A 72,089-nucleotide genomic window follows, 5' to 3' on the forward strand; every position below is an offset into this window, starting at 1 on the left:
AACTACCTTTCAAATTCTTTAAAAAAATTTATTATACTTAATGATCTAGATTATGTGAACTGAATTTTTGAAGGCTCTCCACTGACTATGGTGGGACTTCAACATTTGACTAAATCTGCAAAATATTTTTATGTAAAACAATTCTTTCCGATAATCTACAGATTAGCCTGCATTACTTCTAAATTTCTGTTTTTATTTTCCTCAGCTTTTGTCAAGCATATCATGTCTGGATGATGCTAGAATCTTGAAAGTAAGTACTTTTTCAACATTTCCTGTTTAAATTGTTATAGAGTATGATTAGGAAAAGATGTATGTTTTCTGGCATATATTAACACTTTTCTTAGTCCTGAAAGTAGGTGTGTAAGGTGATGCTAATGCTAAATATTTTAACATTAGCAAGTCTCAAAATAGCAATGTGAAGGGGAAAAATGAAATTAGAAAATAGAGGGTAATGTCATGGAAGTTTCAGGATGTTGCAAAACTGATGGTGACCTAATAAAATTAATTAAAACTAGGACGAGAACTAGAGAATAAAAAAGCAACAGAGCTATAAACAGACTCAGGGATTATAAGGATTCCTTAATTGACATATTTTGCTTTGCTTTCTTTTGCATTTTCATAAACATTTGTACAATCAAATGATTGTGCAGTATTGGTAATGGGGCAACATGGCGTGCGCACACACACACACACACACACACACACACACATCAACCAATAATTACAGTATTACAAAAGACACAAGTGTGATACTCTCATGTTTGGGCAATTCCTCACTGAGAAAAACTAACTGGAAGGACACTAATTGATTACACTAATTGAGCTTCTAATTCAGACATGTCAAACACAAGTCCCGGGGGCCGGATCCGGCCCACAAAGTGGTTTCATGTGGCCCCCGAAGCCATCCTGGAAACAGTGAGGGAACGGCCCCCACTGCCTTGGCCCTGGCCCAGAGACCCTCCTTCTGCCAGAGACCCTCAGATCTGTCCCACTCCTGCCCAGGCCCCCATAGGCACCCTGGATGCGAACGATGTAGAGCTGGCCACGCCCACCGAGTAGGCCATATGCACTCTAGCCACACCCACCCAGTAGGCCATGCCCACCCTGGCCACACCCACCCGGCCCCTTGAGGGCAACCGCAATGCTGATGCGGCCCTCAATGAAATTGAGTTTGACACCCCTGTTCTAATTGATCTAATAACTATTTGTGAAATTCAAAACTACACTCCTTTTGTGTCTTTTTGAAGCAGAAAACTGGCCTCTTCCACAAGACTGTGTTCAACAAAGTTCTGTGTAGTTGCAGCCATAAATAACGGCATTTGCTGTATTTTATTATTATTGGAAACAATCTTGGTTCCATTGAATGAAAATGTATAGCTAACTATATCATGATTAGTTTACACAGTTAACATTTTTTTAAAAAAATTACTAAGAGGTCATTCAATTATCTTGTTCTTTCTTTCCAGATTCTTCAGATGAATAAAAAACTGATTCGGCAGAAATTTCCTCATACTATTTCCCCCTTAAAACTCTGTAGGAGATGAATCTACCACAAACCACATTAAAGGGGCTGCCCATTATAATAACAAAACCACTGCATTAAACACCTCTGCATCAATTTCAAATTTTACTTTTTTTAATAGTTTCTTCTTTTTGTTGCATCTGGTACATTCAAATTAAAATATGAATATCTGTGCAGGATGCACAAATTATTATTTGGTTAAAAAAAGGCCAGAAGGGGAAAATAGCGTGCATATGTAATGGCCATAAGTAATGGTTATTTGACATGGGATAGTGGGAATTATAATTAATCAGATATGGAACACATCAGATTGGAAAATGTTGCTACGTGAAAAAATAAAGATTTGTTTGTTTCTATCTTTCAACCAACTGCAGAATGTCCCATTTTTGGTAATGGATAGTAAACTGAGATACACTTTAAACGAGGAACATACAGTTGCTGAGCTCTCTTTAGGATGGAACTACACAATATCTATAGAAGGCAGACTGAATTAAATGCTCAAAAAATAAGCAATATTAAAACACAAAATAAAAGAAATCTAGCTTTTCATAATTAATGATCAATATATGAACAACTTAATAAGTTTGCCAAGGTAACAAACATTATCATCAAATATTTTCCTCCTGATATGTGAAGCACTCTCCCCAAATTGATGCTATATAGACTTGTAGGATTTTAGTACTGACACTTGACCATTCCATCTTGATTCAATGGTGACAGTTCTTGTAATCCAAGATATCGGGAAGGCACGAGCCTAAGGAAAATATTAGAAGGCAGCAACTATTTTTTTGGCTTTTGTAGAAAGGGCAATTTATAATCAATATATACATTTTTGCCCCATATCATGATAGGTATGTATAGTTATTAAACACCTGCCACATGTTTGGAAAAAAACCTTCAAGGTAATTTATAATTAGAGTAATGGAGACATAAAGTAAAAATAATCACAGAATACGTAAATATAAAACAAAGATACAAATATATTTATGGCAATTATTTATATCCTGTTTAGAATAACAATCCCCCTAAAGCAGCTTCTATTTAAAACAATTATTACAATATTTTAAAACAAATATCTAGAATCTTTCCCATATGGCAAGAAATGGTTTTTGTCAGGGGAATTCAGCAAAAGTCCAGCTAGAATAGGCTTTGGTGATCATCTTTGACTGTCACATATATACAGGCTTCCAGATGCAATTTAAAGTGCTGGTTTTCATCTATAAAACCTTTCACGGTAAACCTTTCATGGCATGACTGCAAGTCTCCAACTTTCTCTCTTCATCCCACAAAATCTGGCCCAATGAGCATGCTTCAGGTTCCTTCTATCAAAGTATTCTTCACAAGGCATAATTAGTATTAAGAAATTATCAGAAAATGTAGCAATGGCCACTAATTTGGACAAGCGGGCAAGGGGAAGGGTGAATACATTTATGGAAGATAGTCTACCAAGGAGCAGGACAGCACACTTCCAAATACCAACTGCAGCAAAATAACTGACAAGAATAAAATGCTCCGCTTTCTTCTTCAAACATTCCTGAGGCATCTGTCAGCTACTATGAGAAAAAAAGTGCTAAACTAAGAGACCTTGATAGCAGGCCAAGCTTATCATATTAGATCATTGCTCCATGGATACAAGACAACTTAAGAATGAATTCACAGCATTCCATTATCAGTAGCAACATTCCAGGGTTGTATTTGGGTAACACTGGAAGATACGTAATTTTCCTTACAAGAGTGGGGGATGTTTACCTACCACCTTTCAGTGGTAGGTAAACATAACTGTAAAAAGCAGAAGACAGCATGGTTGTTTGGAGTGGGGGAAGATCTCCAATCTATTCCTAAGCAAAAATAAGATGCATGCAAACTTTGACATGCTCTTCACCACTACAGGATTGATGTATCACAACTTGCATAATAAAACAGACCTTAAATTCGATACAATTTAAGGTGCATTTCATTAAAAGTAGATTACTTGCACACTTATTCTACATGTATTTAATACTTTTCCTGTTTTGAAATATGAAAATTATAATTCAACAGCAGTTCTGAATAAATCGTATGACAGGGATCACAGGTTGTGCTTTCTTGTTCTCTTAAAACCATTTTTTTTAAAAAAGAAGAGAACACCTGGCTTAAGATTTTCCTCACTGTTTTGTGACATTTGTTTGATCAAAGACTACTGAGTGAAGTTTGATTCCTCATGACTACATGAATATATTCAACTTGCGCTCTTTGCATGTATTGTTTTGACCTCCCCATCTTTTCTATAGCCTTAGATTCCCAGTTGTCTTCTATCTAAATATTATCCAAGTTTGATCCTGCTTAAATCATATTTTCTAATGGTATGTTTTAGACCAATGGATAATAATTCTACACATGGAGGACTTGAGGTACAAAATTAATTTGCTACAAATTGTAATTATATATTTATTTTAAATAAAAGTTAAAATCACTAGTAATTTCTGTTGGCAGACAAGTTTTTATAGAATTGACATATACTATGATAATATTTCTTCAAATTGAAACTATACTTCCTGAATATCAATAGTTAGACATTCTCCACGATAAAGGCACTGTTAATTTGGATGACCCTGTACTTTGCTGATATAAGTTTGGCCCATTTCAATTCTTTATACTTTCCTCAAATCTTATCATGAGTTGCTATTCAGACAGGCCCTTCTAAAGAAAAGGAGGCCATATAACACACAGTATGTTTTATTACAGATTTTTGTTGGCATCAGCTGTCTCCCTCTCCTTCAAAATTTCCTGTCACAACTGGAGAAGGAGGACAATATAAATAGAAACCTAACAGGAGTGAATTCTCCCAGGACAATGGCCAACACTCAGCTGTTTCCTTTTAAAGTTTGGAAGCATTTTCTTCTTTAGCTCCTAGGATAGCAGAAGATTTAAAAGGCAGGGGTGCTTGAAAAGAAACAAAAATAGCAATCTATTCAAGGAGAGCCTTTGCTGACATTTGTTGAGTTTAAGAAAACAATTCATACCAAAGATAGTTTTGATAATGGTAGCATGAATTTAGTCAATGAAGGGGTAGAAAAAGGTGACCAAAGAAAGCTAAGAGAATAGTGCATAAAATTACCAGTGATCAAGCTTGAACCTGTAAAATCAGGTTTACCTCATCTCAGAATGAGTATTGTTGGTCAATGATTAAATGAAAAGAAAATTCATTTATATAACCCAAGAATAAGATATAATTTTGCCCTCTAATCAAGCCCCATTTAGGATTATCCATAGGCTACAATTGAACTTATGTCCTTATGAGGGACAATGAAACAAATCAAAGATCAGGCATCATATACCAAGTCCAGTACAACAACTGTGAAAATAACTATGTGGGCCAAACTGGAAAAAAGCTATCTACCAGACTGCACGAGCACTCCCTGGCTATTAAAAGACATGATCCACTATGCCTTATTTATTTATTTATTTATTTATTTATTTATTTATTTATTTATTTATTTATTTAATTACATTTATATACCGCCCTTTCCCGAAGGACTCAGGGCGGTTTACAGGGTGATTAAAAACAAAAATACAAAAGTTAAAAACAGATTTAAAAAATTATATTCGTCCCTGCATAAGTAAAACCCCAGTTAAAATTGAAATTAAAACCAAAATTAAAATTCTCAGCCTGGGCCAGAGAGCTCGAAGAGCCAGGTCTTCAGGTCCCGGCGGAATGAACGGAGGTCGGGGGCAGTCCTAAGCTCCACTGGCAGCTGGTTCCAAAGGGCAGGCACACCCACTGAGAAGGCCCTATCCCTGGGTGTCGTCCGCCGGCAATCTCTTACAGGTGGCACCCTGAGAAGACCCTCCCTGTGGGAGCACACTGGACGAAGGGAGCTTGATGCCGGCAGCAGGTGTTCCCTCAGATATCCCGGACCCAAGCCATTTAGGGCTTTATAGGTCATCACCAGCACCTTGAATCTCCGTCCACAAGGACTCAGAAGGACACAAGTTCAATCTACCCAGGACCACAATTATAACTCAAAGTCAAGGAGAGAAAGAGAATTCCACAAGGCCTAGTTCTCCACCAACCAGTGAACAGACACATTAACATCGACCCCTCCTGCCAACCACTGAGACCAAGAAAGCTGCTTCAACTGAAATACTGGAAGCAACATTCCAAACAAACTGAACACAATTCAAACCGCACTGAAGATGCCCTCCCAGAGAGGAAACATTTGCAACCTAATTACCAAGCCTGGAGATCAAATCAAAGGCCCAGCTACCAACCAGAGCTACTAGTATTCAAATACATCTCAAAATCATATATTTAAAACTATATATGTGTATGTGTGTTTGTGTGTGAGAATAATAGTAATAGTAATAGTAATAATAATAATAATATAAAGTTGGAAGGGACCTTGGAGGTCATCTAGTCCAACCCCCTGCTCAGGCAGGAAACCCTATGCCATTTCAGACAAATGGCTGTCCAGTCTCTTCTTAAAAACTTCCAGTGTTGGAGCATTTACAGCTTCTGGAGGCAGATTGTTCCACTGATTAATTGTTCTAACTCAGGGGTTTCCAACTGGGAGTGCTTGCACCCTCTGGGGTGCAAGACGATATTCCAGGGGGTGCCAAAACTTGGGTTTTCAAAATTATACTGTATATGCATAATTTGTTGCCGTTATTTTGAAATTTGTAAGGGGTGCAAGAATATATCAGAAGCATTCTAGGGGTGCGGGGTATAGAAAAGGTTAGGTGCTGCTGTTCTAACTGTATATATGTGTATATATGGTTTTATTTTGATGTTATAAGTGATGTGGGCAGCAAACAAATTTAACAAATAAAATGTCCATGTTAAATGACAATAAGACAAGCGAGCAAATACTGAAGTTTCAATGTTATAGGGAATCAGCATATTGTTGTCTGTCTAGCAATTAAAGCTAGGCTTTTTACATTGTTTTTCATCTGACACTCACTAAGTAATAATCTAGACTAAAGGATTTTGAATACAGTACTAATTTTATCTATATTAATTGATCTACTTTTCTTGGCAAAATTCCATCTAAATTACATGCTTATTTAATAGCTCAGAGTTGGATTGGCTTTTAAACCTTTCCTTTTGACATGTTATCTTGCTATAAATCTTGGAATTTGAGATGGCTGCAGAGAGATATTTGTTGTCCCCAAGTATGTGAAGGATTTCACCCAGAAGATTGGGCAAACATTTTCAGAATTGTTGTAGATGATAGCACTGTAATTTAAGAAAATAAATTTTGATTAAAATCAGAAAAAATCCCATTAGTAAAAGTTCTTTAACAGTGGAATAGACCACTAAGGGAGTTAAAATCCTTTTTTAAACAAAAATCCTCCAGAGAGCCACTGCTAGGCTGTACTGACAATAACAGAATATTCCAATTCTCTCACTATTTGCTTATTTATTTATATCCTGTCTTTATTTTTACAAATAATTCAAGTTGGAAAATATATCCTGAACACCTTCCTCCTACTCTTTTCCTTTCAACAACTTGTGAGGGGATTAGGCTGAGAGTAAGTGACTAGTTCAAAGTTACCCAGCCAGCCTTCATGGCTGAAGCAAAACTTATCTAAAATTCAATTGCTTAGCTTTTTTCAGTAAGTCAATTATTACCTTCTCACCAGGTTTAAGACTGGCTCTCTCAGAAGAGGGTTAGGGTTAGAAACTTGATTAGAAATTAGGATATTCTGTAACATTTGCAGATACACAGCTTAACATTAGAGGTAACACTTCCTTTGCCATCCCATACCCAAAGAAGTAATCCCCAATGATAGACAGTGTGATTTAACAGTCTAGGATGCCACGTTATATTTTGTATAGTACATAGTGATCTCATTTTGAATTATTGCTTATCAATAATTATGGAATTTATTTTCAGTTAAACATTTTACCACAGGGCTACAATTCCAGCTTTTCTGATGGAAGTAGATTAAACCTTGTTTCACCAAAACTTTTTTTTTAAACTCTACAATAATATGCTTTGACTTAGTCTTGAGTCATGGTGACTACGACAAACCCCCTAAAGTGTTCTTAGCAATACTTTCAAAAATGTAGTACCTAGTACCTGCTGGCTGGACACCATAAAGGATGATCACCAGGAAGACTATGGCGAATCTGAAGGAGGTGGTGCAAGGGGCATAGAGCATGCTGATCCATAAAATGGCCAAGGTCAAACATAACTGAATGGTTGACAATGACGACAGCGGGATGTACTTGCCTAATCAGACTGGTGTACAATTTGGAGGTCCTCTTGAACTCACAGTTCCTGCCTTTGTGAACCAATTGTGAACCAAATGTGCACATTCCTCATGGTGATTTATGTCTTACTTCCTGCTTGGATTACAGTAGGGTATGCTCTGAAATCCTATTTTGTTGTATCCTGGATATATGCTTTCTCTATGGCTGCCCTGTGGAATAGCATTCCCCCTCACCCCACCCCAATAATTGGATGGGCCTGCCCATTAACCATTCAAAGGCTCTGAAGTCCTATTTTTTTTTCTCTCAACCTTGACAATTTTGAAATGTAGAATTCCCAGTGGCTGAGAATTTCTGGAAATTGACGTCCATACATCTTCAAGTTACCAAGGTTGAGAAACAATGCTCCAGGCTTTTCGGTCAGGCTGTTAGGTGAGCTCCTTAGTGTTAGTGATGTGATTTTTTTTTGTTGGTTAGTCGTGTATTTTGGGAGTTATTGTTTAATCAGGTGGTTTTGAGCTTAAACTGCTGTGATAGTTTTAATCTTATGAAATGGGTGCCTCTATAAACCCTTAAAATAAACAAATATATTGAATCTTGATCACACCTCTCTCTCACCTCTCTTTTACCTTAGTAAAATTGGCCCAGTTTAATCTGAGTCTCCCCATTTAGTTCTGGATGCCATAGTTTCGGTCTTCTTGCATTCACTCAAGTTTAATGATTAAAAAATAGGCTATCCTTTAACAGGGTATTTTTTTATCCGATACTTTCCTCTCAAGATAGTTCCTGAGCTTGTACAGAATACTTTTCTATACCCCCACCCCACCGGCATATAAATATTTATGGAGTATCATAAACTAAACATTTTCAATAAGTGTATACAAATACAGCATTTCTCTCAATCGGGACTCAAAAAGTTCTCAAACACCCGCCTCTCCCTTCGGCAGCTTGGGTGTTTCCGGCTATCGTTCCTCTATTTCCGAAATAAGAGAGAAACCTCCTCGGTCAATTTTTGATATTCCAATCTTCTTCAACATGTTATCATTTTCATGAGTTATGTACAGTACATACAGTAGACATAAGATGGTGACGTAATTTACTTTTGATCAATATGGTTTTCCGGATCACTTCGGCTCTTTCCGTCACGATAAAGCCGAGACCGGACGATGCTTTGGTGACTTCAATTAAGAGAGCACAGTCCAAGACCGACTCGCTTTCGCTTTCTTTCGGCACTTTCCGTCAAGAACGAAGAAGCCTGGCCTTCGAGTTCGTTCACGTCCTTTCCGTCTCCGCTCGGGAAGGAGCAGCGGAAGAGGTCTTGCCTTCGGATCTTTTCGTCACTTTCCGTCGACTGCTCGGCAACACTCGGCTCATGACGGGCTGGGGCCTTCCTTTCCCTTTCCTTACCTCCTTCACGGCCCAGTTAACGGTCGCTGCCAGTTTAAATGAGACGTGATCCGGGTCGTTGTCGCGCCACACCCTGAGGCGGTGTCTGAGTCTGTCAGGAGGAGGGGGGAGAGAGAAAAGAGAGAAGGGGGCTCCCTTCCCCCCCAACCCCAATTTCATCCGGGTCCTGTCCCTGAGTGGGGAGTCGGGGCAGGATGACGGTGCTGCAGGAACCCGTCCAGGTACGGACACCGGTGGCGAAGGGCCTGTACTGGGGAGGGGAGAAACGAAAGCAGGAGACAGAGGAAAGGAGCCTCAGGAGAAAGAAGGGTTCCTGCTCTTCTTTTTTTATTGATAAGATACGGCTCCTTTACAAACTCCCTTTGCTCCTTTCAGGGAATGGGGGATGGAGGATGGCGGTGCAAGAGAATCTTCTGTAATCTCACTTTCTTAGTTTACAGCAGTGCTTTTTTGCCTTTGTGAATGTCGCGTTCGCACTTCGACTGTCCCTGCACCGGTAAATCAGTCCAGTTCTCTCTGGAAGGAACGATGTTTTTAAAAATTGCCTTTTGCATTTCGTGTTTTTAATTCTCCCTCCCACCTTTCCTGGACTAACTTAAACACATTCTCTCAACTCTCAAAGACCTCTTGGGTCCCCAAGGATCACACTTTGTTTTTTTGTCCTTTTAGACACCTGTAGTGTAAGCGTCTTCCCCACATGAACCCTCTCTCATTAATCCCTGTCCCATCTCTCCCATTGAAGGCTTTCCTTTTATTACTCCCTTAAACACACACACATACCAAACACCAAATAGTCACTTAAATTAATATCTGGCTTTTACAGCATAATGATCTTCTAATGGTTTCAATCCAGTCCATGATACTAAATAAATCTATGCCTGTTTAGTAGCATTGGATATTCTTTAATTATCATAATTCCTGTCAGCTTCTCCTTTTGCACGAAGGATTTACATTCGCATTGCTTGTTTATATATAATCTGATTATGCTATCTGATTATTCTCTAATTGGCAAAAAGGCCCTCTACCACTACAGTCCTTCTCATTCTCCAATATATTTGTAGCTCCAGCTGAGGAGGCCCCATATTTTCAGTTTCTGCCTTGCTGCACAAAGACTGGCTAGGGCTGGATTACTATTCAGATCTAGAAACTTGTATTACTTCTTCAAATGCCAACCCTGTATTGAACTGAAGAGTTTTGCAAAATTTACAAGTGTCTTAAAATGTTTTAAGGGCCTAGCAGATCAGACAATTGCACTATGCCAGCTTTTGTTTATGTTGCTTTCTATTTCTTTAGTATAACAATGCAGTTTTCTGTGTTCTTCACACTGATGGGATGGGCTTGGGTTTTATTAATCTGTTTTAACCTACTTTTTAATGTGTTTTAATTTATTCATGGGCATTTTGTTTAATCGTTTTTAATTTTTGTATCTTGTTTTTTAATATGTATTGCCCTGTTCACCACCCTGAATCCTTCGGGAGAAAGGCGGTATACAAATAAAATTAATAATAATAATAATTTCATTTCAAACCATATTTTTATTTTCAGCTTCCTAAATTTTCTCATCTTGTGTATTTTACAATATCATGGACTTGTGCTCTACAAATTACAATTTATTTTCCCATTGTACTTACTGATTGTTCATCCATTTTCATTGTAAGTTCATTGGCATCTTTTTCTGAGAGCAAGCTTCAAGTTTCTTAAAAATTTCAAACAAAAAGAAAATCTTTATTGTGTAAAGCCAGGGCCAGAAGTCAAATCATAACATTCTGTTGAGGGCTTCTCTTCCCTCCCCCCCCCCTGAGAATTGTAGGCACCATCTAAAAGCTTTAATATTCAATCATTGGTGCCCACCTCATCTTTAGTCCTGGTTGACAGCTGGAGTAAATAATGACTTAAGCAATGAACACAATCATTTCCAGGTGTCCATTTTCAGATCACAGAATCAGATAACTCTCCGATCTCAATGAAATTAGGGGCAATGAAACAAAGGAGAAGACAACTATAATGACAATGGAGAAAAACCTGAGGTGCATCTGCCTGAACCTAAACAACCTGTGCTAGAAATTCTATTCTATGATACAAATAATGGTGAAAAAATTTACTTTTCCATTAGTGGTTCCAGTATGTGACTATATTAATATATTGCAGCAAAAACAGCTAAGAGATTATGGCATCTTTAAAACTAACCAATTTATTTTTGCATGGCAGATACATTGAGGTTTTTTTTAATGCTATGTTTTTTCACCATTGTTAAATTTTCACTGATTTTTCTTCTAACTTTGAGACTCTTAAACTAGGATTAACTTTATAATTTCTGCTAACTAATTTATAAGACATTTATAGATAGACTGCTTGCATTAATACTGATTTGGAATCCATCTTAGAAGAACCAATTAATGTACTTTTGGCAATTGTTCCATTTTATGGATTGTTTTCAATGCTGAATGAAAGTGTGAACATCATTCTTGGAAGTATCAGGTTGGACAATTGTGAATTGTCCTTCATGATTAATTAAAATAACCATTGAAAATTGCCCAGTTGATGGAGGTGATTATTGCTTATAATATTTACTTAGAAAATAGTAGTGGCTGTCTGCTGCAGGAACTAGATGTTATCACATTAGACAATAACAGGGCAGTTGGCTCATATTTTGCCCTTGAAAAAGATGATTGCAATGAATCAGTTCCTAGACTGATACTTCTAATTAATATTAGCTAATATCCAATACAAGTTTTGGGGAATTTTCTCTAGAAAATCTTATTTCCAAATTTTCTACTACGGTAGGAAAAACAACAAATAGAAGATGTTTTTTCAAAATATTTCCAGTCTCCATGTCTTCCTTATTGGAATTTTATAACAACTTGTATTATAAAATGACTGAATTTATTTAGCGTATGGCATATCATACATGGACTAGCAATATATATGAACATTTCATCTATCAATGACTGTATTATTTGACTGTATTATAAATTACTGGTTAAGGGGCCTAGGTATCATGGTTATTGAAAAAGTAGAACAAAGTTGAATATCTTTTTTCTATCTGCCCAGTTGAATATCTTTTTTCTATCTGCCCAAAGACCAGGAATATTCAATAAGACAAATTTGTCGGCCAAAAAATAAAACAGTCCTCAATTTACAACCATCTGATTAAATTTGATTAATGACTGTTCAAAATTACAATGGCACTGAAAGAAGTGACATGACCAGTTCTCATACTTATGACCATTGCATCATCTCTATAGTCAAATGATCATATTTAGGATGCTTAGCAACTGGCATGTATTTACAATGGCTGCAGTGTCCTGGAGTCTTGGGACAGCTATTTGCAGTTTCTGACAAAATCAATTGGGGAAACCAGATACACTTAACAACTGCATGAGTCACTTAAAAACTAGTGCTTCTCTTAACAACCATGGGAGAAAAGTTGTAAAATGGGATAAGATTTACTTAATAACTGCCTTGCTTAGCAATGGATATTTTGGTTGCTGTTTTACAATTATAAGTATTTTTCTTAGTGTGATTTCAGGTGCACTATACTTAATGTAAGGGACGCGGTGGCTCAGTGGGTTAGGATGCTGAGCTTGTTGATCAGAAGGTCGGCAGTTTGGTGGGTTGAATCCCGAGTGCTGCGTAACAGAGTAAGCACCTGTTACTTGTCCCAGCTTCTGCCAACCTAGCAGTTCGAAAGCACGTAATAATGCAAGTAGAAAAATAGGGACCACTACAGTGGGAAGGTAACAGCGTTCCGTGCACCTTTGGCGTCTAGTCATGCCGGCCACATGACCACGGAGACGTCCTCGGACAAACACTGGCTCTTCGGCTTTGAAACAGAGATGAGCACCGGCCCCTAGAGTTGGAAACGACTAGCACGCATGTGCGCGGGAACCTTTACCTTTACCTTTTTATACTTAATGTATGGTTTTCTTTAATATTGTTCTTGTTGGTATAATTTATTTATTTGTTTTTATTCTACCTTTATTATTTTTATAAATAACTCAAGGTAGCAATTATATCCAATATAACTTCCTCCTCCTATTTTCCCCATAATAACCCTGTGTGATAGGTTAGGCTGAGCTGAGAGGGAGGTTGGCTCCCTCTCATGAAATGAGGGCAGGTCACATCCTAACACTATATTTCCCTTAGATATTTAGAAGAGTTGGTAGTATGTATATTTCTGCATCAAACTTATGTGATTTTTCCAGTAGTCGTGAATTTAAATTATATTTGCAGACATAGTACAAAAAGATTTGATGGACTTTCTGCAATAGAGTAGGACTAAATTTTCTTCTCTATCAATAAATCAGATGTCCTCTATTAGTTTTAGGATCTTTCATCTGTTTTTTTAAAACATCCAAGTTCTAACCACATCCAACCTTGTTTAGTATTGAGCCCAAGGAAGGGGGGGGGCAAGTGCTATACCTAATATTGCTCAGCACACAAGCCAAAATGGCTGGAATCATTAGAAACAATTACAAACTGATTTTTTGTTATTGAGTTCAATTCCAGTCACAGTAAATGAACTATTGTTATTTTATTTATCTGGTTACTCTAACAGGAGGAATGAAATGGAAATAAAGAAGTTTTAGGGCTCCATTTTAAAGTGGGTAATATTATTAAAATATTGCAATATTACTATGAATGAATATAGTATTATACAGCTTTTCCCAAACAAATCTTAATTAAAAATTTTCTATGTTTTGACTGAATGTCCACGGATATTATAGACATATAGTCATCAATCGCTGAATTATCAGTTCTTGTGCAATATTTATTTGTTTAATTTTTTCTAACCCATTTGCTTCCAGCCAAGTCAGCCCAAATATGGGTATTTTCAGGAGCAACAAGGGATGGCAAATGATGACAGGTGCATGATTATATCATTGCACAAATATGTCTTAGTTATTTTGTCAGCTGTTGTAATGCAAGTGCATAATTATGATATTTGCATAATGGCACTATGCAAGTGTCATTTTGGCACCATAATATAACCCTTAAAACTTTGGTTACAAAAAAGACATTGAAATGCCAACCTTTTTTTTAAAGCTAGTGTAACTGGATTATTGATTGATGTATGGGTTTGAGAGTTGGACACTAAGAATGCCTGATCAGAGAAGAATTATTGCCTTTGAACTGTGGTGCTGGCATAAATTATTGCATATACCACGGTCAGCTAGAACAATCAACAGAGAGATGTTGAATTATATAAAACCAGAAACATCACTAGAAGCCAAAATCACAAAACTACATCTGATTTACTTTGGCCATGTCCTACATGCAAATTTATTGGAGAAGTCAGTGATACTAGGAATGGTTAATGGGTCAAGAAGAAGGGGCAAGCAAAGAACTTGCTGGCTTGATACCATCAAAGCTGATATAAAGATGAACATCCAGTAGCTGACAGAAGCTGTGCTTGACAGAGTAGCATAGAGACCATTTGCCTACCAGTATAGTCAGTAAGAGTCAAGACATGATTTGAATGGTGAAAACTACTAAACTATTGTATTAATATTGCTAACTTTTAGTTATATTTTATAAATTTCAGTGTAGTTATTAAAATGGATGCAATATTTTCTGACTGTTGGTTTATAATTAGTATTGAATATTTGGAAATCAAATTCTGTTTTTAGGGAAGATGCAAACTATTAATAAAGCTTTTTTCTACTTTTATATTAACAGACATTTATCCTAACTTTATTAGATACATGTAAAAAGTTTTCCATAATCACACATGTTCTTTTCACTGACTGTTTAATTCAATTTATAGCCTGTGCTTCTATCTATATTATACTCAGTTAATATAAATGTAAATTAAAATATAAATAATTGAAATTAAAGCACAATAATAAAATCTTTATAGATAGACTTCAAAAGCCCAGTTGAAGAAGAAAGAATCCTTTTCTGAAAGTGGAAAAACATACCTTCTTAAGAGTACATTCCAATGCAGGAAAGCACCCCGACTTGCACAAAAAATAGGCTTCAGAAAGTACAGGCATATTAAGATTTATCTATTTGTTGCCAAAAAAGTGGGACAATATAACATAACAGCTTTTGTTCAAGTTTCCTGTATATGGCCAGATATGTAAGGCTGCAATCAAAACATGTCCATGGTTTTAGCTATGCTTAGTCTTATCCATATAGCAACAACAGTATGTTTCATATTAAGTTTATTGGCTGAAATGTTTTTTTGTATTTCAAAAAAGAGTTTAATTTTACTTTCTCTTTCCAATTTGCTTGTCAATCCAGATCAGTCCTCAAGGTGGCTTAAAGTAACAAAACCAGAATAGGTTAATTAGTTAATTATTAATTACTATGCATTTCAAAACATTATTACAGTTTTAAAAACAAAACATAATTTCAGGTAAATATGTTGACATGTAAATATATTTGGAAATACATTTATTCATCTTTTGCTTGCATCTGGTTAACAATAAATATTTTTTCTTCTTTTCTCTCCCCTTTCTCACAGGCTGCTATATGGCAAGCACTTAACCACTATGCTTATCGGGATGCTGTGTTTTTGGCAGAGAGACTGTATGCAGAAGGTATGAACCTACTCTGATATAAATATTTGCACTATTTACAGAATTGTCAAAGTACTTTGAAGTTTTTTTCCAGCATTATCCATGAAATCTAAATGATAATGTGGTTTGATCGATAGCACAGATGGCATCTGTATACAGCAGAGTAGTATATAGGAGCATTCTTTTAAGCTTGAAAAAATAGTTTTAATAGATAGCATTCTGAGTAATAGTCCATTGATAGTACTGTAATAACTTTTTAAAAGCTAAAATATAGGCTTCTTTGTCAGATCAGCCCTCAGCTGGAAGGAGGTCGTATTCTGTAATCTAAATGTATGAAAATTGGGCAATATTTAAAGTTGTAGAAAGTATTATTATATACTGAATTGTACTTTATTGTGTTACATTATTTCATGTTTACATAATCAAAAATAGAGCATGTACACAAGTAAAGGATGATGCTCGATAGACATAGGGAAAGATGCTGGCCTAGAGAATATTTTTCCTCTTTACTTATGACATTGGTCAATATTAATGTACAGTTTTTAAAGCCTTTCCTCATTTCCCTCTATGCACAGCACAAACATGTCCTAGCAGCATTTTTTGTTACTGTTGTTCCTGATCACATGATATTATTCATGGATGATAGAAACTGGTCATTTTTAGCTGTGCTAGTATTAATATTTTTCCTCTTATTATATTTTTGCTCAAAGGTATTATTGCTCAAAAGTATAGGCTCCAGGTATTAAAATGTATTAGACTATGTCATCTATTAGCTGGGTGAGGTCAGTTAATTGCTGCAGTTTGAAACAAAGGCTATATGGATACGGCTGGGCAAAGAGAAAAGGCAACCTCTGCTGATACAGTTTTCTGAAACTCAAAGGTGGATGGCTAGCATTTCAAGAACAGTGGATAAAGGCCTAACATCAAACAGAATAGAGTGAGCTCATGATTGTTCATAGTACAACCTAATATATTGTCATAAATTTCTAAGTTATGAAGAACTCTTGGTGCTTGCCAACAAAACGGCTGTAATTACAATGTAAAGCAACAATTGGAGATCCTCAAGAGTAGTTTGGCAAGAAAGTTGCCACAAAATACTATGCACCTTAACTGTTTGCATCCAGAAGTTCAGGGCTAAGCAACTGATATTTTTTCATCTTTATTTCTTCAGTACATTCAGAAGATGCTCTCTTCCTACTGGCAACCTGTTACTATCGCTCAGGAAAAGCTTACAAGGCATACAGACTCCTTAAAGGACACAGTTGTACCACCCCACAGTGTAAATATTTGCTTGCCAAGTGCTGCATTGATCTTGGCAAGTAAGTTGTCCCTACATTTGTTAGCATTGTGTATTATACATTTCTCTTTATAAAATATGTGTCACCATTTTGTAGATTTTCAGCTTTGGGTCTATTCACTTTGATGTACAAAAGCAAAGTCTTGTAAAAGAAAAAGTGAAGACATAGAAATATTGTCTTAAAACTAATATGATACAATTTTAAAGTATACTGCTCACATCTCTACAATGCTGCTTTAGGTGTGCTGTAAATATTAAGTCAGGGGTATCAAACTCACAACATCATGTGACATGTTGTGACACATCGTGACTTTTCTGCCATTGCCGGCAATGGGGTGGGTGCGGTTATGCTATGATGCATCTGGCCCATGGGCTGACAATGTGACACCCCTGTATTAAGTAGTCTATGGACTGGTTCAGATTTTAAGGAAAAAAACATGAAATGACTTATGTAGACCTCCACATGAAGGAGTAGAGCAGCTCTATTCTTCTATGGAGTTGTGAAGGGTAGCAGCAGAGTGCTAAGAAAAAGTAAAACCAGTCTAAGCAGTTGCCAACAAATGTCTGAGTACTTCCACATGCTCCAAAGGATTGATAACCCTAGTATTAAGTATGGAAGAAGTGTAATGATTATGTTTTCATATCTAATTATCAGCAACTTTTTGTTACCATGGAGCTGCTCCATTGCCTTCTTGAAATGAATGTGGTGTTAATAGAGAAGTAGCTTACTGATACAGTTTTAACAAGTAATGCACAGAGAAATTGCTCTTTTCAAACTCAATACAGGATAGACAAAATATTTATTTAAATTAAAACAATAAACTCATAACAACTGCATGAGAGATGATTTGTTCCTTGCCTGTAAATGAGGATCTACAGCTAAGAATTCCATATGGTTAATAAGAAAGCTGAGAAGTAGGACTTCTGATTTTGCACTGTAGTGCAGCAGCTGAGGGATTGTGGGCCTCCACGCCCTACGGTTGATTTCTGCCTGCCAGGGGACCCTAAATGGGCCTGAGGTTGCCCCGTAAAGGCAACATAGAAGGGGGGACGTCCTGTCGATTGCGGAGAGATGGCGATTGATCCGATTGGTTTGGGAAAAGCCCTCCGGAAACCGGCAGGTGAAAGGCTAGCTTAACTTCCGAGTCTAGCCCAAGCTACAAGGAACTGAAGTCCAAAAGTACTACTTCAAGCTGATTGAACAATGTGTTTGGAACTGAGTAAGAACAGTGATTTTCTCTCTTCTGTTTGAAAATTGATTTCCTGGGAGAGAAAAAAAGAAACCCCAAGAAGCAAAAAGCCTCCGAAAGTTAGAAGGAGGGGGACCTTTGCCCCACCCTCCTGTAGACAGAAGTGGCGAATTAAACTTTTCAGGGGGAACAGAAATATACTGAAATGAAAAGAATATAAGACTTAATTTGGATAAGTTTGAAATCAGTGGAATCTGTTAGGATTTTCCTTTTATATCATGAAAATAGAAGTAAATGTCTATTACTGAAAGAACTGGTGCTGACATCTAGTGGTGGATGAAAATATACAACAGCAGCTGCTCTATTACAGGGACTGGCAAAGCCCTGGAAAAGATAAATTTGATTTTGGTGACCTTCAATGTCTTAATAACAGAAAATATTTTGGGTTATCTACAAAGTGAGAATTATAAACTGTAAAAAAAAAAGAATTGACCTTTCTGGGTTACAAATACTAACTTAGCTGTGATACTAAAGTTGTCTGCAGAGAAAGGAAAACCTTGATTTTTGGCTATTATGGAAAACCAGAAATCTGCAGAAACAATATACCAAGAAAAAACAAATACTTTCCAGAAGGAGATCTATGCTATGTTGCAACTAATCCAAACAACGATAATCTCAAACCATGAGGAAATTAATAATAACTTTGAAATCATAAATGAACACATCTCCAATTTAACTTTACAACATAAAAATTCTCTGAAAATAAAAATAGAGAGTGAGACAGAAGAGAGAGATTTCAAGATGGAATTTAACAATACAAGGAAGTATGACCCAGATGGGAAAAAAATTACAGGAAACTCTGGACATGGAAAAGACAAACTACACTTTAAGATTACAAAATAAGTTTGAGGACAAGAAAAAAGATTTGGCAAAATGGATTTTACCATGAGAATTACAAGAACTTGAGAAACAAAAAATAAAATCAAGAAAGAAAGAAAGGAAAAGATTTTCAATGAATACAAAGGGGCGAAACCTTCCTATAAAAACATCTTACCTGTTTTGCCTTTTGTATCTGCAACAACATAAGATTATGGGAAGATTCTTTGATTCATCGAACCATAACTCATAACAATATCTTGTATTCAAATCTTAATTGTTTTTAACACTCAATCTTTTAGCCAATCAGTGACCTAATAAGCTTTTCCCCATTTTAATTTTCTCTTAATATTTAAATTTAACATTTAATATTTATTTTTCCCAGATTTTTAATTGACCACAATTCTTTTATCACAATTCTTCACAGTCTAGTGTTTAAGATACACATCTTATATATATTCTTATCATCTAGCTTAACAAATTAATAAAAAATATAATATTATTTTAATATTTATACATCTAAATTTTGTATGACCAAAATTTTCTTTATTGTCTTATGTTCAGAATACATATTCTATCCATTTGAGTATATTCTATTTTAAATCTTGTGTGTCAATCAAAACCCCATTCCTTTTCAGTCTTATTCTAGCTTTCTTTCTTTGCCAAATCATCTTCCATGTCTTTGCTTTTAAATCATCAAGCAGATCTCCTTGTGTTGTTGTGGCTATTGTTTGGCGTTGAAAAGACCATCCAATTGCCATTTTTTAAAGAAGACTAGCTGATTTAGCAGATCATCTCTTTGTTTTTCCATCTCAACGTGGTTGTCCCGAAGTGTTTATCTTCTCTTTCATCTGTTTTTCTTTTTGATCTTCATGTTCCTTCTGATTTATAACAAAAGTCCTTTCCTTTTTCTCTATTATCAATGTATTTTCTGTATCTTCCATTATCTGTATTTATTGAGTAGTTGAATCTTTTGTCATAGCATTTGATTGTTCCACTTTTTCTGTAGAATTCTGTATAGGTGATTCTTTAGTTAAAGTCGTAATTTGAGCTTGCATATCCAGGCTACTTTCTTGCTTTTTCCTGCCGCTTCTTATTTCATCACCAGCTCTGAGGAGAGTTTGGACAATCGCTTTTAACATACAAAGAGTTTGTTTCTGTTCTTCCTCTGTAGGAAAAATCTATTCCTGTTCTTTTTCCATTATAGTATATTAAACTGAAAGCTTACAGTCAAAAAGTCCACTAAGTGAGGAACAGCTGAGTTTCTTGCAGCTTGTGTTTCAAGGTTGTGTATATCTTATCTATTTTCTAAGCTGTCAACAAATCTCTCTTAGACGATAATAGGTTGAAATCTCAAGTTTAGCCATCAGATGTCACCCAAGTTGTTTTGATCTTTTCAGTTTTTTTCTTCTAATTTAAAGGGAAAAAAACCCAGATCTTCGGTAAAAATAACGAATAAAAATCAGAAAAAGATAAAGAATAGAAAATTGAAAATCTTGTAATCCACCAATTTTAGGAAGTAAAGTTCCAATTAGGATCACAGTATTTTTTCAACGTTTTAAACTCCCTTGGGTAGTCAGTCGTCGCTTTTTTTGGAGGGAGGGTTAAAATCTCCCTTCCCTCACCACAGGGGTGAAAATACGTTAGCAGCTTATGCAGGTAAGTAAGTAATCAAGATGTAAGAGAGGTAGATCTCACCAAGTCTCTTCCGCGCTGCTTTAGAGTTGCCAGATGGTAGGTGCGACTTTGGCTGTCTGCAGCCTTGTGGCAGACCATAGCTCTATGGTCGGCCTTTCGTCTGCCGGTTTGGAGGGATTCGCTGGCTCTAGAGGGAGAGCTCTCTTGCTGGTTGCCTCTACAGGGCGACTGTTGACCCTTTTCAGGGTCCCCCAGCAGTACGAAACTGAACGGGGAAGACGAAACTCGTCTTCTAAGCATCCATGTTGGGCGCGCAGCAAACCGGAAATCCTCATCGAAGAATATTGAACAGGAAAGCTGTTGGGCAAAAAAAAAAAGTCTAAAGTGAGAATTAAGAAATTAGATGATGGGAATTACCAGAGGAAGTATTTAAAAATTAAACTATTTGAATATGGTTAAAGAAATAGAAAGATTTTGAATATAAATGATTAGTTTAAGAGGGATAAACCCCTCAACTAACATACTATGTCTTCTTTTTTAATGTTTGGTTTTTTGACATGAGAAATATAAAAACGTTGGGATGATTTATATAAAAGAAGTGTTTTCTCTGTTTTCTTTTTTCTTATTTTTCTTTAAGATATGAGAAATATAAAAATGTGATGGCTTGTATGAGAAAAAAGACTTAAATACTTAAGTATAACTAATTTTGAGGAAAACTTAACCAATAAGAATGCTTTGAATATTGTGGGGAAAACAAATTTAAATAAAATTTTGTAAACAGAATTTATGATGAGGCAATCAAGATGATCAATGAAGAGAAGCTTTATATTGATGTGGTTATTATTTTCAGAAACATGAGAAAAATGTCTATATTTAATTGTCTACTTAAGAACTGTATTAATTTAAAGTTGGCAAAAAGAATATTATTGGAAGAAGAGGAAATCAAGTAAAGCTATTACATGGACTATAGAATTATAGAAATTAATTGTTTTATTGTTTTTAAACACTAACCCAGACAACACCCCGTTTATCAAATATTAAGGTATATGTTAAAAATCAATAAAACATTTTTTAAAAAAAGCTGAGAAGTAAACCTTTATCCATCTCATTTCCATTGCTCTTATCTCATTTTGCTCTTCTGTTTATTTTTCTTAATTTCTATTTTACTATCTTTAAGCAGACTCGCAGAAGGAGAACAGATTCTGTCTGGTGGAGTTTTTAACAAACAGAAAAGTCATGAGGACATTGTAACTGAGTTTGGAGATTCTGCATGTTTCACACTGTCCCTTCTGGGCCATGTGTACTGGTATGGCTTATCTACTTTTTGGGGATAAATTGCTGTTCCACTATCCTCGCCCAATATGATGAACTTACAAGTGTGTAAATTTATTATTATGGGTTGTTGCATAGTCAACCAGATTAAAGTGGATTTAGCATTTTTATCCACCTACCAAGTCCTTCCAATGACCTGAGATAGGCAGATGTTATTCTTTGTAAGCTGTTTCAAGTAAAGCTGCTATTTGCAATTGATTGATGGTGATTTTGTCACTGTTGATGCACCTGATGTGCTCAAGTGATGAGCCAGATATTTTGAGATTGCACCCAAGGTGCCTGTTACTATTGGCACAATCTTTGCTTTATTATGTTTCATTGCACAGTCAGAGGTTCAGACTGGATTTGGCATTTTTATTTACCTATTGAGTCCTTTCAAATGACCTGGAACAGGCAGATGTTGATATTTAACGGTGCTAAAGATATTGTCACAGGATATAAGATTTTTCGAGTAAAGCTGCCTTTTGCAGTTGGTAGATAGTGAATTTGTCAATGCTAATGGTCTTTATCATTATATTTTATCCCACTTTTATGGTTGTATTATAGACATAGTTTTGTTTAGCAAAGAGAAGCATCTTTACTTATAAGTAAGCACTTCTATTTCTATTATAAAGCTTCAGATACAGATACTTCTTTCTGAGAAGTTTATGCAAGAAACATTCAACATATTTGTCAACAATCTGGATATATATAAGTAATACAGAAATGTTTCTCTTAGAATTTCATTATTAAACAGTCCTTGGTGTTCTCTGAACGTGGTTGTTTTCTTGCAGTCATTTCATTACCCAAATTAGCACTGATAATATTACCTAGCTTAGATAATAAAATGTCTGTGAGAAAACAACCAGGCTTAGAGAGCACCAGAGACCCCTCATTTCAACCCTAAGCTACAAATACTCTCCCTTATTGGAACTTTATTATGTTTAGATTTTTCCAAATTCCTTGGACATCTACTCCTCATGTAGGAATGTAGTTCTTCCAAAAACAAGCGCTGCTGACCAACAACATGATATGTGCAGTACATGTATATGTGTACCAATGTATACAGAATACAGGTAGTCCTCGACTAAAACAGTTCGTTTAGTGATCGTTTGAAGTTACAGCACTGAAAAAAATTAAGAACATTTTTCACACTTATGACCATTGCAGCATCTCCATGGTCATGTGATACACATTCAAATGCTTCTCAGCTGGTTCATACATATGATGGTTGCAGTGTCCCATGCTCATGTGATCAACTTGTGTGATCATCTGACAAGCAAAGTCAGTGGGGAAGCCAGATTAATTTATCAACGGTATTACTAATTTAACAACTGCAGTGATTCATTTAAGAGATGTGGCGAGAAAGATTGTAAAATGGGGCAAAACTCACTTAACAAATTTCTCACTTAACACAAATTTTGGGCTCAATTGTGGTCGTAAGTTGAGGACTACTTTTACACATACTCATCATTTCAAGATTTTTTTGACTCTGATAAGGCAGGAATTCATGCATTTTTGTTGGTATTCATAATCTCTGGTTGACTTGCAATGCACTTATCTCCTTACTGATGTTCCTAAACTGGGAGAAACTACATATTTGTTTTGTATTTGAATTTAAAAGTTCTATGAAAATCTTTAAATGTCTCTATATCTAGCATGAAAAAAGAGTAGTTCTTATTCATCTCATCACTGGCATGTATGTTCCTGGATCTCATTGTTAAGAGAGTTTGCATCCCTTGAATTTCAATACAAAGTTAAATATCTTTTTTGTAATTTCTACCTTTCCTAAGATACAAAACCTCTTTCAAAAATGCTTGGGCACTATAACAGAATGTCTTATAAAATGACAAATGTCATTTTATTTTATTTTATTTTATTTTTTATTATTTATTTATTTATTTATTTATTTATTTATTTATTTATTTATTTATTAATTATTGGGACTTATATGCCGCCCTATGGGCACTATAACAGAATGTCTTATAAAATGACCAATGTCATTTTATTTATTTATTTATTTATTTATTATTGGGACTTATATGCCGCCCTATGGGCACTATAACAGAATGTCTTATAAAATGACCAATGTCATTTTATTTTATTTTATTTATTTAACTTATATGCCGCCCTATCTCCCGAAGGACTCAGGGCGGCTAACAACAATAACATTTTACTAAGACATTCTGTTCTAGCCATTTAACTGACTCTCATTTTTTTTTAGGAATATATAGTTTGCATAAAGTTTGTATAACATATGCAAGTTATTAAGTAAGAAATGTGTAGATTTTTCTATCTCTATTTAACTCCAATGTCTAACTAACCAAGTGCAAGTGAGAAATCTAATAATAATATAATCTATGGAAAATGGCTGCTCTTGTTACTTTTCTGCTGAACTCTTTTCTCTCTGCATTATCTGTCTTCTCTTTTTCATTAACAGTAAGACAGATCGACTTGCCAAAGGATCTGAATGTTACCAAAAGAGCCTTAGTTTAAATCCCTTTCTCTGGTCCCCTTTTGAATCACTATGTGAAATAGGTAGGTATTCTTCAATTTTTTTTATCATCTCTGTATTAATTATTCTGATTAGGAATGGGAGACAGAGCATGTCTTCTGTTATGAGCTGGAAAAATTGTAAATGTTTATAAATATTTTTCTTTGAGATTTGCCTTACTTGAAACTAAAATTCAACAAAATTTTAATTATTGTTTTGGATGCTTTCCTTTTTTATGAAAGCTCATTCTATTGTTTTTATTAATATGATTCATGCTGGCTGGTATAAATCTTAATTTTAGATGCTGTATTTTCAGGACTGATCTCAGCAGCTGTCTTGTTGACTTATAATTTCATTTTATCCTGTTTCAGACAGAAAATATGTAAAAAAATCTATAATTTGGAGATAACCATAACTGCAATATATTCTAAAAAGGAATAAAAATATTTTGCAGATAATTTGTATGCTGCACTAATGAAGGGAGGTGCATGTTCATGGGCACTAGGAAAATAAAATAAAACTTTTTTTAAATAACAGAGAAAACAGGCAAAAAACAGGGCAAAGGCCAAAATACGTAATATGAAAACAAAAAGCCTTTGATTGTTATGACAATTTATAGCAGTGAGCTACAGCTCAAAATTTTGGAGAGCAGCAGGCCTTCTGGATCTCATAGGGACATATTGCTTTCCTTGGCTAGTATTAAAATGTTATCCTTCTACATTAGAAGTTTTGATCCTAAAAATTAATGCTATATTCCAAATTCAGAACCATGTTGTTAACAAGTATAATCCCATTGATCTCTTTCCAAAACCAAAGTTTTATAATTAAATGTGCAGAAGCAGTTTGATGTTTCAGGCATCAAATTCAAAAGTTAAAGTGCCATAGATAGAAAATAATTGCCAAGTTAGAAATACAGTTTTAGAATCTAGAGTTAAGGCAATGTTCAGTTCTTTGTTTCTTTGTGTTCCATGTATGTATACATGCATATTTTAAACTTGCTACTGTTCCACAATCTGTTTGCTGCATGTAGGTCTTTTGCTTTCCTATTATTTTGGAATTTGCTATGGGAAGTCTTTAAAATAGTTCATTTAGTGATTGTTTCAAGTTACAACAGCACTGAAAAATGTGATTTAACAATGGTTTTTCAGTTATGACCTTTGCAGCATCCCATGATCCCATGTTCAAAATTCAGATGCTTGGCAACTGGTTCATATTTATGACCATTGCTGGGTCCCAAGGTCATATGATAATCTTTTGCGACCTTCTAATAAGCAAAGTCAATGGGGAAACCAGCTTTACTTAATAACCAGGGTACTAACTTACGAACTGCAGTGATTCACTTAACAACTGTGGTAAGAAAGATCATAAAATGTGGCAAAACTCACTTAACAAAGGTCTCACTTAACAGAAATTTTAGGCTCAGTTGTGGTGTAAGTTGAGGACTAGATGTAGTGGCAGAATCAGTGATTCAACTACCAATGCTGCCTTAATATGCCTATCTTTTGAAAGTTCCTGTATCATACATGTACTGTAAATTTATATGTGTTAAGTATTTCTTTATTTTCGCTTTTCCAATCAAATTGTACTTCAGTATAAATAAATGGGATTCGTAATTGAATTTGAAGCAACTGTATCATTATTGATAAATTCCATTACTAAGGAAGGGAAATAGTAAAGGATCCTCCCTACTTAATTTCTTGAAGATACACTCTTCCACCTTGACCTTGTGATCAAGGTGGAAGAGTGTTAGGCATTCCCAAACTGTAGGTAGGATTTTTTTATTCTTTTTGTTATGTTGATGATAGTATATGTTTTAAGCTATTTTTGACTATATTAGTTTTTGAATATATTAAATTATATTATTTTTTGTTAGTTATCTATTATTTGAATGGGCACAATACAAATCCTGCAAATCCAACCATTCCCTTTAGTGACAGGCCATTATTTTAAAAAGTTTTCTAGTCTCACATCTACCTATCAGTGATATAACTACAATGGATTGGACATTAGAAGCTATTCTAAAAAAATTGTGCCACCTTTGGCTGAACTGGATATGCATGGCAAAAGGTAAGCAATCACGCTCTCAAGAAGTCCATTGCAGTACTCATTTGGTAGATTGCACAAAAATGGGGATGTGATATGAACTATAGTCCAAAATGTCTGATTAGTGCTATGTTACCTACTCTTATGTTTAAAATATTGATTGTTATAATGTTTAATAGCAATAAATTTCACATACACATTTCATGCTATGAGGTTAAGTAGGATTGGTCTAAAACATTCCTTTTTTTCTTTTTTGTATCTTCCCATGCCTCTCAATCCCTTTCATTTTCATTACAGGTGAGAAGCCAGACCCTGACCAAACTTTCAAGTTAACTTCTATACAGAACTTCAGCAGCTGCTTGCCTAACACATGTACAACAGTGGTATCTAATCACAGCATAATCCACAGACAGCCAGAAACAGTTCTTATGGAAACACCACAGGATACACTTGTATGTTTCTACCAGTCATACTTAATTACCACCATCTTTATAGTATTTAGAAACAACACTATAGAAACAATACTATAGAAAAAATAGTAGTCTTTAAGAAATGGTTTTGTTTTTCAGGAATTAAACAGACTCAACCTGGAATCCTCCAACTCTAAATATTCCTCCAACACAGATTCCTCCATTTCTTATATTGACTCGGCTGTAATTTCACCAGATGCTGTATCTCTTGGATCAGGAACTGCCTTTTTAACAAAACAGGCTCAGAACAAACCAAAAACTGGCCGGAGTCTTCTAGGTGGACCAGCTGCTCTGAGCCCTTTAACACCAAGGTAAAGAATCTGAAAGTTGTTCTTCCATTTTCTCTTAGGAAGCATTATTAGAAGAATAACAGAAGAGACTTAGGGGGACTTTGTGTGCTAATAAATATAGATTGGCATATGCTTTTATAGAAGGGAATTTATGAGGTGCATAAATGAATGTGCAAATGTATTGAGGAGGCATTCTAATTTTTTTAGAATATGAAATGTAAGAGATCCAGTAAATTTCTGAGTGTGTAAAATTAAAATGTGCACAAGGACACCATTTGCAATAGCAGTACATTGATTAAATAATCTTATATGTACATCTATTACTCAGAATGGATAATGAATGTAAGGATTCAATAAAGACCTGAATGAATAGGATCAAATGTATTAATACAATAATTTCCACTTAGAGATGAAAATATACTTTAGTTGCTTTCTAAATATTGTCATTTAAAGTCAGTTTTTATGGTTATTGTTCTACCTTCTGCATAGGACAAACAAATCATTGTCTGAAAATAACCTTTATGATTGTGTTTAATGATTTATTAATGTGGGCTCTAATACTCAAAAATAAATGTCACAATAGTTATGTGACCCAATTCAAATTTATTCAGGTATATTCTCCCCCCTCCCCAAGCATTCACTTGAATTTGCCTAAATCTGTTAACTAAACACTATTTTTTTGGATATATTTTTAAAAAATATAGCATATTCTAAGCCTTCAAATTTGTTTCAGAACCAGAGCTGAATTGAACACATAGCCCATTCCTGTTTCCCCCAAGCTTTCTTCATTTCAGCAACTTAATTTAGGTGGGAAAATATTTTTGTTGTTGCTGTTATTAAATGTGGAAATCAGAAACTCTTGCTGACCTGCTTCATAATTACCCAGAGACTACTTGTAGATTTCAATTTTGCTTTTCCCCCACAGCTAAATTACTTCATATGATTGTTTTGAAGATAAATGACAATAAATTAGCTGTTATTTTTAACCTGAAGAGCTTGAATAGTTTTCAGTTTTATATTTCATTTACTTAAAATGAGTATGCTACATCTTTTTCATTTTTTTTCTTCTGCTCAATCATATCCACTATTTGGAGTTTGCTTGGACAAGTCCCTCCAGTTTTCTTTGCAAGATTTTTTAGAAGTGGTTTGTCATTGCCTCCTTCGCAGGCTGAGAGAAAGTGACTAGCCTAAGTTCATCCAGCTGTCTTTTTGTCTAAGCAGGATTAGAACTCCTGACTCTCCTGACTTCTAGCCTGATGCCTTGACTATTATCCTACACCAGACTGGCTCTCATCATTTTCATTAGAATAGTTGTTTTCCTGCAAAGTATTCTATAGCTTTAAATTATAAATCCAAAAATTACAAATGTCAAATCTTCTTTTGATAACAAGCAAAAAATGGAGCTAATCCCTTCACTTGAACATAGTATCATCTTAAAGCATATATAATATAACTGGAAGTTTGTAAATTCTTATTCTCAAAAGGAAGATACTTCGCAATGCATGAACAAGCCTTAGGCCTGCAAATTTTTCTTGTTTTCAAAAATGCTCTTTTTCTGCCTCCTCTTTCTTTAGGAACACACACACACACACACACACAAACATATATATATATATATATTTAAATGCTCTTGTATATTTCCTCAGCTTTGGAATATTGCCATTGGAAACCCCTAGCCCCGGAGATGGATCTTATTTACAAAACTGTACAAACTCTTCTGTAATTGATGTGCCACCTCAAGGAGCCCCTTCCAAGAAGGTATCTTGTGGTGAAAGATGTGCAGCTAAAATTGCTTAAGGATCTGTACAATTATGGCTAGTAGTTCCTTACAAGAAAAAAAATGTCAAAGCCACTTTGTGATATTTCTCTGTATTTCCCCTCTATTATTTTTGCAGTATGCAAAAAAAATAGTTAATCTGGAAATATTTTTAATATACATTTTTCCAAGATGTAGAAACTGGAATTTTATTTTTAAATTATATTAAGATGCTTATCTTTACAAATCATAAAATCCTTTGCAAACCTTCATGTTTACACTGCTTTTTAATGCTAGCTAATAAAAGGAATAAACTTCAGAGCAAGTATTCAAAATCTGGTTAAAAAAACCATTTAATATGTGGTGGAATTAATATGAAAACCAAAGTTATTTTGTCATGTGTACACACACACACACACACACACACACACACACACCAATGAAGTTGTGAGTGCATTGCAAATTTAATTATTTGTCATTGCTCTGCTATAGTTGTAGGACTATAAGAAGAAAAGAACATGTCTAACAGTGTGATGTTTGACAAAGCTAATGGGTTATTTTATGGTGTTAACCATGCAATAAAATGCATATCACTTTCTACGTAACGTTTTTCTTTCTAGGTAATATAATGAACTAGTAAAATTAATACATTTAGCAGATTGTCCCATATCTCTGCCAGTGAAGGTCATAAGTCATAATCTGCAATTGCTATAAATATAATGCATAATTAACATTATGATACATTTTTGTATAGACTGTTACCAGAATAAATCAAGCTGGAACAAAGTCGGTCTTCTCACAAAGTGGTAATAGTCGGGAAGTAACACCCATCCTTGTTGCCCAGACCCAAAGTTCAGGCGCACAGACGAGGTAGGCAATGTTTTCCTAGCCTGGTGTATAATTTTCCTTCCTGTTCCCTAATGTATGTTTTCATTCCTAGGTTGCATTTGCTGTTATCATGTGTCCTGTATTTCTGGTAGAGAAACAGTTAAAACCCTAATCCCATAAATTATGTTAAGAAATTTGATTTCTCTCTCCAGTACAACTCCTCAGGTATTGAGCCCAACTATTGCTGCCCCCCCTAATGTGCTGCCTCGAAGAAGTTCACGTTTGTTCTCCAGTGATAGTTCTACAACCAAGGTAAATGGGAATTCTGCACAGTATGTATGTATGTGTTGGCCGCCCATCTTATCTCAAGGTAATACTGGGTGGCTTATAATCATAAAAAATAAAAACTATATAAGCTTAAAAAATAAGTTAATGTAAGACCCAGAACACCATGTCCCACTTAAAAGAGGGCGGGAGCAGGATGTGGGGAGGTGGAATCTGTTGTTAATCGATCAACCATCTCCACTGTGGCACTTGCCCAATGGGACTCCAAGCTAACTGGCAAAGCTAGGTCTTTAGGTTTTTCCGAAAGATCAGGAAGTCAATGTGCTCTCATTGATTAATATTTTTTAGGAAATTCAGAGCCTAAATGAGCAGCAGCAGAAATATTTAATGGGACTACAGATATAATTAAAACAGGACTGTCACCTTCATGTTGATATCAAATATTTTTGAGAAGAATTGATTTCAACTTTGTTGAACTGCTAGAATTCCCTGGCTGGGGGATTCTGAAAGTTGAAGTCCAGATAAAGTTGTTGAGACTGAGCAGCATTGCCTTAGGCTGTGAAAACATACATCACAACAAATTAACACTCCTTGTTTTCATTGTAAAACAAATAATTATTTTTACTCCATTACAATGGAGTACAGTGGCTCATGTGACAAGCAGCAAGCCTGCATTCGAGACCCAAGTGCTGCCGTGGGACAAGGTGAGCTTCAGTCCTTCACTCCAGTTCTTACCGAGGACATGAAAGGAACCCCTAACTGGGCAGCAAAGGTGATATCACTGGCCAATCCTTTCAATTTGGAAGCGCCTCAGTGTTTTTGACACGAATGTGATGCAACCCCATAGCAAATTTTTCATATGTAATGTTACAGATTACCCTTCATTTCAGATGTAGAGAAGTACTCTAAATAAAATTGTACACATGTTTTAGATCTATTTCAGTTGAAGACATTGAAGAACTATTATCCTTTCAAAGCATTTTTCATATTGAAATCACTGGTAAAAATATCAAAACCCATTAAATCAGTAAGGAAGTGTAGTAAAGCTATAATGGCAAAACATTCTGAAAATACTTTATCCAGTACCATTATGTCCTCTGCTTTTGAGCTATCCACCTTCCTCACATCAATATAATCACTCGGTCCATACTAAAATATATTGTAGGTGCATAGTAGAACAACTGTAGTTCAAATTTCTTGAATGAAATTGAGAGTCTATGAAATTAAAATCTGGGTGGAAAGATATCAGTGGCATCTTCTATTCTATAGGCTTAGTTAATGCTATTATAGAAAGTGGGTATTTTGGCGTCTCATTCCATTATTCCATAATGATATATGTCAGTGGTGGTGAACCTATGGCACGTATGCCTGAGGTGGCACTCAGAGCCCTCTCTGTTGGCATGTGTGCCACTGCCGCCGCCGGCAAGTCCATCAGGCTGCCACCTCCGCCAGGAGCAGGAGCCCCACCCAGCACAAAGGTGAAGCGGCCGACTAGCAAGCTCGAGTAGAGGTGGTAGAGCAGAGGTCACCAACCATTGTTGATTGGTGGACTGGAAGAAAAGGGAGGGGAAAGCATTTGTGCATGGGGCCACGAGCATGCACGTTCTGCAAATGGGGTGGGACTAGTGCCTGCATGATACTCACTAGCCCTGCCCTGTTCTTGCGTGGTGCAGCGCCTTGCATATGCACCCCACGATGCTGTGGCGGCCGTTTTTGCACCTTGCAGCATGGTAGCCCATTTTTGTGCCACCAGTTTTTGCATGCCAGAGGCGACACTCAGAGGCACTTCCCTGCCCTCCTCCCGTGAGGGCACCACAATGCTGATGCAGCCCTGGCACTTTGTGATAAATAAGTGGGTTTTGGGTTGCAGTTTGGGTACTCAGTCTCTAAAAGGTTCGCCATCACTGATATATGTTGTATAAAATCACATATTAGTTCAAAGCCATAAAATTTCATCAAAAATCACAAAGCCTTGGAAAAATTAATCAGGCAAAAGCCAAAGTAAGTGGCGTTAATAGGACTATAGTACATATTTCAGTACCACACCACATGAAATTAAATGAAATCACATATGTAATTGGGCTGAGGTTCCCCATCCAAACCAGAAAGAAGTTCCTCTAAATTTGTACCTTGGAATTGTTTTGCAGATTTCTATTTTGAATGGTATAATTTGCTATTTGATTGCAGGAAAGATTCTTTAAAATGTTTTTTCTTCTTTCATAGGAAAATAGTAAAAAGTTAAAAATGAAGTTTCCACCAAAAATTGCAAACCGAAAGACAAAATGTAAAACCAGTAAAGGAGGGATCACACAGCCAAACATAAATGACAGTTTGGAAATCACCAAACTTGATTCATCCATTATTTCAGAAGGAAAGATTACCTCAGTAACGCCACAAATCCAGGCATTTACATTACAGAAAGCTGCAGCAGGTGTGTAGAATATTCCTGAGAATTAGTATAAACTTGTGCCAACCCAAAAGGTAGTGGTAATATAAAATTCAAAAGCGAGAGAAACAGAAAATACCTGTGGAATTGAGCTAAAACAAACAGGGCAAGTTCCTCTAAAATTCTTGTTCTTTCTAATTAAGTTGCCATGTTCAGAATCTTAATTTCTTTCTTAACTGATAGAAAGTTCAACAGTAGTGGGCAATAATTATGAATTTTTACAGATATGTGTGGAATCCAGAGGATATTAGTATATGAATTTATATCTCAATGTTCAGATTTTAACTAAAACTCTTTATTCTATTTAATTCATTGGAAGAATACAGTTGTGTTTTGTTAACTCAAACTGTTGGAATTTCCTCTAGGTTTCTTGAGAGTTTCTGCCACATTTATCACCAGTAGCACAGAGGCAATTTTAAGCAAGTATATCTTGATCTCTTTGTTCTCCTGTGTATTTATTGAATTTTTTCCTAGAAGGTTTGATGAGCCTTCTTCGTGATATGGGGAAAGGATATTTAGCCTTGTGTTCCTACAATTGCAAAGAAGCCATTCATATACTGAGTCATTTGCCTTCTCACCACTACAACACAGGCTGGGTGTTATGCCATATTGGAAGAGCTTACTTTGAACTTGCAGAATATATGCAGGTAATAATTTATTTTGGATACTACATCCTGTATTTGTACTGCAGTGAATTGTACAAAAATTGACCCCAAGACATAAACTGAAAACTAGTTCAAATTTCCTTTGCTCTTCACCTTTTAACAATCCTAATGAGAAGTTCTAGGCTTGAAACAACTCTTAATATATTGACATCTATCTCAGCATTGCAAAAAAATAATAATATTGAATAGAGCATGAATTCCTTTTAGATACTCTCTAAATGGGTCAATTAATACAGAAACAATTTCTGGCCACGTGGTTCTGTGTAAGGAGGGGAAAATGTATGTTGTCTCATTTTTTAAAAATAAAATTTACTGAGGATGAATCACACTTCTCTTAAGATGAAACATTTAATTTGTTAAGTAAATTATACCCTTGTATCAAAACTAGCAGTTTCATTTAAAGGTATATATCTAAATATACCCATGTCAAAAATTGATCATGTGGATTAAATATTTTCATTTGTTCATTACTGTCATAGGCTGAGAGAATATTCTCTGAAGTAAGAAGGATTGAAAACTACAGAGTAGAAGGCATGGAAATCTATTCAACCACATTGTGGCATCTACAGAAAGATGTAGCTCTTTCAGTCCTTTCGAAAGACTTAACTGAGATGGATAAAAATTCACCAGAGGTAATATTTCTGGCTATTTTGAGGCAGGCTTTTTTTTTACTACAGTTTAGTCTCTGAATCTTTTCTTCAATTTTAAATTAACAAATTTGAGGTTGAAATTACTTTATTTTACTTTGCAAACTCTTATGTGACTGAGCACTTAAATAGTAGATAGTAGTTAATAGTAGTTCATTAATATTTTCCTCTCCCTCTTATTATACTACGCAAAAGTAGAAAGCGGGGGAAATCATAGTTTTGTGGTATATCTTCTACTTTTTCATTCTTCCAGGCATGGTGTGCTGCAGGAAATTGCTTCAGTTTGCAAAGGGAACATGACATTGCTATCAAGTTTTTCCAGAGAGCTATTCAAGTTGATCCAAATTATGCTTATGCCTATACTCTCCTGGGACATGAATTTGTGCTGACAGAAGAACTTGAGAGGGCATTATCCTGCTTTAGGAATGCAATCAGAATGAATCCAAGGCACTACAATGCTTGGTGAGAAATAGTTTTGATTAATAAAAATGGTGAAGGTTGGGAATATATTTATCACTCGTATTAAACAATTTCATTTCCATCCTCGATATAACTTAGTTCTGGAGTACAAAAAGGATTTATTTTTCTCTCTAATTTTCTATTTATAATTTCAGTCCAGTTTTCATAGATGTACAGGTGTATACTGTCTATTAATATTATATGTGGGTAATCTAAGGTTAGAATTATGGTTAAGACTGGTGGAAGCTTAATAATTCAAGTCCTAACCAAGGGCCTAAGAATAACTAAAGTAATGCCTAAGGATATAGGCAATTCCAAGCAAATTGGAGTTTGTTTTGTAAAATTAGGATGTTCAGGTCTGATAAATTCTAAATTTCTAAATACAGTACCTTTGGGTATTGTTCCAATGACTTCAATCATGATTGGTATATAACAGGATTTCTTTTTCTATAAGCAGTCAAATACAATATGCAAGTCTCAGTATCTTGTTCCTCCCCCTCAATAATTGCTAAATTAAGCATGTCATGAACATGGTGCCTATTTGAATTTTAAAGTGTAGAATCTTAACTCACTCATTTTCCAAAATCTCAGTTTGATGTTTTCCAGTTTATGCTACTGAAATCTAAACCTCTGCCAAAGGTTCCAATGAATAATTTTTGGCAATTCATTATGATCATGTTTATAGCCAGTTAGCAACTTTTGTTGCAGCCACTGATTAAATGGTCAATTGTTCAACCTTTTTTTCCTAAAATGTAACATTTGCTGCTGTTTTTTGTTGTTGTTAGTTGCGACCCCATGGACAACGTTCCTCCAGGCCTTCCTGTCCTCTACCATCTTCTGGAGTTCATTTAAACTCACGCCTACTGCTTCAGTGACTCCATCCAGCCACCTTATTCTCTGCCATCCCCTTCTTCTATTGCCCTCAATCTTTCCCAGCATTAGGCTCCTCTCCAGTGAGTCCTTCCTTCTCATAAGGTGGCCAAAGTATTTGAGTTTCAACTTCAGGATCTGGGCTCCTAAAGAGCAGTCAGGGTTGATCTCCTCTAGGACTGACCAGTTTGATCGCCTTGCAGTCCAGGGGACTCACAGGAGTCTTCTCTAGCACCATAGTTCAAAGGCCTCAATTCTTTGGCGCTCAGCCTTTCTTATGGTCCAACTTTCAGAGCCATACATTGCAACTGGGAAGACCATAGCCTTGACTATACGCACTTTTGTTGGCAGTGTGATATCTGCTTTTTAGTGTGCTGTCTAGATTTGCCATGGCTTTCCACCCCAGGAGCAAGCGTCTTTTAATTTCTTGGCTTCAGTCCCCATCTGTGGTGATCTTGGAGCCCAGGAAAATAAAATCTGTCACTACCTCCATTTCTTTCCCATCTATTTGCCAGGAACTGAGAGGGCAGGATGCCATGATCTTGGTTTTCTTAATGTTAAGTTTCAACCCAACTTTTGCACTCTCCTTCTTCACCCGCAACAAGAGGCTCTTTAGTTTCTCTTCACTTTCTGCCATTAGAGTGGTATCATCTGCATATCTTAGGTTGTTGATATTTCTCCTGGCAATTTTAATTCCAACTTTTGATTCATCTAGCCCTGCCTTTCTAATGATGTGCTCTGCATATAGGTTGAATAGGCAATATACAGCCTTGCCGGACTCCTTTCCCAATTTTTAACCAATCAGTGATTCCGTGTCCATTTCTCACTGTTGTTTCTTGACCCACAAGAGACAAATCAGATGGTCTGGTACTCCCATCTCTTTAAGAACTTGCCACAGTTTGTTGTGATCCACACAATCAAAGGCTTTAGCAGTCAATGAAATAGAAGTAGATGTTTTTCTGGAACTCCCTAGCTTTCTCCATGATCCAGTGTATGTTGGCAATTTGAACTCTAGTTCTTCTGCCATTTCAATTTCATTTCAGCCGGATGTTTCAGCTGCTCGCATGCCGGCGGCAGCACAGGGTGTTCTACAGCTGCGCTCGGACGACGGGGGCTGCCAGGGGGCTGCGGTTGTGGCGCGGGATGCTGAGATGGTGGAGGGGAGCACATCGGGGACTTTGGGGTACGGGAGAGGGGGGTGCTGGGCTTACACCTTCCTCCACGCTGTATGGACCTCGGCGTCAGGGGGAGAAGCAGGGCGTGGGACGATGGGATAGGGGGCTGGGGTTTTTATGCAGCTCAGGCGGATGCTGGTCTGCGCGGGGAAAGGGTGGGGCTAATGGGTGGGGCTGTTGCCCAATTACAGGCAAAGTTTAAAAGACGCGTTGGGGGTGAGTGACTCCCAACGCTGACTTTGTATTTGCATGGATTCCTCACAGTAAAGATCTTCTTGCAGTCAACCGTACCACGTCATTGTTCTTCCGGCTGCGTTCTTTGGCGTGGACGTTTTGTTGACATGTGGCAGAGACCATAAACTATTCTAAAATTGGCCTGTCTGAACTATGAACACAAATACTGACTTTCAGAACTATATTATGGAACTATTTTTCTGTAGAAGAAATATATACTATTGCCTGATACGATGGAACATTTTGAATTATAAATCTTGACTGATAAACAACTTTTAATGGTTCTTTCTTCTCCCTGGACAGAAAGGATATATTTCTCATTGGACAGAAAAATTTGAATTTCACTTACATTTGCTTAGGGGAGATTTGATAAGGATTGATAAGTTAGTTGGATAATCTGGAGCTCCAATAATAACTGACTGAAACTTCCTGAGTTTTCAAACAGATTTCTATAAAGGTCACTTACAAAAAATAAAATGGATGCTCCATATTTAGCTCTAAATGGTAAAAATCCATTCTTAACATCTGTCTCCAGAAGCCTCAGTTTGACATAACACCAAGAAAATACTGATGAATCACAGAAAGAAATTCTCTCCATATTGAAATTAATACAAGAAACAATTGCCTTAGCTCATGATGAGATTAAAAATAACACAAAGGAGATAAAAGAACAATTTTCTAATTTAAATCTACAAACCCAGAAGATATCCCCAGAGAAAGAACTAGCAACCCAGAAAATAGAAGAAAAATTAGAGGAAGCTGACCCAAAGATGGAGGATCCAAAGGAAAAAACTAACGGCCAGACTCAGATAAATGAAGAATTAAAAGACATAACAATAATATTGGACATGGAAAAGATATTTTATCAACCAAGATTTCAAAGCATACTGGAGGATAAGGAAGGAAAGCTGATGGAATGGAAGATAGAGCTGTTACCAGAACTGTGGGGAACTGGAGAAGAAGGGAGGCTGTTTAATGAATATCAGTGGGCTAGCTCTTCCAAAAATACTAACTAAATGGTTTCTTTTGCTCCAAATAATATGTACAAAAATAGAGGAAGAATTATTTGATGATCCAAATGCATTGACCTGGAACGTTATTTGGCAAAGGAAGAAAGCTAGAGTAAGACTGAAGAAAACAGAAACTTTGACCTATTAGAGGGGATATTATATTATTAATTAGATGTTATGGTTAAGAATAGATTGCTAGAAATAGAAATATTATTATAACTAGATAGATAAGATTGGTAATCAGAATATCATATTTTGGTATGAAAAGGGAAATAAGAAAATGCTAAGAAGTTTCAATAAGGTAAGCTTTTGGTTACCCAAATATAACTTGTTTTGAAACTATAAATGATTGGGTTATTTTGAATATGGATGGGAAATTAAAACGGAAAAAAGCAAAAATAGGATATTGATTGAATAAATGGATATTGAGTGCAAATGCAATTAAGATATGTTTTGGTTAGAAAAGATATTTTAAACTGATATCATTGATATTAGAAAACTGTAATAAATGCTGATATTTAACTGTATATCTATTAATAACAATAAGAATTCTGTTTCCTTAATGTGGAAAAATGTTTATTACCGAAAGAAGAGAGGAAGTATTGGATGGTGTAATATTGGATTTAGTTTGAAGAAGCTTATATGTACCATGGAATTATTAATGGACCCAGTCAACACGTTGTCTATTAAGCACTTGTTTGTAAAAATAGAAAATTAATAAAATATTTATAAAAAAGAAAAAGACTATCTAGATTTTTTTGAATATACTTCATTTTATATTTTTGAAGTATTACCCACACCTCCCAGTTTTGTGTTATTTGTAAAAGTGATAAATGTCCTTTTAATTCTTCATCCAGATCATTACATTATCTACCTCATATTTCACTATTTTATTAAGATATATCTATATTTGCAAAATTCCTTTTTTGAATACAAAAAGAAAAAAGAAAAAAATTCAGAAAACTAAGAGAAAGAGAAAAATGCAAAGGAAAAAGTGGGGACTTCAGATTTTTTTCCAATGCAATAAAATACATAAAAACAAAGAAAACAATCTCAACATTTTGCTTTACATTTCATAACATTTCAGGTCATTTCTATAATAACAAAATCTTTTTAAACATCAAAACCTAAAATCAGAATTTCATTTTTTGAATTTCAAGCAAAAAGCCCAGAAGCAGTTTCCAAGTAGAAACAAAATTAGATAAATTCTAATTCTATATTCTTCTCTTCAATTAAAAGTTTTGCCATCTTCACTAATGCCATCACCATTACAATTCACTCTTCCACTGTGGGATTTAATGTGTGTTCATCTTTATGCATATAAGATTCTTCCTGCTGACAACATAAAAATTCCCTTTTTTATAAGGCATGAGTCCCTCCTTATTTCATATTTTCTAATTAAAAAAACACAGGAAAGTTTGTGCTGTACTGTAACATTGCTTGTCACCGTATTATTATATGAACAGGAAAAGTAACTTGAGATGTGGAGAAAAAGTCTTCTGAAGGCTAGAAAATTATAGATTTCTGTGATATACTTGTATTTTTCACTTGATGTGTTGGTTCTATGTGTGAATTAGTAATGAATGAAGACAAATATATACGTGTCCCAGGATAATCTTGCAGGATCCAATCTGGGTCGGTCACCGGGACCAGAAGATTTTGTCTTCCGAGCTTTCAGACTCGTGCCAGAGCCCCCATCCTTTCACGGATTTTCTCTCTAGTTAGCATGAATCTAAAAGCTCAGAAGACAAAACCTCTGGTCCCGTTGACCGACCCAGATTGGATCCTGTATTAGTAATGTTTCTAATATATCTTTTATGTATCACTACTATCCGCATAGAGTTCAGATTGCATTCTTGTTTTGTATTTAAATTTTGGCCACGATTTTATCTTTCATGAAATTGATGTTTTATAATTGACCATATCTATTATAGCAGACATTTTATAAAAGAAGTCATTAAGCTCTCTTAAATGTTAAAATATGTCCATTTGCCTAGAAAGCTGAGTGTTTCTCTTTGGTCTTTGGTAGTAATATTATATACATTTTGGGTTTTTGGGGTTTTTTGGTTTTGTTTTTAATGCTAGGTATGGATTGGGGATGATTTACTACAAGCAAGAGAAATTCAGCCTTGCAGAAATGCATTTCCAAAAAGCACTTCATATTAATCCTCAGAGTTCTGTCTTGTTGTGCCACATTGGAGTTGTAAGTAAATCACATTTCATTCAGGTTTGATATATAATATGAACACTGATCAGATGTTGTATATATGTAGAAAATGACATTCCTTTTTTTCAGGTTCAGCATGCTCTGAAGAAATCTGAGAAAGCTTTGGATACACTGAACAAAGCTATTAACATTGATCCCAAGAACCCCCTCTGCAAATTCCACAGAGCCTCAGTATTATTTGCAAATGAGAAGTACAAAGTGAGTAATGAATTTAAAAGGAACTGTACTTGAGTTTTTGGGAAAGCAACTGCTTTTTCCTTAGAGAACACTGAATACTAACCATATCCATTTAAGCCAATTGTAAAATGCATACAGAACAACAGTAAATATATTTCACTGAATTTAGCAGATTCTTTGCAGCATTAGATTTTGAGGACCCTAAAAACACTTTTTCTCTGCTGGTGATTCAAAACTTTGTTCCACTGCTCCAGGAGAGCTACTTGCTCTATCAAAAGGAGTGTTGTTCCCTATCATATTGATTTATGGTAAGACATGATTCATAATTTGAGAAAGGGAATACTACTATAGGGGTCCTAAATAAAAAACATAGTTTCATAGAAAGCATTTTAGTTATAATCATGGTGATTCTCTGTTTGTTACCACTTTACTTTTTGAATATTTTTACAACTTCTTCTAGATTTACCTGAATGATAGACAAATGGAATATATCTTCTATTCAAGACTTTCCTGAATTGCTTGGTCCATTATATCTCAAATTTTGGAGTGATCAGTAAACTAAACTTGGTTTTCTAGATCCATTGTAACATTTCAAATTGTACAAGAAGTCCTCACTTAGCGAGTACAATTGGAATGGGCAACTCCATCACTAACAGCAGTTGCTAAGCAGAAAATCACATTACCATGATGGGCTTATATCTCACTTTCTTGTTGGTCATTAAATGAATCATCACAGTCATTAAATGTAACATCATATAACTGTCCCTTATTATTTTAATTCCACATTCCCTATTAACTAGATATTACAAGCCAGTTGCAAATAACCTAAATGGCAATCATATGATTATGGGATGTTGAGATAGTTGTAAATGTGCGAAGTGAAGCACCTAAATGGCAGTCACATGACTACAGACACTGTAATAGTCATTAACGTGGATTGTCTTGACTCTTTTTTACACCATTGTAACTTCACTAAACAAGGCAGTCAATAAGCAAAGTTTATCTGGATACCACAACAAATATATTTATCAAACAATAACAAAACATCCGACATAGAAATTAAAATTGACTTTACTGTATTGAATAGACCTTTTCATTGATGCATATATTTAAATTATATTACTACGGTCCCTTAAAAAAGCTATTCAATTTTTTTCCCTTTCAGTATGCTTTGCAAGAACTTGAAGAACTGAAGCAAATTGTTCCCAAAGAATCTCTTGTTTACTTTTTGATAGGAAAGGTAAAAATAATTTTGAGCATTACTTTCTGAATTATTGCTGTAAAGAGATAAAAGGTTAATATTGATAATAATGTTATGCAGTGCTCACCAAGTGTACTGCACTGTATTTCACCAGTACTGTCCACTGTGATGAGCAACCAGTTCGCCTCCTAATTTTGAAATCAAATCTCTATCCGACGTACAGTTGTGGAGAAAGTCTGGGAATGATTTGGCAGTTATGCAGCCTATCTGGTTGTGCAGGCTGATTCTGTAGATTTGATGTGGCATTGCTTTACAAAACAAAAGACTGGGAGGTGAGGTTTGTTTGGAAAATTGAAACCACTGATTTTTCAGTTGGGACCACATAATAGGTAATAGGCAACTCTTGACATAGCCTGATTCTTTCAAGTTGGAAGAACTTTTAAAAATAAACATTGGTGTTTTAAATCGAACCCAGAAATAGATTAGATGTTGTTCAAGAACCTGTAGTGAGCTATGGAATAATCTTGAAGAAAAGGAGAAAGAGCCACAGTCTTTATCCTAAGGCAGGTCAAGACAATAGTCAATAGGAGAAATCTCAGCCCAGGCAGGAATGGAATTTGAGAAAGCATCTCAGTTTGGACACTCACTAATTCTCTTTAGGATATAGACAGGAAGGAGAGAAGTGTATTCAGATGTGCAAGATGCTGTAATAAAAATAATTTTAGCATTCATGATTTTGGTGTTCAAGTCTGGGCTACTTCAGTGAGATATTTTCCCTACTTCAGCTCCACTTAGCAATGCAACAACTCTATTTTCAAATTAAAAGTAAATAATGATTAATATTTGAAGACAATCTCATATTTAATGTGTACTGTGTTCTTCCTTACTTTGGTGAGTTGGTGGAGAGTATAACCTCATCCAGAATTGATTGAAGAGAAATTGGCAATCTCTTCTGCTGCTTGATATCAGTGTATAGTATCAGTATTCCTCAGTAGATATAGCAATCTCTCCATTTTTGGCATGTTTGATTTTTAAAAATATTTTTATTGTTTATAATCTTTGAGGGGAATAAGTGCCATTTAGGGGTATGAAAGATGTCCTGGAAGACATCTGCTTACAAACTGTAAGTTAAAAACTGTCTACAAAAAGCACTACCAGATATAAAATATATGAAGTAAAAATTCATACAAAGTTGACATAAGTACACTTTTTTTGTTAGGTTTATAAAAAGTTGGGGCAGACCCATCTTGCACTGATGAACTTTTCCTGGGCAATGGACTTAGATCCCAAAGGCGCCAACAACCAGATCAAAGAGGCCATTGACAAGCGGTACCTACCTGATGATGAAGAGCCTGTAACACAAGAAGAACAGATCAGCGAATGCTGTCCATATGAATCAGGTTGTTTTTTTATATTGATTGTTTTATTTGTTCTTCTCTTGAGGTAAAAAGAGATACTTTCTACTTGAGTAATTTGAAAATACTGTCATAGCAACAATCTTGAAGTTTACCAATGCTGCTATTTTATATAGCATAGACCCTAGTTTTGTGCAGGTTTCTTACAAGTATTTTAAAAATGCATTTTTCCCTTTCTTATGGTCACTCACTGTATCTTATGACTGGAAAATAATTGAAAATGCTTTCTTATTTTTTTCCAAGTCTGAAGAGAAGCTTTGAACATTAAATATCCCCATCCTATAAATAGCAAGCAAATTTATTTGAATATCAACATTCTTTTTCTTGTCATTCTTCTCTTTGCCACTCTTAATTAAAATAATTGTAAAGTTAATATTTACTTAAGCAAATGATAAAAGTTAAAGTTTCCTGAATAAAGCTCAATTCTTGCTGATTTCATGGATGCATCCATGAGGTCATCTTGGGAATATTACAGAAATGGTTGCCACTGGAATGATTTTTTTTAACTTTCCAGTGTATCCTATAGACCTGGGGTTTTCTGTGGTCTTCATGTATTAACTAGGACAGGGGTCAGCAACCTGAAACAGTGAAAGAGCCACTCGGAACCAGTTTCCTCACAAAAGGAAAAACTGGGAGCCGCAAAAAATGCATGCGCGTACATGCGTGCATGGGCAGAACAGGGTTTTACTGAAGAGTAGAGACAAGGCGAGATATGCACCTACCCTGCATATTTGAATTGATTGGTTGAACTTTTTTAGTCCCACTTTTTTTTTTTTTTTGGACTGCACATGGCAGAGGACTGGGAGCCGCTGAAAGAGCCGCGTGTGGCTCCGGAGCCTCGGGTTGCAGACCTGTGAACTAGGAACACCTTTGTTTAGCTTTTTGAGATCAGCCAGGTTTGGCTGGGTGCAGCTATGTAGCTGGGAATGCAAATTATAACACTGACATGAAATTAAACTTTGGACTAGTAAAGCGATCTGATCATTGCTTAATAGGAACCTATCAAATAAGAGCAGCACCAGGGCTGTCTGAAGTATCAGAGTTTAATTTCTTAAAAGGAACTCCCATTAGCCTTATCCAAAAACTTAAGGAATTCCCTTAGGTTTTTGCATAAGGCTTTAGCAAATAATACACAATATTCAAGCACAATACTACCAAGCTTGAAAAAGCTAGAACCACTGCTGCTTCTCCTTTAAAAAATGGCATCTTTAAAAATTTAGGGGATGATCATTTAAGATATGCAATGTATGTCAGTCTTAATAGTTGCACAAGATTTTGTGTGGCCTGCTGAGAGCATTTCAAAAGCAGACTTGATAAGGACTCACTTGGAAAGAGGTTTGAAAGAATGAGATGGGTACCCTAAGATTTGCAAAGCTTAAAATACCTCTTTCCTGCTCCTTGACTTTAAAAATCCAAAATAAAAATAGTTTGCAATGCTTGGCTTTACCCACGCTAGAGAGATTCTGGTGGTACAAAAGGGATGATGGTAGATCATATATGACTTCCAGCTGTATTTTTTGTACTTCAGTGTAAGAGGTATAGCAAAAAAAAAACCTGTACCTGCTGGGCTTTCTTTCCCTGGCACATTAAAGGGAGTATGAAAATCAACTATGAATTCAAAGCACTAATTAGAATTTGATTTCTTTGACGTGATGTAATATAATGTCCACAGAATTTGTTTAGGGCAAGAAAAGCTTAGAGTAATTCCAATTTCAATCTAATGATGCTTTCTAAATGTGCTGCTGTGAAGTTATATGAGGAAGGAGAAGAAAGAAGGAAGGCATAAAACTAATGTTAACCATCCAGGTAGCCTTAAGCAAGCTATTAGTTCCCCTACCACAAGGTTCACATTATGGCCATTATGAATCTAACCAGCTTTACAGATTGATTTATGATTTATAATTTATGGTGAAAATCATTTACAATTCCTATGCTGTCTAAATGCTAAATACCTGTTCTAATTCCAACATATATCAAAACTATTTGAAAAACTGCATTATAGAATTGGGTCTGAAGCTATCTATGAGACCTGAATTCAAGTAAGACCAGCACACTCAAACATAATTAGTTCAGATTCTAAGATTTTGCACATAACTTTGGGAATTGCAGTTTTTGAGCCTTGAAAGAAAAGGGCATATTAGCAAGGAAAAAAGTCAACATTTAGAGTGAATAATTTTATATAATTTTCCAAAACTGGATAGGAACAGTGTAATAATAAGATATAAAAAGTATATGAAAAACTAGTCTTCCCATTGTAGAATGTCATCCTTATGTATAGCTTGTGAAATGTGCAAATAATATAAATAAATCTTATTTTTGTGTATTTTTTCTTTTTTAAAGTTGGCACAGATGAGTCTCAGGCCAGTAGCATGACTGACGCAGATGACACACAGCTCCATGCAGTAGAAAGTGATGAATTTTAACTCCCAAGTGGATTCTGAGTTTGGATGTTTGACCGTCTCATTCTATTGGATTCTTCCTTTCCCTTCCTGCCACAGAGCCAGCATTGTTTTAATGCTCCACTGATACCCCAGGCGCATCATTCATCAGATTTTAATTAATTCTGAATTAATGGCAGTGTATTTGGGGTCATATTTTCAGTCAGAATTATTGACTTCATCTTTGTAAACATGATTCTTCAAGGAGGAAATATTTTTTCTAAAATCTCCTTTTTGTTGACAAACCTATCATGGAAGATGAAATTTGATGTACAGGAACTGGGAGATATGGGAAAGTAACTGATGAAGCAGTTACTTGCTCTTTCCCCAGAAGAGTCTTAGTTTGGCTCTTTCCAAGAAGCAGAGACCTGCGCTTTTCCATTCCACACTCTTCAGAGATAATTGTGGAAGCACAGGACGGGAATGTGTTGAAGACATTTTTGAATATTATTTGAGTGTAAATTAATTTCCAGAGAATATAAATGACCTTAAAATGAATTTTTCTCTTGTGAACACTTTACAAAAAATATAAAATCCAGTGTCCCTCCTTTAGATTTATCAACTTGCCAGGATATAGACTTCCACAGAATACTTTAGTATTCCACCAAGAAGTTAACTTCATCAGGCTAACTTCCAAAGCATCATTTGTTTGTATTTGTATACCATTCAGCTCAATAACATGATGTTGCTCATCATGTGCTTCTTGCAATTGCACCTGACAGTTCAAAAAATAATAATCAAAATGCTGTTGCAATTATTAATTTCTAGAAAAGAAATAAATGTGTAGATTTGCAGTGTTGAAAAATGCAATGAAATAAATTCACAATGACAGAATGCCAAGATGACAATGGAAGCCTTAATCCAATCAAACCTTACAATGGTGGTGCATCCCCCATCTATTCACAGCAGTGTTCCCTTCAAAAATTATTTTGTAAAGTGTTGTCTAAATGAACAGATGCAAAAAAATGTGCAATTATCTGTCTTCTTTTGGGGAGGGTTGGGTTGGGGTTTTTTTATCCTGTAAGTTTTATGTACTTCCTCTATAATGTCTTGTAGGAATATAGACCCCAGATGGCTATTTCTCTGAGGAAAGAAGTTAGGCTGTATTAACAAAGCCAGTTTTTTCCTCCTTTGTAGCTTTCCTGCAACAAAGGTGGTTGGCTTTTGTGCAGTGACCATCAAGAAAGTGTATGATAACCTTACAGTTTTAAAGAGCAAATTATGCACAATAAAATGGTTTAAATTTCATAAAATTGTATTGTAAGTTCTTGCATATTTTAACTTTAGTCTGTTTTTACAAGGCCCTCATTATACATCTTAATACAGACACAATTCTCTAAATGCCAGCTCTTTGGTAGCTAAAATGCAACAGTCACATGCTAGAGGGGGTAACAGCAGAGTTCTAGAAATGACAGGGCTTCTGCGTGGTTTTTTTTTTAAGGGTCCACTACAGCCCAGCCAAAATCTAGGCTAAGGAAGTTGTAAGATACCATCCGGGGAGTGGTAATGTGAAAAAGAATGGAAAGACTTGAAAATCAGACAGTGAATATTTCACCTTTTATTCCCTTTGTTAATGCAGCCTACAAAGGCCAACAAAGTCCTAGGCTACATTAACAGAGGGATGGAATCAAGATCACGTGAAGTGTTAGTACCATTTTGTAATGCCTTAATAAGAGTACACTTGGAATATTACATCCAGTTTTGGTCATCACAATATAAAAAAGAAGTTGAGACTCTAGAAAAAGTGCAGAAAGCAACAAGATGACTAGGACTGAGGCTAAAACATAACAAATTGGCTCCAGAAATAGGGTATGTTTAGTTCAGGGGTAGGCAACCTTGGCTCTTTTATGACTCGTGGACTTCAACTCCCCAAATTCATGGGAGTTGAAGTCCACACTGGCTCAGGATTTCAGGGAGTTGAAGTCATAACAGAGCCCAGGTTGCCTACCCCTGGTCTAATTTAATGAAAGACTAGGGGGTACATGATAGCAGTGTTCCAATATCCAAAGGAGTTGCCACAAAGAAGCAGTCACCCTATTCTCCAAAGCACCTTAAGGCAGGACAAGAAGCAAAGGATGGAAACTAATCAAGAAGAGAACCAATATTAAGGGGAAATTTCCTGACAGAACAACTAATTAGTGGAACAACTTGTCTCCAGAAGTATTCAAGAAGCTCCAAGGTGTTCTTGTGAAAGAATGTAAATTCTCAGAAGTGTAAACAGGAAAAGGGACAGGCTCTTGGCTTAAGAAATGCCATGTCACATGATGTTATTGTGAGAAACAAGGCTCACATTCAAATTGTTGGGAATAGTAAAGTGTTTTATTAGAGCTTTTGAAAATGCTGGTGGATCTCTAAGCATACAAGCAAGAGAGAGAGAGAGACCACACCTAGTTACAGATCTCAGCAGTTTAAATACATTTCTATCCCTGGCCGCTTGTCCATCCTTCTCAGGCCTAGTTGATAGGCCCAGATCAGTCACATGCTAACAGTTCACCTATCAATTACCATCACAACTAAATGTTTAAAGTTAATTAAGCCCTTATTGTCATCCAAACTTGCTAAGCAGTCAGCCCTTTCATTTCTCACCTCTTTGGTATTCCCTTATCAGCTCTCTTGTTTATCTGTACAATTCAGTACCTGGTACATATCTCAAGCTAGAAGCTGTGCACATCATTACCTAGCAGGGTTCATGCATCCGTTAAACATGGCTGTGCTTTGGATATGTAGTAGTGTGTTGTTATACTTTAAAATACTAACTAGGTAATTTGAACAAAGAATAAACCTTATCATTCATAAGTGATATGCTGGTCTACATTATGGAAAATTACAACTTATTATATCTCACATTATCCAATTGGAAACTATCCTGTTTCTTTCTCATATACCCAGATTTCCTGATCTTAAATTATGATAAGTAATCTGCAATACAGAATTTTACAATTTAAGCTCAGTGTTTCAAAAATGGGAAAGGATATTCTTTTGACAGTTATCAAAATGGGATTGAAAGAATGTAATTATGCAAACTAAAATTTTGGAAAACTTGCTGTACAAGACAGCTTAGAATTTCCTTCAACATAATCAGGAATCCATGATATTGGATGAAAGAAGAATAAGGTATTTTAACTCAAGGTAATATAAAAATGTGCAACTTTACAAATATTGAGTAGAAATCTAGTGATACAATATAGCTAGCATTGGAATAGACAATGATATCTTGAGAAATTAGGCCATTCACTAACCAGATTCACCCATAAGCCATAATATGGTTTGTTTGATTTTGACTTAGGATATTGTGTATACTCGGACAATTGTGCTTCATTTGGAGCCAGGGAAGAGAACGAGATGCCTGTAAGATTTTTCTGTTTCAGCTCCCCAATCCCTGACTTACACTATGCATGAGCATCTACTGTAGAGGTGGGGTGCGAGGTGAGGCAATGTATGTGACGTCATAAACCCTCTGACTTACCCAGTAACTACTATTGGGATGCAAGTACAAAAGCCTAGGACTGTATTGTCACAACACGATTTGATGTTTTCCTCATCTTGATTAATAGCAGACTCCTGTGCACTTTAACTTGGTAAATTAATTTAGAAACACCATACTTTTGGTATAAATTCTAGATCAAGTCTGCTGAGCTAGCATCACAAATGTATATATTAAGTGTGATGTATTATCCACATAGAAATTTAGAGCTCAGTGTATAATGCTTATTGTACTTTTACACAGGATAATAAGTACGGTATGCTACTAATATTTTATTGTAAATATTTATTGTAAATATTGTAAATATTTATTGTGTGCTATTCAATTGCTTATTCACATTTTGGTCCTTGACCATAATAGACAACTGGAAAGTTTGGTTTTCTGAAAACATGTAGGGCAATTTGACATCCTGTGTGGTGATGGCTGTATTTTAGGAGCTTTTCAAAGGTGTAGATAATATCTATATACTGCTAAAACTCTTGGGACTGTAACTTTTAACTGAGTGAAATAATGCATCATATGGCAAAACTTTTCAACCAAGGTAACTAAAATGGGATAACTTACAGAATACATCCACAATCTGGAACTCACGATTCTGTAGAATTGAAATTTGGGCAATTTTATAAAGCATTTTATGACAAAATACAAAATGTCATAAAACATTTTCTCTGCTCAACTCCTGTGTAATGGTTCTATACAGTTCAACATGGCCTACTTTCAAGGCAAAGAGATCTCTGAATATCTCCCTGAATTTTTGAGGATTTTTTCAATAAAGGCAATGCTCTGTCATGCTGAAGGCATTAAGGAATCTGGTAAGGAAATATCTGAAATGATGACCCAGCAGATCATGACTGTCACAGAATTCCAATGTACTGTGCCTACTGTTGTTGGTGACTATTCAACACTAAAAATAACCACCCTATTCTATTGATGTGATTACAGAAAAGAAGTTTACTGCTACTTTAATGTAGTCATATATTGATTTACTTCTAAAAGCTTAAATGGCACAGCTAATTATTTTTTTCTCATAACAATTTTGCAAAATTATTAATAAGGTCAGTGCTATCTAATTTCTGCCTATCTTTAGTTTTCTTCTACTCAGAAACCTGGATTATTGGCTTGAAGATTTAAACAAATTAAAGAAATAGTAAATGGCGAAGGGCAATATGTTTAAATCATTGTTGCATTCATTCTTTATCTTAGCAGTTATAGGAACATTTCAAGATACATATCAAAATGTAATTAGGTAGCATCAGTTTGAATATTTACGGCTTTGCCTTCCAAATAGATAATTTGTTGTATTTCTCTTCATTATATTCAAAGCATTTATAGCTTGGCGTGCCAGTTCAAGAAACAATAACTACATATTTCTATTTATATATGACATTGATCCACCAACGTGTTAAACTTTGATGATGTATTGCTTCTAATAAGAGTTTAGCCAATCAGAATTTAATTCAACAAACCATTGTAAAGCAAACCTGGGAAGATATGTGAATCAGGCTATTTATCTGCAAAAATCTACTTTGATGTGGGACAAAAAGCTAGTCTTCCTAGTATCACCATTTCTGCTCTATGGTCTTGAGCTTCTGCCAATCTAAATTAGAGCTAATCAGCAATTAAAGTGATCTACAGTTATGGAATTTAGGATAATCTTTTTGGATCAGATGCTAAGATAGTATGATTAAATCACTAAAATAATTGAGAATACATGGAAAGGTCCTAGCCTATTATATATCAAGGTGAAATTCTTCAGGCGGTGACATGGTTGTTCCTAAGCTTACTTTTCTGGTCTGATGTGTTATTTAAACCTAGAGGTGAGAAAGTGTTAATCTAAGATTATTTTTCCCTGGTGTCCTTTAGATATACAGAGAACAGGCAGAGGCTGCCAACAAAAGACTAACTGCATTGTTTCCACAGTTTTTGAAATTATCCCTCTGTCCACCTCTAAAGGGGTGAAATAAATATAAGAAATTTGAAAGTAGGGTTACCAGATCTGCAACCTAAATCTGGCTGGGAGGAAGACTTATGGGTGGTGGACTCATCCTTCCCCCATCCAATTAATAACAGTTCTGATCTATTTTTACTTCTTTAAAAATATATATTTTTAGAATTTAAATCAAAAGAAATATGGGCTGTCCAATTATTGTGAAGATGGCTAAATTTGGCCAAAATGACCTGCAAACCATCACTGCCACGATATGTTCTATCATCTGGCAAGGTATAGATCAGGGGTATCAAATTCGCAACATCACGTGACGTGTTGCAACATATTGTGTCTTTTTTTCCATTGCCAGCAATGGGGTGGCTGCAGTTTTGGCATGACGCATCCGGCCCGCAGGTCAGCAATTTGGCGAGCTATAGATGGTCAATTAGTTTTGTCATTGTAACTTTGGAACTAGCATGCACTGCGTACATTATTTAAGCATCTTAATTATTTACCAGCACAGGAATCCCTCTTATACAGTATATAGCAACTATTTTGTGAATGACAAAAGATTTAAAAAGATAGTGATCACTCTGTTCCTTTAATTTCCCTATAACACTATTTAGACAGAAGAGTATATATATAAAGATAATGTTTTTAAGATACATTACATGCTTTTGATCAATTGGGCTGCAATTCATGAAAGCTGTGACATGACTGCATTTAAGATTTCGTAAGAGCTTTTATTTGGATTTTTTTCCCTGAGAGACTTGGCTTTTAAAGTTCATTACTTTGATTTAGATTCCCAAGACAAGAGTATCTCAATGAAAGACAAGGACAATGAATAAAATCCTCAGTGACATTTTATAATTGTATTTGTCAAGGCCTCTTATCATTGATTAAATGGAATAATGTTAATGTAGTTGGCAATATGTCTTAAATGAATATGCCTTACCCAACCCCTTCCCTAATTTCATTGCTAAAGTTGAATGGCTGTGTAATGTATTGGGCTTTGTTTTACTGAGTGTATCACATGGGTTTGATTGCTGGAAGGTTGCTTTAGCAGGAAGCTGGCTAACGGCTCCCAGCTCTTCAGACAACCCATCTCCAGCGCCACCATTGGCTGTTTCTAGGGTGGCAATAGATCGCTTTAAACCTATTGACTGCCACCTAGAGGCCAGGGTATAAATAGCTGCATTCGCAGCCCTGTTCCCCAGTTCGGTTCCTGCAAGCAAATAAAGAATGTTCCTGACTGAACTCACTCACCTCGTCTCTTCTCTCAAGCAACGAACCCAGTACACAATACTAGCGATGAGGGTGGGATCCTGCTCCTTCAACAGAGCTGAGAGTCACTAGGGGAGAGGCCGGAACGCGCCTGGTGGGAAAGCAATTCCCCCCCCTATGGTCAGCCTAGCACAGCCATGCTAACGACCATGAGCCCTGAGGATCAGTCCTTGGGCATACGGAGGAGCAGGACAAGAAGTTGATGAGCTGTGAAGACCCAACCAAAATGGCAAAGGTCAGAAAGCTGGAAGAATTTGACATAGCTCATCCAGAAAGATGGTCTTCGTATCTATCCAGGGTTGAGAACTACCTCCACGCCAACCAGGTTGCCGAGGATGGCCTGAAGGCTGCTATGCTCCTGTATGTTTGTGGCCCAGCCAAATTTGACATCACAAAGAACTTGTTTGCGCCAACGCCATTGGAGTCTGTAACATTCACGGACTTGAAAAAACGGCTCAGCGACCACTTCCAGCCCAAGCTATCGGTAATAGCTTGGCACCATGCGTTTGAACAGAGGGATCAACAGCCGGGTGAAACAGCATCCGAATTCATCGTGGCATTCAGGCAGGCTGCACACCTGTACCAGCACTCCAACGTAGAAGAGAGGCTCTGGGACCAGCTTGTCTGTTGCCTCTGAAATCGAGAGCTACAACAAAAACTCTTCGCCAAAGAGACTCTGTCATTTCCAGATGTATTGAAGGAGATCATGGCAGATGAAGCTGCCACTGGGGCCGTAAAAGCCATACAGCCTGCCAAAACAGCAAAGCACGAGGAGACCGTCCACCACAAGGATTCCGAACACGCTGAAGACTCTGACGACAACACAGAAGTTGACAATCTCCAAAGGCACAAAGACCAATAATGTCGCAGTGACAATCAGCATGGGACGACTTACAAGGCAGGTCCCAGGGTGTGGCAGCCGCCACCAATGCATGGACTGTAGGTTCTGGACAGCCACGTGCCGGGCCTGCAGGAAGACCAGCCACATCGCGTCCATCTGCAGAGGTCGCCAGAAGGACCAGCAATCAAACCGCCAGTCAGACATTTCGATCAGGAGAGGTACCGGGGCCCCGGGGCAGATTAGTATAGGGTTTTGCTCCAGCCACAGAAGCGTTTGCTGCATAGGAGCTCGACGCCCCATTAAGCCGAAATTTCAACTTCAGGTCGAGCTTCAAGGGGTCCCTTGCAAGATGGAGCTGGACACGGGCTCAGCCATGTCCATTATATCACTTGAAACATTCCAGTTCGTCTGCAATTGCAGCAAGAGATGGGCCAGGTTAAGGCCATCTGACATTATACTGACCAACATCCAGAATGCCAGAGTTGTAGTCAAAAGCGAGGCCACATTGGCCGTCAAATTTAAGGGGTTTTCTGGACACCTGGACGTTGTCATAGTAGGGAGTCAGTGAATGAGCCTGATCAGGCTCGATTGGTTTGATGCATTAGGCATCCAAGTCATCAGTATCAACCGGACGCAAGTCACGAGTCTAGCAACAGTATGCAAGGAGTTTGCAGATGTGTTTGATTCAGGTCTAGGGACTTACAAGGGTCCGCCAATAACATTTAAACTAGATCCTACTGTAATGCCGGTCACGATTAAATCTCGTAGAGTGCCATTTGCTCTTAAACATAAGATAGATGCTGAATTGGATAAGCTAGTTCATCAGGGGGTACTACAACACATAGATGGGGGTGAATGGGAAACCCCAATAGTCATGCCACTAAAAGCCAATGAAGAGGTCAGAATTTGTGCTGATTACAAGTGTGCAATTAATTGTGCACTCAAACAGCATGCATACCCAGTGCCAGTAGTGAGCCACATCCTGGCATCACTGCAAGAGGGTACAGTTTTTGCAAAGTTAGATTTGGCTCAGGCCTACCAACAGCTTCCTGTGGACGAGACCACAGCCGTGGCACAGACTATTGTAACTTACAGAGGGGCTGCAATTCAGGGTTAGTGTAGCCCCTGGCATTTTTCAAAGCATTGTGGAACGTACGCTCAAGGGCATTCCATGGGTCTGCCCCCATTTCGATGATGTGCTCATCACCGGTAAGTCCACTGAGGTGCTTGCAAGGAGGCTCAGAGCCGTCCTTCAATGGCTTCGCGAAGCGGGCCTTAAACTTAAGAAAAACAAGTGTAGCTTTTGAGTCCCTTCAACTGAGTTCTTGGGTTTCTATATCGATGCTGATGGCATCCACCCTGCCAAGTCCACATTGAAAGCCATTCAGATGGCACCCAGCCCCAAGACAAAAGGAGAGCTTCAGGCATTCCTAGGCCTCCTAAATTTTTACCATGAGTTCCTTCCTAACAAGGCCGCAGTGGCAGAGCCATTACACTGGCTCTTGGAAAAAAACACTGCTTGGAAATTGACCAAGGTTCATGAAAGCAGTTTTAAGGCATTGAAGGCCCTACTGTCCTCCAGTTCAGTGATTACCCACTTTAAAGAGTTGATGCCGGTGTGCCTTGCGTGTGATGCATGCCCATACGGGGTGGGGGCTGTTTTAAGCCATTTGGAGAGCGATGGGACTCAAGTCCCAATTGCTTAGTATTCCAGGACGTTGTCCTCCACAGAGCATAATTACACACAAATTGATAAAGAGGCATTGGCCATTGTAGCTGGGGTAAAAAATTCCATGACTACTTATATGGCAGGGACTTCACGGTCTTCACAGACCATAAACCACTATTGTGGTTATTCACTACTGACAGACAGACACCCCACATCTTATCCCCTGGGATGTTAAGATGGTCCATCTTCTTATCGGCCTACAGTTTCAGGCTAATTCACAAACCTGGCAAAGACATGGGCCATGCAGATGGCCTCAGCAGGCTTCCATTGCCTCAAATCAAGCCAGATCCGACCCCAGCAGCCCGTATTTTGTCTATTCTGGACTTGCCTGAGTTTCCCCTCGACGCTGGCAATGTAGCTGCAGAAACTGCTGCAGACAAGATTTTAATCAGAGTGCTTTCCTGGATTCACACAGGGTGGCTAAAAAACAGTCCTGGACCTGAGTTCCAGAGCTACTTCACACCTAGACACCTTTCAGCTCACAAGGGTTGTATTCTATGGGGGAGCAGGGTCATTTTTCCCACTTCATTAAGGGACAGGGTACTGCAATCACTTCATGAAGGTCATCCGGGTATTGTCTGGATGAAGGCATTGGCACGAAGCTATTTATGATGGCCAGGATTAGATAAAGCCATAGAAGCTCAAGTACCCAGGTGTTACACATGGCAGCAGTCTAGGCCTGAAATGCCACACGCTCCTGTCCATAGATGGGAGGAGACACACACTCCCTGGTTGAGGATTCATATCAACTTCGCTGGGCCCTTTCAGGGACATCTATTCTTTACAGTGGTCGACAGCCACTCTAAATGGCTGGAAGTTATTCCAATTGCGAATATGACTACTCCTAGTACCATCCAGGTGCTTAGGAAACTCTTTGCAATGCATGGGCTGCCGGACGTTGTAGTATCCGATAACGGGGCGCAGTTCACAGCAACAGAATTTCAAGCCTTCTTGAGGACTAACCTCATTAGGCACGCGACATCGGCTCCATTTCATCTGTCTAGCAGTGGACAAGCCGAACAAATGGTGCACACTACAAAGGAGTCACTGAAGCGCATAGTGACTGGGGATTGGCACCACAGACTGGCCGATTTTTTTGCTCTGCCAGCATACCACGCTGTGCATGGCAACTGGCAAAAGCCCAGCAGAACTGCGCTGGGGAAGGCGACTAATCACGAAACTGGACAGGTTGCACCCAGACTGGGTGGCAGCAGATGCCTCTTGCCCAAGACCTCCGAAGGGGTTGCAAGTGGGTGATGGGGTGTGGGCCTGGAACGATGGGCATGGGAATTTGTGGGTGCCAGGCAAAATTGCTAAAATCTCAGCCCCCCTCTCATGCGAAGTGACCCTAGATGGTGGGTGAGTCATTCACCGCCATATTGATCAGCTGAGGAAGCGGTTTCCAGAACGGCCACAAAGCGAGGACTTCGTTCCAGGTCCAATTCAAGGACCTCAAACCGGCAGCCAGGCCAAACAATTCACATGCTCTGAGGACCCTAGCAGTCAGAGCAACGGGGAGGTGGTCGTAGAGGGGCAAAGCCCGGGAGTGCTACATGGGTCCCCTGATGAGGAACATCAACCTGAACAATACAGCCACTAACTCTGCACAAACAAGGGACTCTGTGGTGGGCCGACCTGGATTGGCCAGCCAGAGAAATTCGAGTCAGCCAGACTCTCTTGAACTCAAGGACCCTGGTTTACCCAGCCTGGCGGGCAAGCTGGTAGACCGGAAGTTGCCAGGATCCCCCAGGCGAACTACAAGGGTTCACAAACCTCCTGCATACTTACAGGATTTTGTCCTAAAATAATTGTGATGTAATGTTGTGTTTGTCACTGAAATTGCTGCTAGTTCAGGAAAGCCTCTGTATTAGTGAATATTTGGAACAATGCTGTACTTGTGCATACTACTATTGTGTATTTTTGTAAACTCTGTAATTGCTGAACTTATTTCTTTAGTTGCTGTAATGTGTGTACATTCTAGTGCGGAGGGGTGTAATGTATTGGGCTTTGTTTTCATCAAGTTCCCTTCGTCCTGTGTGCTCCCACTTGGAGGGCCCTCTCAGGGTGCCGCCTGTAAAAGACTGCCGGCGGATAACACCCAGGGGGAGGGCCTTCTCAGTGGGTGTGCCTGCCCTATGGAACCAGCTGCCCGTGGAGGTTAGGACTGATCCCGACCTTTGGTCATTCTGCCGGGACCTGAAGACCTGGCTCTTTGAACTTTTCGGCCTAGGCTGAGAGTTTTTTTCCCCCCCTCAGGGATCAAATTTAATTATTTTAACTGTTTTTAACTCTTGTATTGTATTGATGTTTTTAAATACTTTGTAAACCGCCCTGAGTCCTACGGGAAAAGGGTGGTATATAAATTCAATAAACTTAAACTTTGTTTTGCTGAGTATATCACGTGGGTTTGATTGCTGGAAGGTTGCTTAAGCAGGGAGCTGGCTAACTCCAGCTCCTCAGACAACCCATCTCCAGCGCCGCCATTGGCTTCTTCTAGAGCGGCAATAAGTTGCTTTAAACCTATTGGCTACCATCTAGAGGCTAGGGTATAAATAGCTGCATTCGCAGCCCTGTTCCCCAGTTCGGTTCCTGCAAGCAAATAAAGAATGTTCCTGACTGAACTCACTCACCTCGTCTCTTCTCTCAAGCAACGAACCCAGTACACAATAGGCTGAATGGTTAAACTTCAAATCTAAATAATTGTTTTTGTAATGGGATTGTGTATTAAAAAATGCAGATGAGAACAATGTATTTCTCACAAGCATCTTGTTTCCCTTTTCCATCCTAACTCTTCCCTAAGCTTATTCATTAAATTTTTATCCCACCTTTATTTCTTTATAACTAATAAAGGTAAAGTTTTCCCCGCACATGTGTGCTAGTCATTTCCGACTCTAGGGGCCGGTGCTCATCTCCATTTCAAAGCCGAAGAGCCAGTGTTTGTCCAAGGACGTCTCCGTGGTCATGTGGCCGGCATGACTAGACACCAAAGGCGCACGGAACGCTGTTAGCTTCCCACCGCAGTGTCCCTATTTTTCTACTTGCATTTTTATGTGCTTTCGAACTGCTAGGTTGGCAGAAGCTGGGACGAGTAACAGGCGCTCACTGTTACGCGGCACTTGGGATTCGACCCGCCAAACTGCCGACCTTCTGATCGACAAGCTCAGCGTCCTAACCCACTGAGCCACCGCATCCCTATATAAGTAATACAAGATGACAAATACACATAATATTCCTTCCTCCTCTTCTTTCCCAAACAACAATCCTATGCAGTGAGTTGCCCTAAGCGAGAATGACTGGCCTAAAGTCACCCAGCTGATTTCATAACTAGAACTCACAAGCCTCCTGGTTTCTAGGCCAGCAATTTAATAACTACAGCATAAAAAGGAATCCAAGAAAATGGCCTTTATTCCCCTTCCAATGACATCACTGGTTGGCTTCTTATAGTCCCTGGAAGGCTAGGCAGTTCCAGTTCTTAACTTCAGCATTTCCTCCCTGATCTTAAGCATATGCAACAAATTTTCAGGTTTTAGATAAACAGTTGATGTGATTGGTTGGGCTTTGCATATTCTGCAAGCTCAGATATTTTGAATTGTAATCTTGTAGCTTATTTATTTACTTGTTAATAACCAGTTTTAATTGGATTGCATGATGGTAGTAATATGTCTTAAATATTGAATTCTGGCTTTTACACACTGACTAAGCTAGAATGTGATTTGGTTTGGTTTGTCTCAATCTCTTGATACCAGTCTAAAAACTGCAGGTATTTTTTTCCAGAAGTCACAAGCAAATACAGGTGTCAGTATCTTGGATTAATTTATAGCTAATCAAGTTTTAAGTTGAGTTACTACTGGAGGAATGTAGACTAGCCCAAATTACAATATCACAATATAATAATTCTGTTTGCAATTTGATTCAGATACATTAGTATTTAAAAGACATAAATTGTTCTGAATAATGGTATGTACTTGGAATGATTTTAGAGCTTAATAACCTGTTTCCCTGAAAGTAAGGCCTACCCCCAAAATAAGCCCTAACTTGTTTTGGGGAGTGGGCCTAATATAAGCCCTAACCCAAAAATAAGCGCTAGTTTAAAAATCAAGCTAGGGTGTGTGTGTGTGGATCTGCCCCACATGCCCCCGCACCCACTTACCTTGTAGCTCTCCTCGTCGGCCTGCTTCTTCTGATGTGTCTTCTGCAGTCAGGCCAGCGTTTCTCAGTCACAGGTTTTCGGTAAGGCCTCTGCAGCCAAGAACCAAGCTATGGATTCAATTCATAACTTGATTCTGCAAGACATCTGCAGCCGAGGACTGAATTGAATCCATAGCTCGGTACTCAGCTGCAGAGGCCTTCCAGAAAGGCCTGACTGCAAAATGCAGGCCTGAATGCAGCTGCAGAATGAAGCTGCTCCTTCAGTCCAAGAAGAAGTGGACCTGCTGGGCGGGGCTGTTGGTGTCGGAGGCAAGTAAGGCATCCCCCAAAAGTAAGACCTGGTGCCTCTTTTGGAGGAAAAAAAAAGACCTGGTCTTATTTTTGGGGAAACACAGGTAAACAGAGTACTGCTTTTGAAGAATGTCACTAGATGCATTAATTATGGAATGGCGTTTTGGAATATTAACAAATGAATGGGTTAATAATTTGAAAAAAACATGAAATCTGTTTATAATATTTTTTCACATTTATTAAACATCTTAGAGGATTTTTTTATAGGACTGTCAGCATTACACTGGAGGTATAGAATAGTCAGGGGGACACTTACAATATGCATGTATCCTGCTATTGCCCCATTGTCATTTAATATCTGTAAATCTGACACTATGATATTACACATGAACGAAGTGGGAATGGGATTCTTAAGTGCGTGTAGTTAAAAAAACGGGATGGAAGCAGAAATTATTGCTTTCTGGCTTAATGTGGCTTGAAAATGAAAACTACCAAGAAAGAAGTAGGTGGAGGCAGTGTGGCCACACAGAGAAAAAAAACAGAATCCGATTTCAAAACAAATATATGAAAGAAGGGTGAAAGAAGTGGAAGGAGGGGGAACTATGAAGCGATGTATGAATGTGTTGGATGAAAAAATGAATTATGGAAAATGAAAAATGTTGATATAAATTAGATTTAATCTATTTCCTTTCTTTTTTCTTTTTTAATTTCTTCCACTTGCTATTTCCCATTCTTTTTCTGTCCTTTGCATTATGTTGCTTATCTCAAAAGAGAGTAGCACAATGAATATGTATGTAGGCAACAAAAAATAAAAGTAGGGATATTTATCATATTTCTAGGCTTTTTTCTTTTTGAAATATATTACAGAGGACCACGGGCCTGGCTAAAATACAATAATAAAATAAAACAACAAAATAAAAAATCCTTGCCATGGAGAGCAGCTAACATCTCCCTACTCTGTCTCACCACACTGGATTTCTGTATCTTTACTTGCAAATCTTATAAAAACCCAACTCTGCCTCCTTTCCTCATTGCAAGCAAGCCCTGCCTGATTGATAAAGTTCAACATGCAACCTTTTCCTCCCTCTTTTTAAGCGAGTGGTGGCGTTTTGGGTATGTGTGAAACCCAGTTGCACTTCCCTTCTTCCAATCCAGAAGTCATCTTCTTCCCCTTCCCCATCTATCTGAGGGAGTATCCTATTGGAATGGTTTTCTGGCAGTGTTGTATTTCAGTGGGTCCTGAGTTGCTTACATTCAAAAGACTAACTGGTAGGTATGATTTGAAGAAACATTGTAGAGGATCGAGTTAAAGGCCCTGCCTTGCTAGGTATTCCCACAATTTTATACTCTCAACGTACACTCCCCCCCCCAAAAAAAAAACCTTCGGGAAACACAAGCAAAGGGAGGGATAAATCCGAGATATCGGCATCCAACCGTCCTTCGACCCCACCCCTTGTCTGTGACCGACAAATTTTCGCCCAACCACGTCTGACCCTGTCCTCTGCGAAGCCAATGAGAAGGGAGGAGGGCGGAAGACTTCCCACACCCACTTCAAGGCTGGTTGAGCTGTGCAGGTAGGTGTTTGGGGGTATGGGAGTAGCTTCTCCAGCTGGTGCAAATAGGAGGGAGCAAAACCAGGGGCGATTAAAGGGGTGAGTGTGGGGGGAAGGCAGGTGAAGAGGTGAGAATGGGGGAAAATGGGGTGGGGGCGTAACATTGCAGATGCATGCTGCCGAGGAGGAATGTAGCTGGAAAACGGAACCCCCCCCCCCACCGTATCCCATCCACGCACACACATGTACACTCCTTTCCTGCCATAGATTGCAGGCCGAGTGACTGGAAGCCCCATTCTTTCAACTTTGATTGAGCGGGAGGAAAATGGGGAAAGGAAAGACAGCGCTGCCCAGCCAAGCTTTTGCAACTGCTGTAGCAGAGACCGTCTGGACAGGCCAGGAGCAGGAGGGAGGGAGGGAGGAGGAGGAACGGAGTTGGGGGGACCGAATCAAGGTTATTATGGTTAGAAGAATACCTCCGTAGAACACCTCAGAAGTGAATTTGGACTGTCAAAAATTCATGGGATCGGAACTTTGGAAGTTCTACTCTTTGATTTGCGAAAAGCAAAACAATCGGATCAGCCTCTGTCCCTCCGCCCACCCACAGATACGGTCTACAATATCGGTACGGGCAAGTGAAAATGATGGCGAGGCAAGCAGGCCCAAGCAGTCCACTCAGGGAATCTCTAGAAGCGAGGATTATCTAAAGGCAATGCTGGATTTTTGGACTGGGCTGGGTTTTTTTGAGTCGGGACTATAGATTTTTTTCCCTTACCACAACAGTGCCCATAAGAGTCATAGAGCATATACAGAGTGACAGAATTCCTTTGTACATATTTCCTCAGAAATATAAGTTATATGGGGCTTGATATTAGTTAAAAGATAGGAATTGTGGTTTTCCTCCTCTACTGACCAAGTGCAGACATCCCTAATGTAGGGATAGGGCCTCAGAATCCTGACTCTTGCTGATGATATTGCTGGAATACTTAGTTTTTCAAAAAGTCCTATTTGTGGGCATTTAAACAGGAGTTCTGACTGAAGTTAACATATAGTAAAAAGGATGCTTTATGCCAGAAGCAAGAAGGAAAGCCGAGAAAATTTGGGTCTCGTATTAGAATATGATCCCTAACATTCATAAGTTGACTGGAGATGATAAACGTCAGATAGGGGAAGGTATAGATAGAACTACCATAAAAAGATGGGATTAGCTGTTACCTTTCTGTTGCGATTGGGCTGTATTGAAATACCAAAAATAAAAATTCCCCATATATTTAAAATTAGGTAAGTTTGATTGCTTTAAGTGTCTGATCAGTCCCTCATATTTGCATACTTCACTATTAAATATATTTATATATATATATATATATATATATATATATATATATATATATATATATATATATATATATATATATACAGTTTTTGAAGGAAAATGACAATACATATTTTAAAGAAATTTGTTGGAAAACAGAATGAAAATATTAGTCAAATGAAAATTTAGCTATACAGCTATAAATAACATTTTAAAAACAGCTAAAAGAAGAGACTATTTGCTGCTAGTGTTACAGGACTTATTTAATAAAAGTGCATAAGATTACAATTTAAAAGTACTGATTTGTAGAATCAAACCTTCCTCATTATATATCTGCTCCTAATTTAGTAATTTAGTAATATCCAAGGGAAGGGAATTCGCTACACTGTCAAAGTAATCTGTTCCTTGGGTGCAAAAATTTTGGATTTACTGCACACTAAGAGAAAAGGACAACAAATGGATAACATTTTGAAGAAATATACATGACCTACAACACTAGTAGATGAAAAAAGTAACAAAATCTTTTTACAAAAACTTATTGTTTTTGTATGTGTATGTGTGTGTGTGTGTGTATGGGCAAAAGATTTTGCCCATATTTGGGTTGATGAGGTGATCAAAACATATATATATATATATATTTTAAAGAGGCCAGAAACAATTTAAAGAGAGGACTGTGTATAAACCATGATTGAATTCTTGGTGTAGCTTTCTTATGGTATGCTGATAATGTATTTGATACCAGTTTCTTATAATGTCCTTGGATTTTATTTCTCATTTAAAAATATTTATGAAATAAGGCTGGGAATGCAAGAAATATAAATATCAGGGCTATACATTCTTTATACCGTATATTTTATACTTTATTTTATTATACTTTATTTTATAATTTATTACTATACTATTTATATTTTATAGTTTAGTTGTTTTTTACTACATTTCAAATATTTTGGTCCCAGAGGTAAGGGCACTTGATTCATTAAATAGGTTAATTTTATATAATACAGTCTACTATTAGGAAGAGTTATTTTGCCAAGTTATTTGGACATTAACATTTCTGATTCCATTTCCATCTTAGAATAAAAACAACTTTCCAAAATGTAAAACAACTATCAGGAATAAACTACATGCATCAGCAAAAGATAAAGGTTATTACTATATTGACATTGATTTTGCTGAAAAATAATACTTTCTATTGTATGTATTTCTTACTGTTTGAAGAAAAGCATACTGTAGATTCATTATTCAAGCAAATGATGTACAAACTTTGGATAAAGTTGGAAAATAAATTCATCTGTTGCAATTTTCCCACCTAGAACCCTTCAGTATATTTGTTTGACTTCCATAATTCCTAAGAATTATTAAGAGAGCTTCCAGAGTTGAAATACAATATTTGAATTTGCAGAAAAGGAGGAACTGTTGCAGTATCAATGGAGGGTGTTGAAATGGCTAGCAACCAAAAATGTTCTATTGTCACTTTCTGTCAAGTTATTGATAGTGGGGGAAAATGATGCCTAAAGCTTAATTTTATTAAGGTACTAAGGTTATGAAACATTTCATCTCTAATAAAATAAGATGCAGTGGAGTTTGTGTAACTGGAATATTTAGATGTACGGTAGCTAAAGATCAAATTTCTCAAAGCAAACTAGCATACATAAAAATTATTATTTTAACTGGATTTCTCATTTGAAATTATAGCTTTTCTTTCAAGACTATATAACTAATTTGAGAAAATCAGGCTTCTGTAGGCAGGTTGTATGAATACAGAAACTTGTAATGGAACCTAGAGTTAATACTCCACATGTAACCTTTTGTGTCTTACTCTATTTAACACTTCAGGCTCTTGAGATGGTTACTGTAGAAGGGACAATGTGGAAGTAGGGATGCAGACTCATGTTTCTACTGTGTCTTTCTAGAAAAGGAGTTTTATATTTTTAGCTTCATTAAATAATGAAAAAGAATGATTGTAGTCTGTACATTTAGATAACATACTCTTCCCTAAAACAGTTTCCAAACTACAGCATGAAATCAGGTATCTGATTTTTTTATTCCAATTTCTTATAAGTCTTTAAGCTCAAATCACTAGCAAGCTACAGCTGTATTCTGCCTTGCCTGTGTGTTTGATCAAAAGGGAGGTGCGCTAAATGCACAGCGAATTTGAGATATATCTGGGTATGAAAATAACTTCCAAGAAGAAGGTAAAGTCTGATCTTAAACAGTTGGGATAGATTTCTGCCTGACAGAACAAGAGTGACTACTAGTTGGCAGAAAAAATATGGAAAAGTGGAGGGATCAGAGCTGGCTCTATCTTTAGGCAAAATGAGAGCTGTTGGATGGTATAGATATAGAACAAAAATGATTATTAGAGTTATGATTACCATATGAAGTGTACAGACATTTCTATTATCCTCAGTTGTGGAAACTATTACCAATTGTGAAGGAAGATTTAGCTGCTAACCTCATCAATTATTACCAATTATATAGAATGGAGGGGCATCTATTTTGTTCTTTACCTCAGTCCTCTCCAGGGAATAAATGATGCTGACACACAAACACACACATACGCACACGGCTTAGGGAATAAATTACAACTGAATTTGTAAAATACATTAAACTTTAGACTATGATTTTAATTGCCACACTAGCTGAGTTTGGACAATATGCTAATATATTTTGAGTTGGCATTTATGGACTAAACAAATGAATGTTGGTTAATTCATTTCACAGTTTTGTCTTTTTAAAAATTTTTTGTAAAAGATAACAGCACTGCAATATATGCTCTGTGCAGTCCATTTATTTCCACTAACAAAAAGTTTTCTGTTACAGAGAAAATATTCCTTCTCAGAATTGGAGACATCTACAGAAATATTCATACTTTTAGAAGTTAAACTTTTCTTTCTGGAATTTCTTGGACATTTTGAACAAAATGGATTTTGCAGCAGTGTTCTCTAAGGTAAGTTTGTAATGCTTCTCCTATTTATTAGTAACTAACATGTTATCTAGCAGAAAGTTAATTTGAATCAAGATCTTGTCCCTGAGTTGTCTTGAATTAATTGTTGAAGGGTGAAATTAATGTTTTTTAATAATGAATCTTGTGGTTAATAGTATCTGTACTCCAAGTGGTGCTTAATTTCAGTACAAACTACATCTTTTAATCAGGGAAATATAACGAAGTCTGTTTTAGAAGTTGATTGTGTTTTGGGAATTCTTCTCTCTACATTTAGGTAGCTGGAATACTTTTAAATTGTGGTTCCATTTTAGTGCAGTCACTGTTGAAAACCCTGGATTTTCACTGATTTTTATGGTGTAAATCTACTGAATTAAAAATTTGGCCTAATAATCATACATATTTGTGTTAATATTTATGTTATTGTGCAATTTGCCACAACTGCTTACCTTTGTAAATATGTTGATATCTATAAGTAGGGGTCATTGTAGTAGAACACCATTTCCATGGCAAAAATTCAAAACTGTTGCAGAAATTGCAGTTACTCACATTTTAAAAAGATACTTTGTGGATTTTGATTTAATGCAGGAATAAGTGACTGTATAGAATTGTGGTATTATGAATTATGTATTCATGTTCTTCAGATTTTTGAACATGGACATTCTAATCTTGACAGTTTTGTATTAGCTTTGCTACTGTGTATATCTGAGGGAAATATGATTCTGATGTTTCAGGATAAATCTTTTGATTGTAAATCTTACACTGTAGATTATGATTGATTTCTTTTTCTGTTACAAGGAATAGGAAAAATTAGTAGGCATTCATATACTTTAGAATAAGAATGTTTGTTCATTATTGCACTAAACTAGGGATTTTCAAAGTGTAGCTTGCCATTTCATAAATAGTCATAGAGAAAATTTAATGATTTCATATGGTTTTGGATGGGTTTGTCCTGATAGAGAAGGATTCTGCTAAAGTTCACTCTCACTATACCTGGACAATTCGACAGCTCTGGTTTTGACATGCACCACATTTCGAAAGCTGAATTGGTATCAGAACTTACTCCTGCTCTGTTGAACGAGCTGACAGCAAAGTCAAGATGTTCTATAATTGCTGCTCTAATATGCAAATTTTGATTAAAAATAAATGTGCAGCAAGAAATGAGATTGCTGGCTCAAAAATTAAACCCAGATGTTAGGAATTATACCAAACTAAAGAAATTCATTCTTCCTATTATTATTTTCATTGTTTATTTCCAGTGACAGTATTATAAAGTTGTAAGGTTCCTCCTATTCCTTCTAAATTTATTGGCACCTACCTCTATGACAGGCATGTCAAACTCCCAGCCCACGGGCCGGATGCTTCATGCTGAAACCACACCCACCCCATTGCCAGCAATTTATTTATTTTATTTTAATTCCATTTATATCCCGCCCTTCTCTGAAGACTCAGGGCGGCTTGCAAGCTTAGCAGTAGCCTTCATTCTATGTATATGCCTGCTTATTAGGGCTTTCACACACACCCCAAGCGGCATTATTACAACGTCAGCTTAATTGCCCCCAACAATCATCAAAACCAGACCTTAGATCATTTCTTGATAGTAACAACACAGTACTAATCAAATTGATGTTTCTAAGCCAGCAATTACTTTTTGCTCACTTAACCTTTTGGAAGGACCTCTTTCCTCCTCTTTATACTATAGAGCAGGGATGTCTAAGCTTGGCAACTTGAAGACTCATGGACTTCCAGAATTCTGCAGCCCCCCATTCTGGAAATTGATGTCCACAAATCTTAAAGTTTCCAAGGTTGAATATGTGAACAATAAAACACTCCCCTAGAGTGTTTTATTGTTCACCTATGATGCTGTCTCTTTGTACCATACTTGGGACTTTTTATATTGTATTCTCTCTTCTAATCCTCTATATGAAAAATTAATAATTAGCTAAGGGATATCATGAGATACAACATCCGATGAAAATAGAAAGTACTCTTATAAATGTCTGTATAACACCTAACTTTGACATGCTGTGTTCCTCTATCCCCAACCAGCTCTGTGTGATTATGTATATACACATAAATATGCCTGCACACATGTCTGACATGGAATGGACTACAATCCCAGAAAGCTCATGCAATAATAAATGGGTTTTAAGATGGCACAAAGTTTTTCCTGTTTTTGCTGCAAAAAGTTAACTAGCAATCTGTCTAAAAATTGTTGCAGTTGCAGGGTGAATGTAACTTTATGAATTTATTTATAGTAGGACAAAGTTTTTGTAACAATATTACAAGAGAAAAAGGATTCAATAGTTATTGCTTTTTTAAAAAAGAAATGTTCTCTTCTGCATATGAAAAAAGGGGGAAATATAGGGTAGGTATCTGTGGCAAAAAAATCTTTAGTAATTACAAACTTAACAGATTTCAGCAGTCTTTAAAAAAGTGGGGTGGAAAGTACCAGGCCCTTTAAATTTAAGCAGGACGACATATTAGGAGACCATGCTGTGATGCATGTAAGTAACTGTAATGGCCTGTTGATGGCGATATTGTCTGTGTAGACAGCTGATGTCCTGTGGCCTAAGTAGTTAACTACAATTCCCAGCAGGCTTGCAGGAACTGCATTGCTTTTCTTTTCCATTTTAGTTGCAGAGTGCTTGCTGCTTGCTAATTTAATTCACTAATGCTGGTGTTTTAGGAGAAGGATGGGAGGAGTTCAAGAGAACCTATTCCATCTAGTGGGTATCTGAAACTGTTTAATCTGCAGCATTTAAAAGCAGCCCATGATTTTATTGTTGATTGCTGCTATTTGTTTGAGGCTAGCATTTTTGAACTTGATATTCTGCAGATGGTGGCATCCTACGTTCTTTATTATTTGGTTTGTTTAAAGCAAAACAAGCAAGATCTGGAAAATATTTGTGTTCATATTGTTATTACATCTAAATCTGTTGTATAATGAAGTTGATCGTTTTAGATATTTAAAAGACAATACGGTAGTTTCATAAGTTTGGTGGGTCCCCAAAACATAGTTCAACATCAGCAAATATTGCACTCCAATTGAGAAATCGGCAACTGTGTGGCAGTACTATGCAAGTGAAATAACTGGATGGGACCATTTTCTACACACACTAATCAAATTAAAAATAAAAGGTTGAATTATATGAAATTATTATACCATTGCTTCATCTCTGTCAGTGTTGACTAGACTGGATGCTACAAGTTTTCCAAAATTCAGTTAGGAGGCCACTTAAGATTGCTAGAAATTGTACTGTACTTTGATTTATGTAACAGCTGTTGTAATCAGTGAACAATGGTTCTTTCATGATCATCTCTCTTCACCATTTTAGTGGCAGTGCTTCATCTCCCACTGCACACTTTCCACTAGGACCTTGTTTGAGAAAGTTCACCTCCTTTGTTCGCTTTTAGAAATAGAATATCTCCTTTAAGGCACTAATGAAACCTATAGTATATGTGCAGGGCTTCAGATTTACAGGGAAAAATGTGATTCAAAGCATGCACACTTATAAAAAGATGGCTGCATTTTTCTTCAACTTGTGCACCTATATGATTACAGGAAAAGTATGTGTTTGTGTGTGTTTCACTGAGGTATCTGTGCTCCAAATCACATTTCTCTCACTGAATCCAAAGTTTTCCCCAGCATTACAATATCCATCTTTTTATTTTTCTGTCTCGTGTGTTTGTTCTATATTCTGCACCTTCTTTGAACACATTCTTGTTGCTTTTTCACAGCCTTCTTCCTATTAATAGAAGAGTGTTCCCCAACCTTTTCAGCTTTGCAGTCTGGCAGAGAAGGGGGAGAGGGGATGGTTCCCTGCAAGCATGTACAGCTCCATTTACGTGAGCTGCGGACATGCACATTGCACAAATGAAGCTCACACACCTGCACATAACCCACTGCTTGTGTGAGTGGGAATGCCTGTATGCTCACCTGCCACTTCTGCATCCAAGTTCCAAAAAGCTCAAGCTGGTAGTGCGACCTGGCCAGAGGTTGGGGACCCATGTAATAGAATGAAAGTTTATTACTGAGCATGAAAATACTGGTTTTGCATAGGAGCTTGTGCATAGTTATTCAATGTCCTGCTCCACTCTGGTATTCCACAGACTCCAAAGCAGCTTATTTTAAAACAGCAACATTGTAACAACAATATAATTTAAAGCAACGGCACATCAAGGAAATTATGTTTTGCAACCGATAAAATATTTACGAGATCTGAAAATTCTGGGCAAATACCAGAATTTGTCTACCTTAGAAAATAGAGAGGAATTGCTTGAGCAAGATGTTCAATAATTTTGGTGCCAATACAAAAAAGTCCCTGTCCCTGGTCACAAACGTCTTATCTATTCTGAAAGAATAGATAAAGATTGTGAGGAATAACTTAATGCAGGGGTGTCAAACTGCCAGCCTGTGGGACAGATGCGTCATGCAGAAACCGTGCCCACCCCATTGCTGGTAATGGGGGAAAAAGTCGCGATACATTGCAACACGTCACGTGACATTGCAAGTTTGACATTCCTGCCTTAATGTGTCAGTCATATATAAGAATACACACAAAGGAAGGAAAGTTACAGTATTTTATTTGATATTTGATTAAAAGCAGATAGCTTATCAAGGTATCAGAACAGAGTTGTAAGGGACCTTGGAGTTCTTCTGGTCCAACCCACTATACAAGCAAGAAACTCTATACCATTTCAGACAAACGATTGTCCAATCTCTTTTTAAAAAGTTAAGAGTATTCTTTAAAAAATGGTGACTCCTAATCAATATTATTGCAATTTGAAATTGCTTCCGTTTGATGTACAAGTAGTCCTCGCTTACTGACCACATTTGGGACCAGCAATTCGGTCACTGTGGCATGGTCGTAAAGTGAAATGACTGCACCCAACATGACACCAGTTTGTCTGTATTGGCTGTGGTCATTGAATGAATCATTTGAGGTTGTTAAGTATGACATGTGACTGTGACTTGTGTGTATTTTTTTTGGCTTCGCCATTCCCTTTGCTTGTTGGAAGCTGGCTGTGAATGTTGAAAGTGAAGATCATGTGACTTCGAAATACTGCAACCATTGTAAATGTGTATTGCTTATCAAGTGCCTGAATTGTGATTTCATGACTATGGAAATGCTGCGACAAGGGATGGGTTGTTTTTCAATGCCATTATAACTTGAACGGTCACTGAAAAAGTGGTTGGTAAGTGAGGATTACCTGTAATCTTTAAAAGTAGCCCATAGATACATGAGAAAGTCCCTTGGATTACTGTTACTCAAGTATAGAATACCTGTGCTTTTATGAAAAGTGCATGTATGCGCACTTCATGCTATCAGTAACAGTAAAAAGAGCTTCTACTTATGAACATCCAATGGAAATAAATGGATAATTAATGTAATGTCCAGAAAGTGTAGACATTTTGAAATATGCTGGTAAAATTTGAGGATACATAGGGAAAGTAACTTGCTCTGACCCTTTCTTTTGGGTGAATGAATGAAAGCCAATATATTGCTTCTGCCAGTCATTCTGTTTCTATTTGCAGACCGTTGTATTTTGTGATCCTCACCAGTTCTTTACTATTATGCTGTCTCCAGGTATTGCCACATCCACTATCCAGACGTTTTTGTCTTTTTTGTCAACAGTTGTTAAGTCTGGGGTGTTATATGGCAGGTGCCCATCTCTTTGAATTCTAAAGTCCCAGAGCTATTTTAACTCATTTTCTATAACCTCCTCTATTTTATGATCCCACCAGTTCTTGCTTGCAGGCAATGATATTTCTTGCAGATCTTCCAATGCACCATTGTCATGCTTGTAGTTAGTCTGTGCAATCTTCTTGCAGCAGTTAACCAGGTGATCCACTCTTCAGTTTCTTTGGATAGGCCAGGGGTCAGCAACCTGAAACAGTGAAAGAGCCACTCGGAACCGGTTCCCTCACAAAAGGGAAAACTGGGAGCCGCAAAAAATGTGTGCACATGCGTGTACATGCGTGCATGCACAGAACAGGGTTTGACTGAAGAGTGGAGCCAAGGCGAGATATGCACCTACCCTGCATATTTGAATTGATTGGTTGAACTTTTTTAGTCCCACCTTTTTTTTTTTGGACTGCACATAGCAGAGGACTGGGAGCCGCAGGAGACGGCTGAAAGAGCCACATGCGGCTCCGGAGCCGCAGGTTGAAGACCTGTGGGATAGGCAATATTTGCTGTCTGTTGCTGTCTTTGTATGCATGTGAATTCATTTGTTCTTAAGGTTTGCTCTTATGCAGCCAGAATTAGCCCCTTTGTCTCTTTCTTCCACTTTCCTGCTCTTGAGTCATTGCCAACTCTTGTTACTATCTGTTTTCCCTGCTATTTGTTTAATGTATTGGCCATATAATGCTTTGTCTTCTGATGCCTCTATTCTGTTCTTCATTTGGTCTTTCTTGTAGACCAGTTTAGTCTCTCCAGTAGTCAGTAAGGTTTCCTGGTATACTGACCTCAGTGCATTTTCTTTACTGTCCAGATATTCTTCCAATGTTTTTTTCTTCTTTAACCATCTAATGTACTTGCAACATAGATACCCAAATAATTTCCTTCGTAGATAGAATCTGCCTGTGTTGCCATGAGGATGAAGGGCATGATTCATTGTCATTAGTTTTCTTATCTTCCTATCCATGATTTTTAGTTCTGCTTGAATCCATCTACTATTCCAGCTATGTATCTAATGACTAGAATTGCCCAGATGTTGACTGCCTTGATGGTATTTCCTTGATTTACTTTGGACTTTAAGATCTTCTTCACTTTCTTGATATATTCATTTCTAACCTTTTTCATGATGTCAGTGTGCTTTATGTTGTCAGCTTGAAGAATGCCCAGGTATTTATAGTGATAGTTTTCATCTAGAGTCTTGATGTTATTACTGTAGGACATGTTGATTCCTTCAGTTTTCACTATTTTTCATGTTTGATGGTGAGCGTGGCACAGTTGTTCAGTACAAACTCCATTGCAATGTCTTGTCTGCATATACAGATAGTGTTGAGTGGCAGTTCTGTTTCAGATGATGTTCAGATGATGTCATCCATGTAAAGGAGGTGGGATAGTCTCGCAGATGTTTTTGATTTTTAATAGCCATGGCCTGAATTAGATAATAATGATGATGCCCAATAATCTTTCAGAAAATGGAACATCTCAGTCCAAGCTGCATGTATCATATACTTTAAGGCACTTGTTTCTCACTCCCATTGCTGTTTGCTTCTTTTTCTAATCCTTAAATGCAGACGCTATATGGATGTCTGTCCTTGGATTATGGTTTAGCACATGGTTTCCTAAATGATGGGTTGTGAATCCCAAAAAGTCACAAATCGTAAGGGGGAAATAGTAGTTGTTTAAACTTTAGTTACTAAGCTTAAATATTAGATTGCTTTCTGAAGAACTTCCACTAATATTTTTAATTAGTATTAGTATTCTATAATAATTAGTATTTGTTATAGAATATTATTTTGAAATGAACCT

At 37.0% G+C, this 72,089-nt stretch overlaps 2 protein-coding genes across 3 annotated transcripts in view; both read left to right on the forward strand.

Annotated features, from left to right (window-relative positions):
* Positions 1-1,886, forward strand: part of MYL4 (myosin light chain 4) — a 20,011-nt gene extending 18,125 nt beyond the window's left edge. Inside the window, exons 6-7 of the mRNA XM_083379310.1 lie at positions 206-250; positions 1,467-1,886. Of these exons, the coding sequence (XP_083235436.1) occupies positions 206-234 (29 nt within the window). The 3' untranslated portion in view covers positions 235-250; positions 1,467-1,886. The remainder of the gene's footprint in view (positions 1-205; positions 251-1,466) is intronic.
* A 6,913-nt stretch (positions 1,887-8,799) lies between these two features.
* On the forward strand, positions 8,800-46,335 carry LOC310649626 (cell division cycle protein 27 homolog). 2 transcript variants are annotated; one of them, XM_083378225.1, is made up of 19 exons: positions 8,800-9,343; positions 15,592-15,667; positions 16,818-16,965; positions 21,828-21,953; positions 24,399-24,496; positions 26,793-26,947; positions 27,065-27,276; positions 28,902-29,013; positions 29,766-29,881; positions 30,052-30,151; positions 32,348-32,555; positions 33,045-33,217; positions 33,715-33,867; positions 34,136-34,344; positions 39,716-39,833; positions 39,927-40,055; positions 41,200-41,274; positions 42,455-42,635; positions 44,991-46,335. In XM_083378225.1, the coding sequence occupies exons 1-19, from the start codon at positions 9,317-9,319 to the stop codon at positions 45,071-45,073; spliced, it is 2,499 nt and encodes an 832-aa protein (XP_083234351.1). In that variant the 5' UTR covers positions 8,800-9,316; the 3' UTR covers positions 45,074-46,335. The 2 variants fall into 2 exon arrangements, with proteins under 2 accessions (XP_083234351.1, XP_083234352.1); XM_083378226.1 differs by having other exon boundaries at positions 33,048-33,217.
* Positions 46,336-72,089: the final 25,754 nt, after the last annotated feature.

Source organism: Vipera ursinii (assembly GCF_947247035.1).
Source record: "Vipera ursinii genome assembly, chromosome: Z".
NCBI classification, from domain to species: Eukaryota; Metazoa; Chordata; class Lepidosauria; order Squamata; family Viperidae; genus Vipera; species Vipera ursinii.

Bases quoted from the DNA above. Each gene is read 5' to 3' on its own strand.
- LOC310649626 (XM_083378225.1), top strand. From the start codon at position 9,317: ATGACGGTGCTGCAGGAACCCGTCCAG. The intron at 21,954-24,398 runs GTATGGCTTATC...TTTCATTAACAG, and splicing joins CTTCTGGGCCATGTGTACTG to TAAGACAGATCGACTTGCCA. The intron at 33,218-33,714 runs GTAATAATTTAT...TTACTGTCATAG, and splicing joins AACTTGCAGAATATATGCAG to GCTGAGAGAATATTCTCTGA.